At 43.0% G+C, this 72089-nt stretch overlaps 1 long non-coding RNA gene across 1 annotated transcript; it reads right to left on the bottom strand.

Annotated features, from left to right (window-relative positions):
* Nucleotides 1-34153: 34153 nt before the first annotated feature.
* Nucleotides 34154-53240, bottom strand: LOC123029510. The gene is made up of 5 exons (XR_006415928.1): nucleotides 53128-53240; nucleotides 40340-40420; nucleotides 38446-38485; nucleotides 36341-36502; nucleotides 34154-34435 (listed from the first exon to the last, which is right to left on the bottom strand). It is a non-coding gene; the product is annotated as an uncharacterized LOC123029510 (long non-coding RNA).
* Nucleotides 53241-72089: the final 18849 nt, after the last annotated feature.

Raw genomic sequence — 72089 nt, 5'->3', positions numbered from 1 at the left:
AGCCCAGTCTTGCAGACTGGATCGATGATTTCATAACAGATTGCCCAGAAGAGGTTAGGGCAGGCAGGCGAGCCACACGCAGCCGCCTTTCTTCCTTTTCTATGCAGCCAGTAAGTGGCTGACATTTAACAGGCTCCTCCTGGCGTCACAGGGAGAGCTCATTAAGGGGAGAACTGACGCAGGGACAATAAGAGCTATAACCTTCTGCTTATAATGAACTCCTGACTCTGTGAGGAGGTTCATTCTCTGGTCTCTCCCACCCTCCTCTATCCACACTGCCCCTTTTCTTCCTGCCTTCCCTCCTTCAGGAAAAGGGAACATCAAATCATGATTTGAAGAACAACCACCCAAGGAAGCCCTCGAGCCTCCCACACTGGGAAGCTGAAGGACGATGAAGGTGTTAATAGCGTGTTGACCCAGCCCACCTCACCCCATCTTATACTTCATCCACATCCTTTCCAGGCCAGCATATACTAAATGCTGCCATAAGCAATATTTTATTGATTGGAGCCGTCTCTGGACAGTTCACCACATATTGACCCAAGCAAGGTGTTGAAGGTGGTGGAAAGAACCAGACCTTGAACAGAAAATACAGAAAGCCTGAATGGAAAACTCTCAAGGTAAGAGGTAAGCCACAAAATGCAATGCAATCCAATGCAATCCAATGCAATAAACTGACATTACTGTACGCATGTATCTAGCACCAATATTCTTTTAATTCTAGGTAGGCACAGATGGCCCGATCCAGCTCTTAAAAGCCCCCCATGCACCCCACTCTAGGTGGGTTCCTTCATGATGGTAGACCTACTTGGGGATTGAATTCAGCAGCATGGATAATCCCTATAAAACTGAAAAGAAAAGCTGTAAAGCATGAGGATCCCCACTGATACAAGAGTCACCAGCCTCCCCTGGTCCTGCACCTATGCTAGGAAAAAAAAGTAAAACCAAGACATACTGTACCTGCTAGCTACAAATTTAAAGTAATACCTGTTCTAGCCCTAAGAGTGCTCCCAGAAGATCTTTTGACCTTGTAATTGCTCTGCTTTGCTCATGGAATTTTATAAGGAGTGCAAATGTTTTCACCTTCTTATAACCCTGCCATGTTTTCTCCCTTCTCTTTTTTCTTACTATAGAAAATTCATTAAAGAGGGAAATACACAGTGACTTTTGACTGGTTGCAGAAGGAGCCACCCACCTAGAAGCATCTAAGAGGTTTCTTTCCCTCACTCAAGTTTATTTTATTTCTAGAAAAAAGTGGGAAGAAGGCCAGCTCCATCAGAACTCAGGTGCACTTCAATAATTTTTTAAAAGGCGCCATCCTCAAAAAGCAAAAGAAAGGTGAAATAAAACCTGGCAAAAAGGAGGGCCAGGACCCAGAATAGAAAGGGACCATTTGAGCATAAAGGCTATCTTACAACCACTCCTCCAGAGCCATCTATTGGCAGGGGCCTCTGCCACATAAGTACATATGCACAAGCCAAAGGCAAATTGCCTGCAAGGGGTGAGGAAGACACCTGAATCAGGAATTCAGTGAAGAAAAAATGAGCACCCCTATGTCTGACAGGGTCCTGCTCTGGACTGCAGGCCACACAGCTCCAGCTTCATGTACGTAGAAGAACCACTTATGCAACTGCTAATTCCATGATCTCCTTTGGCCCTGGCATCATACTGGCGTATCAGTGCACAAGGCCAGAGTACAATGCTGCATTGATATGTGTATGGACAGCATATTAAGATGTACCTCCATCTTCCACCACTTGTGTCTCCCTGCTGTCCATGCACTGGGTAGGTGGCTTCCCGCTTTGGCTGGTGCAGATTTCGTGAAGGGGCTACCCTAAAATAAAAGTGACAAAACAGACAAATGTTCAATGCAAATGTGTCAGTCCAGTGGGGATCAGGCTCCAGTAGGAGTGGTGAAGGTGGCAGCTAGAGGTCAGAGCACAGTAAGGCCGTATAATGCATTATACAGCCCTGAAGCAGAGTGGGCAAGACAAGCTGTGGCAAACCGCAAAACGCTTGGTCATCCGTTGGGCGTAATGAGCAACCCACCATCCTGTTGAGGCTTATTCTCAAGGTGGTTTAGTGTTTGACACATGCAAACACTGTCAGTTGGGATACCGCTAAGCATTACATGCTGGGCAAATTTAACCTTTCCACACACTAAATTGCAGTTGCTATGCATAACATTTTAAAAACACGACTAGGAAAACACATTCTTAAAATAGATCATTGGAAGCATCATTATGTCCTCCGCCCTTAATCCCAACAAATAAATTTTCCCAACTAAGCACTTTTACAACAAACTTGACTACTGAGAACCACTCCAAATCTTGGTTGTATGGCAATATATCGTCAGGTCCCAGATAAAATGTTCCGTTTCTCAGGTGACCAGCCAAAACATCTATTTTGGTATTCTAGGTCTGAGTCATCTTAGCAGCCTTTAAGATGTCCCCATTTTTCTTTTTCTTTTTGTCAGAAAGTAATGCTGCTTTATATCAGCTTCCACAATGATCTAGGAGGAAAGGGAGAACAGAGGGCTTTGGTGTCTTGTTTTTTAAAGATTGAAAGACTCTAGGATATTTTTATTTATGTATTATGCATTTCTTATATTTCTATATCACCCAGTAACTGAAGCTTTCTGGGCAGTTCACAGCAATAAAACCCATAAAATACAACAACATGGCAAACACAAAACTTTTAAAAGTTTAAAACTGCTATATAAAACCAAAATGAAAACTAGCAGCAGCATAAAAAATGCTAACTGATTTAAAACAATAAAATACAGAAGGACTTTAGAGAAGAGAAAAAGGTCTTCAGGCAGCACCAGAACACCACAATTGTCAGAAGCCGATCTTGCCCCTTCCCGGTTCTCCTTCCAAGCATGTCAGGATAAGAGGCTTCTAACTAAACTTAAAGTGGGCCAATTAGACTGGCTTCCTGATTACAAAAGGACTATGGCATGGTTGTTAGCAAAAGGCATCAGTCAAGTTAGGAAACCAGCTAATGCCAAAGATTACCCCTCAAGCCAAGAAGTTACTCCAAACTGAATCTCTCTCTTCGTGTTCCAGCCAACCAGAGTTAGCTTCACTCTCAGGGAGGTTCCTGCTGCACGTGGACCAGAGGGTGGGAACATTGGGTGCCACTCAGTTGGTCTGCTTTCTTGATCTGCTGTTGGACAATGTTGCATAATGTCATAACCCCTGAATGCAAATATTCCCTTTGTTGAGGCCACTGGGAATATGATGCGTGTTGCCACACTCCATGTGCAGTGGCGGATGCTCTCTATTGGCTCCGCAATCTTTCCTAAGGGACTGCAGTCAGAGGCACATCCCAGTGTGCTTTCCCACCCACCCTCTGCTCCTGACTCATCATGACTGCCTAAGGCTGGGGGATCACTGGCCTGATCAGCTCGGCCCCCTGTGGGATACTCTCACTCTGCTGAAACAGACAGTTTAATCAACATTCACCAAGGGGCACAGAAACAGCTGTGCATTAGCATCTGTGGGGGGGGGGGTGAAGATATTCACATTGTGCCTCCATCTGTCTTCTTTTGGATCAGCACTACTGTAAGCTACTCCAGCCTTCCCCTGGCAGCTTCCAGATGTGCTGGATTTCAACTTCTATCATTCCCATCCAGCATGATGTAAACTACAGGCCTACCCATCTGGAGTTCACCAGACTGGGGAAGGCAGAACTTTCCTAAGAAGTTCGTAGAAGCTATTCAGAACAACATTTTATGCCTGCCTTCCCCATTATGCAACTATGCTCCTTAAGCAGCAAGAACCTCAGGATCATTTCTTTTAACCACCTCAGTCTCTCAGGACCCCTGTGTCTGGAGGAACTGACACCAAAGATTCATCTTGTTTACTCAGGCTGCAAGCTTTTCTGGCAAGGGGAGGCTCTTCCTGTGTGTTTGTGCAGTGTCTGGTCAAACTCACCTCCAGTTTTTGCATGTGAGGCAGGCTGCATTCTCTTGTCATTGCATTGCAGCAGTGCCATCAAAATGCACGCAAATGCCTCTTTATCCAGGTGGCCCAGGGCGGGGGACAAAGCCCTGGCAAAGGATGCAAGAGGACCATTGTTCTTTTACCAGCTTGTAATTATTGCCCTTTCTTCTCATTTTTGGTTTTGTGTCCACACCCCACTCCCAAATTATGTAAACAATAATAATCCAGAGAAGAACAATTTCCAACATGCAGTCTTTTTTTTTTCACTTGCAATATAAACATCTCCTGTTTTCTGACATCTGAGAAGCAGCCCACTAAGTGCTGTGCCTGGTTCACTCTGTACTTTCATATGCTGAAGTGGATGCTCAGACCACAGTGACATAACCTGAGAAGGGAACAAGCCAAAAGAATATCAGGAGCTGCTCGAAGTGTGCTGGGTCAAGTGTCACAGAACAGCAAAGGTTGCTTTCTTCTAACTGTTTAACAGCCCGAACAACAGGAGTGTGGAGGCTGGGGGTAAATTAGGCTGCAGAAGGGCAGGGCGTTCTGAAAACCAACTCCTGTGCTGGCTTGTGCTCAGAGTGACCCTATTCTTGTAGACAGTGTATGAAGAAAACAGGGAAAGGAGGATGAACGGAGCACTGAAACCTCGAGTGAGTGAGAAGAAAAACAGAGACTGGATGTTTATGTGTGGAGTTTAACAGCGTCTTTACTCCGGTTGTATAGTTTGCTGAAGCTATTTTGCTTTTAAAGGGTTGAAAGATGTAGGGAAACTATTTAATTGAGAGAGAGAGAGAGAGAGAGAGAGAGAGGGAGAGAGAGAGAGAGAGAGAGAGAGGTCAACACTTACTTTGCATTGGAGGGCTCATGGGCTGCAGTAGGGAATTGCCTCTAAGTCACCTGGGGGTAACAGCATCGCATCTGTCCTGTTCTCAGTATTGCCACCATCAGGACCGCATCCGGTGGAGACAGGATAAAGGGCCTTCTCCATGGCTGCTCCCAGGTCCTGGAACTCACTGCCAATGGAGATGAGCTGGGCCCCCCTCTCTGTTCTCTTGCCATGGCCAGAAAACGCATTGCATTCACACAGTATAAGCTGGGCTCTCGCTGAAGGAGGTTGACTAGTTGGCACTATTTCTTTTATCATCATGTATTTATTTACATGCTGTGCTCCACTTTGTTTTATTGTAAGACTGTCCCGAGACCATTTGGTAGTGGACAGTATACCAAAGTTTTAAATAAATACATTTGTTTTTATGTTACCTTTCATTGTGGTTTTAATCTGTACTTTATTTTTAATGCCATTTTTGGTGGAAAGATGGGATCTAAATTAAATAACCATACGAGTACGGTGCACCTTGCTATGGTTGAGGGAACTCAAAGTCCAAGTGGAACAAAAGTAGACTGCACTAATTTGATGTCCGCTCATTCTGGGTCTTAAAGTGCAGTGCCAAGTCCTCGCCTGCTCTTCAATGGCCATCTTCACATGAAGCTGTGCAGAGGACAAAGAGGCGAGGTAGCAGGGAGAGCTCCAAGGGAATCACTTGCTTCATCAAAGACTAGAGGGAAATCATCCTTGGCACCACCACCATCAGTTTATTTGTACACTGCTTTTCTGTGATAGAACATGTTCAAAGTGGTTTACAGCAACATCAAAAAATGCAATAAATCATAGCAACATGTCTAAATAATTGAAAGCAACAAAGTACAAGTTGTAAACAATTCTACATGTAAAAACACATCACATTACTAAATATACGCTAGAAGTAAACACTCCTGAAATGAGTGTTTGTTTGCCCTAAAATGATCAAACAAAGGAGAATTAAATCTAAAGAGCAGAAAGAACCACATGGGCAGCAAGCTCTGTAGCTGGAGTCAGTCTGTCAGTGAGGGAGTGAAACCTGTCCATCCTCCCAAGCTCAGCCCCCACTTGACAGAACAATGGAAAGCTTTGTTTTTTCCTGTTTCCTTTTGGCAGACTCCTTTATGGACTTTGGAATGAGGAGTAAATTCCTCTAGGTGAGAACCAGTGACCATGACAGCGTGGAGTTAAGGTGGGGATCATAATCATATTTTAAAATGTACGGAGGTGGAGATGCTGATCTAGAGACAGAAGGTGACAGTGGGAAGTCAGCCAAGGAGCGTGCGCCGCAAAGGCCCAGAGACACTCTGCTCATTGTATTCCAAGTCTGTGCCTCTTGGTCTGCCTCTCTAGGTCTCTTGGAGTGGAAGGAGAATGAGAGCTCCTGATGCTGACAGGGGAAGGGAAGGGGGGCTGCTGACAGGGAGGGCTGCAGGCGGGAAGGGCACCCAGAGCGACCAAGCGCTTGTGCTTCCCTGCCAGTCTGCATCCAGGCTCTGTCTCCAGACATTTGACAAGGAGAACAAGACAGAGAGAGAGAGACTGGAGGCCACTTCACGGGTGGGTGGGTGTTAGAGCGGATGGGTGTATTGTGTGCCCCACCCATTTTGGGGTCTGGCACTGCCCCCCACTGCAAATGTGGACCCTGACAAGTCCTGCAAGGTCATGTGAATTCCCTGACTCTTCACTAAGAGTTTCAGAGGGCTTTGCCTGGGATCTTGGTTTCCCTTGTTCTGTTGAAAAAATGAGAACAGGGAAACAATCCATGCTTGCCAGACGGCAAGATTATTTGTGTGCTACTCTTCTCTGGCGTGCTTGTGTGTCTCCGAAAGTGCTGTGCACTTTTAGGATCCAGAGGCTTTCTCTCAGTGAATGCTAAGAAAAGTGTCGCAGCGAACAGCAGCAGATTCCCAGAGCGGTCTGATTTCAACAAAAGGCATACAGCAAGGATTCTTCAAAGGGGCTGCAGAAAGTGTGCGTGCGTGTGTATTATGTTTTCTGAATAAATTTTATCGTGTGTGGATTTTTTTTAAAGAAATAGCCACCTGTCAGTCAGTACCTTAGCTGCGAAACCTAGGACTCATCTGACAAGGGTTAGTCATTTATGTTCCTCAGCAAGTGTGTCGGTAATTTTCTCATGCTAGTTACGTCAGTAAATCCTCGCAAACGCAGTGGGCCTGAATCATTCAGACTTCAGTTGCAGATGAACTGTGTGTGTTTATTTAAGGATTTACCTAGCATCTCTGTAGTTCCACAGTGATGGGTGGCAGAAGTAGCAACTGCCATAGGAAAATAGGATGGTTCTGCTCCCGAAATGCTCTTGACAGAAGTAAAATTGACACAAGTATAAGCAAAATGTAAAAATCCTGGTTGAGGAACATGATATTTACAATGTATGAACAACAAACAAACATTTGTTGGAAAATTAAAATAACATATCAACATTCTGAAAACAATACTTACACTCCAGTTAGTTCCTGGCTGCCACAATGGACAACAGAAGGTGGAAGCAGATGAAGGCGACCAAACTGAACCCAGAGAAGGCCGAGATGCTTCAGACGGGATTGAAGACATTCAGTGGGTCCTGGATGTGGCTGCATGCCCCCCTGAAGCGGCAAGTTCACAATCCAGGGGTTCTCCTGGAGTCATCGAGGTGACGTTCTGCCAGCTTCAGTTGCTGATCCAGCTATGCCCATACATGGACATAGTTAGCTTGTCTTAGAAGTCTATGCTCCGGTAACGTCCAAGTTAGATTACTACAAGACACACCGTGTGAAGCTACCTCTGAAGACAGCTCAAAAACTGCAGCTTATGCAAAATGCAGGTGCCACATTTATTTTGTGGACCAGAAGGGCTCAATTTATGGCACCGGTTCTGGCCCCTGTAGGCTTCCAAGCTCAAGTTCCAGGTGCTGGTCGGAGATTTTATGAGGTGGCTCACTAAGGCTGGAGTCCCACCTTGTTCGTTTGGAGCCCTGAATCTCTGGGAGACCATCTTCTCCACCACCCCACTCACTGCTGTGCAGGGCCATCATGATCACTGTTGCAACTGATCCCCCCTGGATTAGCCGGCTTTTTGTACACATGTCCTTTACCTCCTATTGTCCCCCGCATCTTTCCATCAGAGGCTTTTTTTCGGAAATCTTTTCCCCTTCCTTACATTTTTTATTGTAAATAAGGGCATCCTTCAGCAACAGGGTCCTTTAAAGACACATACACACATGGGGGACGGGGGGAGGGGGGAAATTAATATATAGAAATGTGTGCATTTTTTGTCCTGTGGACTTGAACTGTGGGTCTTGAACATGGTGGTCTCATGGCACTGTCATGGCTGATAACCCTTGGGAGATAGCCACCCCCTATTCACATGTCGATTGCTTTCAAAACTGAATGCAAAAGGAAAACATGTTCTCAATGGTGCCCTGAAGAAATTTTTAGCAAAAGCAACAAATTTTGGAATTATAAAGCTACTTCCTCAGGGGTGAACTTACATAAGCAGATTCTGGGAATGGTTTAGCCAGCTTCCAAATGTATTCCTTTTTTATACATTTCAAATCCAGCCAAAGTTCCATGGGCAGATTACAAACACTTAAAGGACTAAGATGTCATAGAAACAGCAAAATGGTAAAGTACAATTCAAAAAATTAGAAGAATAAAATCCAGTCCAAAGGTATTAGTGTTCTTGCTTACACATTCTCTTTCAACTCTTGAAGAAGAAGGAGGAGCTTTTTCTTTTGAAATGTGCTGGGCTTATTAAAGTTTTTGTCCATTGGGGTCTTCTAACTTTTAATACAATTTGAGAGGAGGGGGAGTACTATTCACAATATCAGCAAGTTTCATCATGTCTTTCCTTTGGTGTTTCCTCCTCAACACACCCACTCCCCTGCTGAAGAAAAGGTCCAGATGAAATGTGACATGGAACCATCAGGACTGAACATGCCAGTGTCTACTATCCTTTGCTTAAAAGCAAAAGGAGGGGTAGCTTGCTTGCTTTCTTTCTTTCTTTCTTTCTTTCTTTCTTTCTTTCTTTCTTTCTTTCTTTCAACACTTCTCTATACCATCACAATAGCATCATGGCTGTCTGCTCGGCTTAGCCTGAGTCCATGGGACTGGGGGAACAGAGCTTTAACTCTATTCTTCCGCCATTAATTGACTTAGCATTGCAGACTTCACAAACTTATATGCTATCTATCTCCCTTGTAGGGGATATATTGGAGGAATGAGAGTCTTGGATCCTGTGCGTCAAGGGCCTTACTTGATCTGTCCCTGACATGCTTCTTTCCAAAGCACTTCCAGTGGTTCAGGTACACTGGCAAGGTTTTCTGCAGACATGCCGGAGATGCTTCAGGGGAGAGACATGCATGGCCGGCTGGGATATGCTAGGAACTGTCGGACTTTTTTTCTGCCTAAACATGCACAGAATCGCACCTTAAGTTGCTCTCTTTGGCCTTTCCCAGTTGCATAATTTTATTTCTTTTTGGACAGGAGGGATCAGACCCATACCTGTTAAGTATGAGTAATGACATTGCAGTACTTGCTGCTTTTATCAGTCTTCACCTCTTTCCTGGCGTTTCATAAAATTAAATGCTGGCTCTTTTTCCCCTGACAACTGCAACGTACTGAACTGATGTTTGCAATGTGCTGTCCTTGTTGGTCCCTAGATCTCTTTCTTGATTGATTGCAGCCTGCCAAGGGGACAGTGAAAAACTCATGACATGAAATTTGCTTAATAATATTGAATTAGACTCCTCTGTATGTATGGAAGAGTTTGTCAATTTTCCTTTCTCTCAGCTTTCCATTCTTTTCATCTTAAATTTGGTTCATCCAATTTCAACATCTTTTTGAGATTAAAAAAAGGATCACATGCATATTTGCACAAGGTTTTGTGTAGATTTTCTCTCAATAGATGCATTTTAATCTTGTTTTTCCTAATATGTAGACCTTTGCAAGATATTTCCCCAACTTAATGCATTTGGAAACTTCATTCCACAGATATATTTTGTGTGCCCTGTTTCATAATCTAACATTTTGTTGGCACATTTTAATTGAAGAACTCCATTGTAAAATTCAAAAAAGTTTAAATGTTGAAAAATAGCTTACTTTTCTTTCATGTGCAGGTTCCAAAGTGCAAAATCAGGTATATTTGCATGAAAATGTGAACTGAATGAATTTCTCCCCCATCCTGTGCTGAATAAGCAAACACAGTCAGGACTGTTCCTATCTGAGGAAGTTCCCCCTTCACTTACTTGGAACAGCCTCAGAACAGATGAGTGGATTGCAGGGCCAGCCAGGAATGTAAGACAATTTATGAGTAAGCTACATATGGGTGGAACAAATTTGCTGCAAGAAGATGGATTATTTGTAATAGGCAGAAACATCTTCCCAGTCTTTGTTTTCTGTTAGTCACATCTCAGTTCTTTCATCTTACATAAAAATTTTAAGCTGGTGCTTAGAAATGTTAAGCAAATTTGTGCAAATCATGCTATTTGTGCAATTCATGCAAATAGTGTGATTTGTGCACATTGCAAGCCATTAGAACTTTGCGCAGTTCATCCTCCATCAGAGGGTGAGCAGTGCAAAGAGAAATTCCTTTGATAGCTTTAATCAGACATTTGAAATAAATTGTGGATTCCCATGGATCACTTGGCTAGGCAGTAATCTGACTCCCAGACCAAAAGTGCTTGCCCTCCCCTGTTTTAAGGTAGTCTTTCCCAACTGTGGGCCTACAGACATTATGGCACTACAATTCCCATTATCCCAGAAAACAACCAGTAGTCAGTGATAATGAGGTGCAGATCAGATTCATTCATTTATTCACTAGTTATTGCTCCTGAATCTGCCCAAATATGGAGCCATTTGCAAATACTGTGAAAGAAAGGAAGGAAGGAAGGAAGGAAGGAAGGAAGGAAGGAAGGAAGGAAGGAAGGAAGGAAAGAAAGAAAGAAAGAAAGAAAGAAAGAAAGAAAGAAAGAAAGAAAGAAAGAAAGACATTAGCTGAGAATCCAAGGTTGGGAAATGGTTCTGCTGCAGCTGTGGCTGCAGGAGGAAGCAAAAGATGCCTTATTATCTTCCCCCGTTTAGTGCTCCACTGTCTGGCACTCATTTCTTATTGATGCTCTAATGCTTTGCATTTCATTGTTCAAAAATCACACTGAGAGGAAATTGCCTGCTTCAAATCCAGTGTTTAGTGATTTGGTATTGATTAGCTGAATTGGTCTCTTTCTCATCAATGGGGCTCTTTTGAAAGATAAAATGTCCTCTTTGCCAACTGGCCAAAACACCAAAATCAACTATTCATCTATCACACCTGAACAAAGAAGCAGCTGAAAGAGGCATTACAGTCAGTAAGAAAGATACTGTTTATAATCCTTTCACAGTTGGTGGTTTATTACCTGGGGAAGAATTAATATTTTATAGGCAGTCATTCATTGCATAAAATCACCAGGAAACACAGGGTTTTCAAAGTTCAGTTCAGTCACATCATTAAGTTAAGGGTTTGGTTCAGGTGCTATTTCATGCAGTGATAATAAAGTGATGGTTTTTTTCCAAGTCACTGGATCCCTGCAGGATCGCTGCATACACAGTAATGCCAGTTGCAGCACAAGAGGGCTCTTGTTTCTGTTTCGTGTTTGGGGGCTTTTCAGGAGCGTGTAGTTGGCCATTGTGAGAAAGAGGATGCCAGTCCGGATTTGAACCTTGATCTGATCCAGCAGGGCTCTTCTTATATTGTATTTTAATTTTTGGCAAATTTCTATTTTTAAGCATACAGCTAAAAGCATTCTGTGTAGCTAACAAATGTTCAGAAATACATGTCTTGAACTACACTCATCAAATAACCCACACTGGCTACAGCTCCATCAGAATGTGTGGGCCCACCTAGATTGCAACAGCAGTTGTAAGAGGCTCCCTTGTAGCCAGTCAGATTATTGTTTCATGTTGCATCATACACCGTAGCCACAGACCAGGTCTTCAAGTGGTCAAATTAGTATCCCAGCACTCCTGAGAGGCTACAACTATTGGGAGATGACTGGAGACCTTTAGGTCATGGGGGGCTGGTAGTATGAAGGACTTGGAGTCACAGGCAGAGACTTCCTGTTCCCTCCTATTAACGAGCAATGCCAAAAATCGAACCTGGGACCTCCTGCATGTAAGCACAAGCTCTACCACTGAGCCACGGTCTTCCCTCAACCGTGGTGGTCTAGAACATTATTGCCCCCCTGCCAACATGCAGGCACCTTTTGTTCCCCAGCAACTGGAATTCCATGGCACTGTGAGCCTGAAAGCTCCATGGAGCCACTCTGAATGTCATTGGTGAAGCCATCCTCCCTGATTCTGTCTCATCCAACCTTCCCACACCTGGTAACTTCCAGTTTTGGGAAATGATTTTGTCTCATCCAGCCTTCCCTACATGCCCAACCATCACTTTGCTAGATGGAACTGCTGGATGTTGAAATCCAAACATCTGGAGGCTACTAGATTGGGCAAGGCTGAACAAATCCACGTTTTCAATGACCTAAAGTGGTGCACTTTGGGTGAAGGAGTGCTTCCTTCACCTGCCCTGGATCTGCTGCCAATCAGTTTCATTGGAGGCCTGAGTTCTTGTATTGTGAGTCAAGGTGTGGGAGAAAGACTTTCTGCTCATGTTCTCCCTCTCAGGGATAATGTTATAAACCTCTACGATGTGTCCTCCCTGCCCCTGATGCCATTCTTTTCCTGCACCAGCAAGCACCCAAACATTGCACTCTTTCCTCACAGAGGAGCTGCTTCAACTGATCAGTTTGGTTTCTATTTCTGCATCTTTTGCAACTTAAAATATCTTTTTTGGCTTGGATGAACAGAATGCTGCACAGCATTCCATTTGTGGCCACATCACAGACTTCTTTTACAGGAATTAATGTATGATGATATACACCACACACAGAGAGAGAAATACAACTTTCTAGGAAAAATATATCATGCATAAGCTTCATCAAAGGCAACCACATATCCACACACATGCCCATTCAACAGGAAAAGTGCACAACCGCTAACCACGGTTGCAAATGGCTGATGTAGAAATATAATAAATAAACTTAAAATGCTCATGAAGTATGGATGCCACAGCACTATTGCTATTGTTTTTGCAGATATACACTTTTGTCACAAATATTTTCAGAAAACTAGGTGAACTGAACCACTGTGAATTCAAAAGTGACGGCAGCCATATTGGCCCGCTAGAAGAATTCCAAGATCACAGAATGATAATACTTTTATTAGAATCAACCAGCATGTCACAAAATAGTGGACAAGAACTGATTAGCAGGCTAGATATTAACCCCACCCTCTTTATGTTACATCTAGCCCAATGAAATGATCTGGAGAACACAAAAGTTTGTCTCTTTGTGAGAATTTGGGTGGTCCTAATGAAAACAGTGCCCTCCTGTGGATTTTGAAATACTTTCTGTCTGTTTGGGAATGCTACTGCTCTGGCAACAGTCCTGTGTGTTTGCTGGCCTCAAGCAACATCTTCAGGTGCCCATAGCCAAGGGACCTTCAGAAATGAGTAAAAATATTGCTTGTTACTCTCTGCTTTGCTGCTCCATCTTCTCTGCCTCAGCAGCTATTTCTCCACCTTGCTTTCTCTCTCACCTTGGGCACGCCACTTGCAGTGGTGTGGATGTTCCCACCATTAAAATATCAAGCCACTGCTCTTCTTATGCATGTGCAAGATATATTGCTGAAGTCCTGTTCTGATGCAGTATTTGCCATGTTGTTTCTGATCCCTATAGAAATGAATACTAAACCACAGAACCTAAGTCCAAAGATATGCAATGGTGATACTTTCCCAAGTGCACTCAGGACATGTCTACTGCATTGCACAATCATATACATTCAGAGGAATCAAACTGCCCCCCCCCCACGAGCAGCACCCTGCCGTATATGTTCAGTGTTGCAGCTGCAGAAGGGATGGAAATGGATTCAGTGACAGATGGACTCCACACAGCCAACACTTGGGCAAGATGCAAAGGTCCAGCTTTCCCAACCAGGACTGGCAGCAGAACAGGAACACAGAAAGCTGCCTCCTACTATGACACACCCGGGGCCTTCCAGCTCGGCATCACGAACACTGACCTGCCGCAGCTCTCCAGGGGCTCAGCCCAGATGCCGCTCCGAAGCGGCTTTAAAGGAAAGCCAAGAAACAGGAAATAGCTGCCACCCAGTCCTCTCTCCCACTTAGATTAGCCAGTGCGGTACACATTTCCTGATTAATAGACAAACATATGGGTGTTTGCTCTGTCTTTGTTGGTGCTTTCCTATAATATGCCTTCTTTAGGCAAAGTGAGGCAGTTGCTGCAGGCATCCGATTATTTTGTTTGATTTATCGTTTATTAGATTCTTATCCCACCCTTTTATCCATGAGGCTCCCTGGGTGGGTGACAAATACAAACTGCTGGGAGGTGGCGGCTGTGTGTGCCTCCGGCCCTGCTGTGCACCCCCTCAGCTCGCCTGCTGCCTTCAGGGGCGGTGGAAGACGCTGCCATTTCACCAGCATTGCAGATGGATTCAGCTGCTTATCTGGCCAGCATCTGCAGGAAGGGCTCCATCTCGCCCTTCGCCTCAAGCAGCAAAATATATTGAGCCATCCCTGAGCTTAGCAGCAGGGTAACCATGAACAGCTGGATAGAATGGAGTTGAACCCTCCACCCATGCTATTTCCCCAAATAGCCCAAATCTAGGGAAGGAGGACAAAGGGAAAAGAAAACCAGACCACTTAGGGCAGAGATGGGGAATGAACCCTCCGGGGGCCACATGCCAGCAGAATGGACTCAGAGCCAAGAGCAGGAGGGGCAAAAGCTACCTGCCCACCACAGCCACAGCTGCCCATCCACGTACTCTCTCCTTTCATACACCTCCATAGATCAGCGCGCACCCCCACGCACACCCTGCATTACCTCCACACTCTCTCCTGCCTCCGCCCTTCTACACTCCCTATGGAACAACCGTCGACAATATTGGGCAACAGAGTGGGATGTGGCAGGGATACTTATGCAACATCAAAAAGGAGGAAATGCATCACAAAGGTAGGACAAAGAAGACACAGACACACGTACACTAAGTTATAGACATAGGTGGAAATTTGGTAATAATGACTATATTTTAGTAGAAATGCAATGCATTTTGCCATAGTGGGAAGAAGGTGACTTGTGTGCCTTCTTAGTTCAGCTATTTACTGTTGACAGGCAATGACAAGACCCTTCTACGTTCCTTCTGAGGGTTCTTGAACTCTAAACGGGGCTTGACTGGAAAGAATTAGAAATCCAGGACTGTCTTCTGACACCCTTCCAATAGATGTCAGTCCTCTGCAAAGTAGGACATAGAGCACCCTAGGAGAGGCTGAGGCTGGAGAGGAGAGGTGGGCTAGCCAGAAGGAAAGGCCTGGTGGGCTATAGCCCACTCTGGTCCTGGGAGTTGTTCACTACCGATTGAGCTGTACCTAAATGGACAACAAGAGCACTCCAGCCTAGTGATGCAGTTGCAAAGATTCGTGATTCCCTGCCCCTGAATACTTGGAGGCATTCTCAACTTTCTTGTGAGCTATGCCCTGGAGAGGACCATGGAGAAAGGAAGGCAGCCCCATGGGGTCCATGCTGCATGCTCCCTGGGCTGTGCATTCCCTTTTTCTCTTCCTTACCCTTTCTCCTGCCACATGATAAATCACAGAGCACATACAGTCTTTTGGGACACTCATGGTTCCACTTAGTAAAGCAAAGTGACTATTTCCACTGAAAAACACGCTGGGCATTACTAGCCCCTAACTTAGAAGATCTGGCCCTCTTACTCACAGGGAAGCCACAATGAGATGTAATACCCTCTGGGTCTAATCAGGCATGGTTTCCCCTGGTGGCTGAAGAATGATGATTTTATGAACAGTGGAAGTGAACCTTCATCTCCAGAACTTCCCGTTGCCTCCTGATTTTTCTTTAGAATGATCAATATAGCACAACACTACCAACTCCAATATGGATAAAGGACAAAAGGCAAAAATGTTATTAAAAGACTAATATAATAATAAAAATACAAAAGAAAAAGAGAGAAAAGCCAGAAATTTCCCCTGGAAAGCATAGTACAGTGTTAAATATTTTGAACCAAGGGTAAGGTCAAGGAAAGAGCTAACATCACAGTCCCTCAGATAACATCATAGTCCCACAGATAACATGAAAGGAATCTAGAAGATTTAACCAAATGAATATCTTCTGAAGAAATAACAAAAGAAAACCAGGTGGTCGACAAATCCTCTCATTTCCGCTTTCTTAAGAAAACTGCTGTCTGATGTGCCTTCATAAATAATAAGTCCCAAATCCCAGCTAATTATTGGCTGTCTGTCAGCAGCTTCTTGAAATGTCAGTTAGCCACAATTACAGCTTTTGCCATCGTAAGCAATAAAACAATCAGATCCTGGAGGGAACCCAAATGGCAGAGTCTTCGTAATAGTTAAATAAAACAATTATTTCCTACATGCGCAGCCACGATCCCCCATTGTTTTCTTGTAGACTGAGAAAATGGCACTGGAAGGGTTTTTTCCCAGCACTTTCTTCTGGTGAACAAACTGAGCTACATAATAGGAGTTATTGGTTCACACATTGACTGTGGCATATGCCACAATTGGTGGTGCTGACTGAATTGAAAAGTTTGAATTGGAAAGGAGGATGCAGCGTGGTTTGGAAGACCTCTGAGCTGTAAGCTGACTTTTTCCAGCTCTAAAGGAGTATAGCTTGCTGTGGTTACTTGCTGGCAAGAAAAAGCACTCTGCCAGTGCTCAAAGGCACTCTGTTTTCATCTAGCTTGATAGGGAAAAAAGGGTCAGCTAATACATATATGAGGTAGGTTTGAGTGCCCTTGCCAAACTGAAACCATTTATTAAAGCTAGCTCTATTATTCTGTCTTTGGTAGTGAAATGGCTGCAACGCCACCTCTGATGGAAAATACACCTTCCTGTAAAGTAGACATAGCAATGTATGGGCCATTAGCAGAGACTTGGATAATGATTTGTCTCAAGAGCTACTAGACAAATATTCTGCAAAAGTCAGCAAGGTGCAGCATTTGTGTAATGCAGAATCTCCTACTAGAATTTCTGTTTCATTCCAACTCTAGGAAAAGGGAAATGGGCCTTAGTTCCCAAAGCAACCTCCTTTCCCTGTATGCTCATCTACAGTTGTAGGGCACTTTGAAGTGATCTGACATATTAGGTGGGATCGTAAGTCATGCTAAGCTACAATGGTTCAGTTGTTCGCCAAACTACTCACAATACTCCCAACAGACAATCAAGCTTCTTGTGGCTTGTCTTCCCCTTCCTTCCCCTCAATCCTGCAAACTGCACCCATCCCATCTTCTCATCTCAGCCTTCTCACTGTTCCAGCTGCTACCCCTTTTCATTCGCCATCCTTCCTCTTCCCAGCACTTTGGCAAAATGCAAATATATTAGCAGTTATCATTACTGATTTTTAACATTCTTTAGTAATGGGCAAGAATATACTTTCTTCTCTGATATGTAATCTTATATGGTCAATTTCCTTGTATGTTTCCACAGTCCAAAGGAGGGGTGAAGTGGAGTAGGTGATATACAAAGAATTTGACAAGAGAGGGATGCATACAAGGGAATTTGTGCACTGTTGTGAAATATGGGCCAAGTAATGCAATTTCTCAGCAAGAAAATGGGGAGGGAAAGGCAAGCGAAGCAAGTGCACCCAAAGGTATCTGCCCCCTGGCAATATAGTCCTCTCACATGTAAGTGTTGAACTGACCCTTTTCAGTGTTCTCTGCCTTTTCAGCACTTCCCCATCTCTAGCTACGGAGAGCAAGGAAAGGCCTTGAAGTGGTCCACCAAAGCTGGCACCTGGACATCAGACTAAGCAAGCTCAGGACACTCTCTCCGACTGTGGTGAGATATCTTGACTGTCTGCTGAAACTCAGGTTGCAATGAAGCTCTCCAGAAACCATCCCTTTGCAGACTTCCTCTTGTATACAGCCCTGTCTTAGAAAGTGAGTCAAATGGAGAGGAAGTTTGCGGACACTCATGGAACCATGGTTGCACAACTGGCCACCTTCTTCTGCTACATGTTGCATCACATGCTACGTCATATGCAGCACAAACAGAAGCAGATGAACTGGATGCAGACGAGGGACCGTGCTTGTGCAACATTCATGCAGGCTCAATTCACTGAATCTGTGATTGCACCAATCGACAGTGAAAAAACGTTTGATTTGATACTGCCTGAGGTCAAGGACTTTATCTGGACGGAAAAATGAGTGTCTGGAAAAGTTCTTAGAAACTTGCACAAGCCTTAAAAGGTGAGCAGAAAGCAATTCCTTCTTTATAGCGCTTTTCTTCATTAGTATTAACAGGGCCCTTGTTAATAGTTAACCTGCACGTCTCTGCGTTTATGTTATGCAATTTTAGATAGCATTATTTTATTTATTTATTTATTAAAACATTTTTATGCCGCCCCATTCGCCGAAGCCTCGGGGCGGCTTACAACATAAACCCATTATGTGGGTTTCCTTAAATTGCTCCACATTGATATCAACATTAAATAGTCCTTTAGATGTCTGAGCCCTGTAGGAAGTGTGTAGCAGTCTTTGTTGTGCAGTTTAACAACATTGCTTGTTGTTTGTTTCATTTGTCAGTGCAGACAACCTATGCCACCATTTCTTCTGCAGAGACATGAGATAGGTGGAATTTCACACTATTTGTCAGCAAGCATGTCTTAAGTTAACTCAGAACAGAAAAGAAGTGGAGAAAAAAATTAAAACAGTGTGCTCAGATGTTAGCTGTGATGACGTCTAAAGTCAGAGAAGTTCTTTGGAACTATCTTTCAAGTCTAACTTGGTGAGAGGGTCTACAGCAGGGGTCTCAAACTCGTGGCCCGTGGGCCAATTGCTGGGACGGGCGGGGCACGGGGGAGGGCCCCTGCGGCCTTCAAAGCGCCGGCGGCACCCGGGCCGGCCTCCGGGAGCAACGCGGGATGAGCGGCCCACCACCCCCGCAATGCTGGAATACTTGATGCGGCCCAGCCTCACCCAGACTCTACTTCCAGCGGCCCCCAGGTAAGTTGAGTTTGAGACCCCTGGTCTACAGGACTTTTAAAAAATGGCCCTAGAGAAAAGTTGTCATCTTATTAAAGGCTTTCCTATTTTTCATAAATCTCCACTGTTCCAAAACCCCCGGAGCCTTAACATTTCCATCAAAGTTACACAAAACCTCAACCACCTCTAAGCATGGGCATGTATATACGAAAATGACAACTCAGAGTGAAGGTTTGCTTCTAAAAGTGCCATCATGGAGATCTATGTATTCATTGTGTGTTCTCTCTCAGGCTTCAGAGGTACCACAACTGCTCAGTGTTCAGCATGATTTTTATTTCTTGCCACCATCTCATTCTCCATTTTGCATACCGGAAAGTCAGGTTGTCAGAGATATTGAAGCATTTGCACAAGAGCAGAATTAGAAGGGGATCCTCCTGCAGTGCTCTGGAGACCAGCCACCAAAACCAAACAACCTGCCCAGAACTTTCTGAATGGAAAGCAGGAGAGAACTATTGAGCAGTTATTGAGAGGTAGTTATTGCTTAGAGGGGAGGAGGGATTTTGCACCAGGCTACAGGGGAAAGCAGTGCTCCTTTATGCAATGAGTAGTTTGCCAAACTACAAACCCTAACCATTTTTGATGGGGAGGAGGCATTCTTAGAACAAACCCAGAAGTGACTGTGAAATGCTCATTGGGAGGGGCTGTAGCTCAGTGGTCAAGCCCACTGCCGAAGGCTCTTCCTCTTCCTTGGTATTTCCAGATAGGGCTGGAATACCCCTGCCTGAGAACATGGAGAGCTGCTACCAGTCAGTGTTGACAATACTGGGCCAAATGGGCTAATGGACTGACTCATATAAGACAACCTCTCTCTCTCTCTCTCTCTCTCTCTCTCTCTCGCTCTCGCTCTCGCTCTCGCTCTGTGTGTGTGTGTGTGTGTGTGTGTGTGCACGCGCGTGCGCGTGCGCGTGCGCGTGCGCGTGCGCGTGTGAGAGAGAGAGAGAGAGAGAGAGAGAGAGAGAGAGAGAGAGAATTATTGTGATTGTATCAGGCAGGGAGGGGACTTTAACCTTCTTGTTCTCTGGGTCCCTGAAAAATTTCTTCCTCTGAAGAGGTATCTTTGCATTGGACGGAGATCGATGCACTGGAGATTGCATTGGATGGTGCTAATGGAAGGATTTCCTTCCAGTGCAAAGACACTTCTGCAGAGGAGCCATATTTGACAGCCTGAGGAAAGCAAGGAAAGGCTCCAACCTGCCCATCTGCTGTGATCCTAATAATTAGCAGTGCTTCATCCCCAGCAGGTATTCTTTGGATATTTAAAACATACCCCTTAAACACATGGATAAATTTAAAGTCACATTCAGTTTAGCTTAGGTATAGTTTAGGTTTATGCCATATAGTTTAGTTTAGCTTAGTTTTATGTCCCATATGAAAGATTTTTATAGATTGTTTCACAGAGCAGTGTGTCCTTTTCCAAGAATAAAGAGGCAAACTGACAGAACAGAATGGAACTTGGTGGCTTCTGGGTCTCCACTTCTGGGCTCTGGAATGCCTTACCAAGAGAAGTGTCTCCAGTCCTTTTGCCAATATCCTTCCACAGCAGGCCTTTGGCTTCATAAGCTGACTTCTCATGAACACTGTAAGTGTTGTCATTTGTTCAACTTGCTGTTGTTGAACAAATGGCAACATTTTATTCAAGTTTTATTCACCTGTTTCTACTATTGTTATTTTTACTCCATAGTTTACTTTTTCTTAGCTGCCTTGAGCACCATTTATTGGAAACACGGGGTGCAACTTTAACAAACGGACAAATCGTGCAAATCATTGGTCAACACAAGAAATTATGTCTTATAGCTGTCAACAAAGGTTTGCAGACACTCTTAACAAGGGAAAGAGTTTGTGAATAATAATATTTAATTGGATTTGACATTTTAGGATAGATCATTTAATTCTATTAGGGCCTAGCAATAAACTTGCTTTTAGCTGTGTTATGAAATACAGCACAACTAACAAAAAGAACCTGTGCTTACTCTGAAGTAAGTCCCATTACAACATCTAACCCTGGCTAAATGTACCTGATTGATTACAGTGGACATTACACTGACGCAGACATGTATAGGATTGCACTATTTCCTCCTCAGTTTTAATCACAGTTCCTGCAAGCAGTATGATTTAGGAACAGGATTGCTCAGCATTTTTACTATCATTTAATTTCTACCCAAAAAAATTCCCTTTGATTATGACAGAATAGCCAAACCTCTGCCCACATGCATTGGGCAATCATGTGTGACTAGACCCATTTGGTTTGCAGCTAAAAACAGCTGGCGCATGATGTGCAGGATTCTGAAGTGACTGCCATATGCTGCAGAATCTCAGTTGTGATTTGAGTGGGGAAATTTGTCATTTCTTGGTGGTCAGGAGCTAGGTTTGCCGATAGGCTAACCAAGGATTGAGAACCAACATGGCTGGCAAACTCGTTAAGGACACATGGAGCTGCCTTGGCTGCAAGCCATTCCATGAAGTGGTGAGAACAGGTAACATGATATCACACTTTCAGGGGTTGAGTGTGTGTTGTCATTAGGAACTGTGGATTGTTGTTGAAACATGAGTTATCATGTTGTCTGAGCCCAGCCAAGATAACATGATGAAAAACCCACCGTTCACAAGCCAGCAAAAAACATGGGTTCTCTTCATGGACTGTTCCTGGTTAATAAGCCTAGCTGGTTAATACCTCCTGGGTTGAGACGATGTGATAACTCATGCTTCAGCAACAACCAGTAATTCAGTGACAACCCATACGCAACCCAGAAGTGTTGTTTATTGTAATTTCTGGGCCCAACATGTGTAAGGTTTGCATCTAAGCTCAAAGGACCCAGATTATTCTGAGGGTGGGGTAGCAGTTGGTCAGCCTCCTCCCTGGGGTCTCTCTGTGGGCCCTGCTCCATTACACCACTGATTTCCATCTTTGCCAGCTATGAGCACACTGGTGAAGAGGAAAGCCTTTCCAATGCTAAGAACATTGCTTACAAACAATATTTTAAGCTCATATGATTGCAAGGATTAGGTGATGTCATCATACTAAGATCCTCTGCCCTTATCGTTCTCTCTGTTTCTAAAACTATCTGAGAACTCAGATTGAGGACTCAAAAATAAAAGTTTAACAGTATATAGAAGCAATATGTCCATATAGCTTGTCCCCATTTTGTAAATTGTTTTTGACAAAATGCTATCTTAAAAAAAAAAAAGAATTCTAATCTACAGTCTGATGTTGATTCATTTCTCCATCCCCCATGAGACCCAAGGACCGCCACATTTTTATTTCTCTTTCAGATGTTTTGGTAATTTATTTGAACTCTGAAGAAGCACCCAGAGAAAGTGGGGAACACATTTGCCACATGTCAGTTGTCTTTGATTGATTGAGCTGTCCAGGTTCAATAAATGATAGTTCGTGAAACCAGGAACAAGTCTCAGGCTCCTTGCTCTTCCCTCACCCTTGCTGGCCCTTGAACAAGACCCCCTCCATGGGTCCCCTCCTCAGTGATGCAACCTTCTCACTGCCACTGTCTCCTGCTTCTCTCGCTCCTCCTCCTCCTTTTCATCATTGCTTCCACTTTCTTGCTTGGCAGGCAGAAACCCTGCAGGCAAGCAGGGCAAGGCATCTACTGCCTCTTCTCCTCAAAACTGGTGTTATCTCAGCCAGAGCAAGAGGCAGGTGAACTACCAGGTTGCCTTGGTGCCACTGTGCGTGGGCCCCAGTGAGGTGCAGACGCATCCTCTTGATGCTGGCCCTGGGCTCTCCCCTTCCCTCCCTTCCCTTCCATTCCAGCTTTGCCACTTCATTCCAGGCTTATTAGCCTGGACAGTGAACTGACATTAGCATCCCCCAGTTCAGATGTAACAGAGAGCACTGACAGAATGCAAGCCCAGAATGAAGTGCTGAATTGAGGTAGGACAGTAGTGCATGAACCTAACACATGTCGATCGGCAGCGGATGCCCTTCTCTGGGAACCCTCCATGAATGATATTAGGAGGGTGAGTACCCGGAGGAGGGCCTTCCCTGCGGTGGTGCCCCACCTATGGAATGCGCTCCCCAGAGAGGTCCGCCTGGCGCCGTCATTATTTGCTTTTTGGCGCCAGGCGAAGACCTTTTTATTTAAAAGTTATTTTAACTGTTAATTTATTATTATTGTATTTATAGATTTTAATATATATAGCTGAGACGGTACCAGTTTTTAAATTATTAATTGTATCTTTTTATGAATGTTGTGAGCTGCCCTGAGGCTTCGTGGCGATGGGGCCAGCATAGAAATGTTTTAAATAAGCAAATAAATGTTCACAACCCCATAGGTAGGCTCCAGGTGAGTACACTGGGTATGGCATCTTGCTTACTTTCAAAGCTGTGCTGACCAGGTGAGCCCAGAGCTCTGTGGGTTTCCAGGAAGTTCTATTTCTTTAAAACCCTGCTGTAACTGTAAGCTTAAGCACTCTTTAAAAGTAATAATAAAAATATTGTGACTAATAGATTCTTTTGCAACAAGCAGAGAAGAATTCCTCCATTTCCAGATCTCTCTTTGAGGGCACACTTCAGATGTAGGAAAGCACCCACAATTGGAACATCGCAGTGTGGCAGGTAAGAGTTCTCTTTATTTTATTTATTTATTTATTAAAACATTTCTATGCCGCCCCATTTGCCAAAGCCTCGGGGCGGCTCACAACATAAAATAAAATACAAGAATAACAATATAAAAATAACAATATAAAATAAATAATATAAAAGAAGTCACCCTGGCCAGATAAATAAGCAAATATTGTTAACAATTAAAATGATGCTTAAATAAAAAGGTCTTCGCCTGGCACCAAAAAACAAATAACGACGGCGCCAGGCGGACCTCTCTGGGGAGCGCATCCCATAGATTGGGCGGCACCACAGAGAAAGCCCTCCTCCGAGTACCTACCCTCCTAATTTCTTTCACGGAGGGTTCCCGGAGAAGGGCCTCTCCTGCAGATCTCAAGGGGCGGGTGGGCATATATGGATGTAAGCGCTCCTTCAGGTAACCCCCAGCTCCAACTCTGAACACTAGAAGATGGGCAGAGTTCCAAGAAATATGTATATGGGCATTTTCAGGGGAAGAAACATCCATTTTGGGGAAGAGGGGCATTTCATGAGCATTACTGAAACTCTTCAGTCATGTCTGTCCCTGTCTTGACTGAACAGGGAAATTCTCTCTTTGCAGAATTAGTTTAGCATGGCTTGAAGAGTCCCTTTGCATCCTTGTCAATACAGTTTGAAATGTTAACAAATATTAAGTTACTGCTTTGCAGCTGAGACCATCAGACTTCCGAAGTTCAAACAAAGGCTTAAGTGTTTGACAAAAAGATGCAGCAGTGTGAAGGGACTGATTGGGATAAAATAATAACACATTTGGGTTGCATGTGATATATACAATGTCCTCTCACAGATATCGCCCAGGAAGCTCTTCTGGCACTTGGTGTTTCAAAGCCAAGCAGCTGCAGTTTGGCTATGCTGTAACTCTGTGGATGTTGCAAATAAGTGCTGCTAATTACATCTTGCTCTTTTTCAAATGTGTGTGATAAGAGAACTTTAGCTGGCTTCCTCCTATTTCTGATGAGATCACAGATTATGTAGACTTTGGAAAATGTTCCGTTTTTACATGCTCATTTCCTTTTATGTAGCCACTAAAGTTCACAGGACAGAGGTGTTGTTTACAGAGAATATGGATTCCCACGCAGGTTGTTTCTGCATTAGCCCTTTTCTTTGGAATCACCACCCTTTGTCCATTCAGATTACATTTATAGTAAATCCAGATGATGTCATTGTCAAATGGATAGTCATTGCCAGGTCATTATATTCCAGTGTTTCTAAATAGATCATGTCTTCTCAGGCTTAATCTGAACCTGAAAAATGTGTGGACAAAGTACAGTTGAAGCCTCTTAATTAATCTCCCACTGTTTCTCCATCTCTCTCATTCTCTCTCTCTCTCTCTCTCTCACACACACACACACCCCATTATTTTTTGCTTCACCATGCTGCTTGATCACCACCACTCAACAGACTAATGTGAAAAAAATGTCTGAGTCCTGTAGAAAGCACAGGAAAATAAAGCCCATCTATCTTTAAATGTTGTTCCTTCTTCCTTTTTCATATTGAGCACCGAAGAGGATTTTCACACATCCAGAAAGCATCTCTGATTGGATTCCCCACGCAGTGCTCCTGGAACCAACACCGAGACATGGAACAAGGGGCCTGGCAAGAAAGTGAACGCTCTCCTAGCAAGTCACCCGGTGGGAATTGTGAGAGGGGTTTGTAACCAGAAATGAGCTGGAGTTGTACAAATTGGCCAGAACCAGAGAATCGTGGAATGAGTTGCTTGAGCCCAAGCGGGTATACGCTTGTCTTTCTAAATCAGTGGCCCTTTGTGCAGATGTCAAACTCTGCGAACCTGCGGTTTGCTTCAAAAGCAGCCTGTAACACGGCCTGAGGATCTACTGTTCAGGGCTGGGGCATGGGGTTCCACTGGGCTGGCTAGCACAAACTCCTCCAAGAAATGGCTTTGGGGCCCTGGACATTAATTCTGAGAACATACATTATTTGGGGTTGTGTTTTAATTTGTCTGAGAGATGGCATTTCCCTTGTTTCCCTGTAGTGTTTCTGTTTCAGTTCTGTAAAACTTCACTAAATAGGAATGATAAAAAAGCATGGTTTATAGCAATGTGGGGCAGTATGATACAGTCCCTGCTCCAAGTGACCTCACACTCCTCCTGTAAAATGAGCCAGGGCAATCGGAAAGCAGCACTTCATCCTCTTTCCCTCACATCATGCGTTATTTTAGAAAATGCCCAGGGAGCTTGCTTGAAGGCCAGGAAAGACCTTCAGGAATAAGCAAATTAAGCACACTTCGATCAGGTCCGTTCCTCAACATAGTCCAATATTTGCTTTTTTCTCCTAAACAAAACAATTGCTTTAGGGAAGGGTAAATTAATCGCTATCCACTGTTGCTTGTTCTTGTAGGAAAAGGTGACTCCAGCCCCTTGATCAGTTTGGCTGTCTTTTCCTGCATCTTGTTGTCTTTCCAAGAACTGCTGTATTATCGTTGATACATGCCAGCCACCACATAGTGTTGCTCTACCATGTTTTCTTATGACAGTGTCACATTACTGGACATTTTATTTTCAGCCCCTTTCCTAATAATTGCTAGCATGAGATTTGTCTTTTTCACAACTGCTGCACATTGAACTGGTATTTTCAATGATCCCAAGATGGTTTTTGTTTTTCTGGCCAGCACTACTAGCTCATTACCCATCAGTAAATGGCCTGGCTTACACATAACTCTAAACTATGGAGCAGAATGTGTGTATAAAATGCCACACTGATCAGCAGAATACTAAAATAGAATATTTTAGACTTACTAATGACTGAAATTAGATTTTCTGTATATGCTTTCATAGATAAAACCGACTTCATCACGTGCAAAAATAGAATTAGAAACAATGTGGGATAGTTAGTTGCAGACAAATAGAAAGTGAAAGCTCTATTTTCATTTCAAAATAATATGTATACTATATGATGAGTTTATTAAGCAAAGCATGCAAAATGATAACTGGGAACTCTGTGTCTCTGTAATACGTATAGTGCCAGTAGAACCTGGCTAACCGTGAAACTTCAGCATCACTCACATGAGCCTCTGAGCCAGCTTCATACTGTTCCTCTCCTCCTCCAAGTGAGAGGAAGATCCCTTTTCAACTAACCAGGATAACTCATTGTCCAATTCCAGAAAACTGTGATCAGTGTTAACGGTTTAACCCAGTGAAACCATGGTTAAGAATCCTGATTTGTTTCCTTAAGTCATAGTTAACCAACCATTGATATGTAAGATGGCCTGCCCTCTTTTCCCATGCCTCTTAAGTTTCCTAATGAAACACTGATGCAAGAAAATGCCTACAACCCAGCAATGGGTCCCCACCCACAAAATGCTACATAATGAGTCAGTAAATATGCATTCTTTTTGCTTGACAGATAATTAAAGTCTGTCTTTAATTTAGCTGCATGAGTAGAAGCTCACTTATACAAGAGCAGGCTTTCTGATTTTTTCCCACATGCCCCATCCTGTTTGTTCAATTCTTAGGTGAGACCTAGGAGACCCTTAGAGGAGAGGGCTGCAAGAAATGGACAGGAAGGGTCAGGAAGTCAGACCATATAAACTGTGGATCCAAGCCAGTCTGAACTTACAGTGGCAATGAAACTTAACAAAAGATAACAGGGTGCAAGTAAAATAACAGTAAATTTACTGGGGCATTACTTGAAAACCTGGCAAGTACCAGGCAAGTACTTCAGCAGTGCTGCTTCAATTACTGAAGATAATTGCAGTTTGAAATGGTCTCAGATGAATGGGCACCATTTTAAGGAGACTGAAAAAGAGAGTCAAGCCAAGCAAAATTATTCTAATAAATAAATAATGATCTATATAGGTATGGATTTAATTAATGATCACCCAAACACACATTTTTTTTGCTTTATGATATTTTAGTTTGACTCCTTAATCCCAAGATATTTTGTGTTTTAAAGAAAAATCAGTACAAGGATAAGAAAAATATATTGGCTTCTTAAATGTATGAGAAAATCAGTAATATGTTAGATAAAGTCTAAAGTTAATAAAATGTATTGAATTGGATGAATCACATTAAACCTTGCATGTCTATGAAGCAGAGATTAGTTTTTGTTTGAACTCCTGAGCTCTTTTATTCAATTTTAATTATTCTTGTTCTTGTATCACACTTTCCTATCTCCTTCTTCCATACCGACACAGTCTGCTCAAATGTGCTATCAAAACACCATGAATATGCAATCAAGTATTTGCCTTACATTTCAGGGACTTCAAATCAAAAATAAGATGAAATTGGATGTTCAGAACAACCCAGATACACATGGAGAAAGAAAATGAATTTATCCTTTAACAATTCTAAATTGATACACTGAAAGTTTGAGACTGATTTACCACTCCTTCTAGTAGTTATATTAGTGACTTATTGGCTCTTTCTTAGATTTCAGCTGTACAGAAAGACCAGTAGGTTGCCATTATCACTGCCTGGAAAGATAAACCAAAGCAGGAGTAGATTTTGCAAGAGCCAAATCAAGGCGATTGTCTTGTGTGGGTCTGGTCTAGATTCAAAGGCTAATTTAAGAATTAACAAATTATATAATCCAGCTGACAAAGACCCAGGCATTCTGAAGGAGCTCAAGCATGAAATTACTGATTTTGTATCAATGTATCACTAAAATCAGCCTTGTTACTAGAGGATTGAATGTATATAGCACCAATTTTTCCCACAAGAATCTTAGGGGCAGTTAAGCTGTTTCCTTTTCCAGATAAATGGGTGGAAAGCATGAATAAACCTAGTTTTAATATATCTGTAGAAGAGCACATTTTGTTGAGGAAAAATCAGCAGGGGTTCTGCAAAGGAGAATCTTGTCTTGCCACCTTTTAGAACTCTTAATATGCATATCCATGTAGGTCAATATGCATATGGAAGATAAAGTTGTTCCAGTCAACATTATATACTTGGATTTTTAAAAATCCTTTATCAATCATGGCTGAGAAATCTCAGCAGATAGGGGATAAAGGGACATACCCTCTGATGGTTTAGTAACTGTTCAAAAATCAGGACAAAATGAATAGGATTACATGAGTTTTTGCAATGCAACAAGTTTGACGAAATACATCAATACAGTGCAGGATCTGTAAACCCAGCCCTTGTTCCAGGGTGCTATGAGGGCAAGGTGAAAAATTATGGACACTGTGTTATGTAAAGCTACCCTACCCAGTGACTATCCTAGGAAATCTGGCTTGCACCAGAACTACTGTCACTTTTGCCTGGATATCTTTTCAGGTGTTTGTAAAATGAATGACCTGCTTTTTGTCAAAATGTTCACTTTCCCAGGTTCCCAGTAGACAGTATGATCTCTCAAGAGTCCAAGTTAGAACCACTTTCTATCCACTGTCATGCTGAACTGCCACCCTGCAAAAGTGTTGGTGTACAGTGCCTATTATTCCCAGAGGGCATGATCTTTTAGGAATGATGGGAATTGCTGTCCAACACATCTGGAGGACAACTGAATTGTGCCACTGATCACATGGTAGTGGAATTCTTGCTGGAATTGTCTGATCCAAAATTAGCACCTTGCCAGGGAAGCCAACCAAGCTAGTCCTTCCCCAAACTGCCTTTTGAAAAATGAGGCTTCTTCTATATCAAAGATGTCAATTTTATTCTTTGAAAATGATTGGCTATTATCTTATTGAGGCATGCATATCTGAAGCTTAAGTTAGTAACATTTGAAGATAGAGAACTAATTCATCAATGTCGATAGGAAAGCTAGAAGTATTTCTATTTTTTAAAAAAGGTACTTGTGCCATATACTGCTGGTATTCTTCAGTGCCATTTGTTGTCAGTGTGTTGATCAATGATGATATTTACTTCCTGTTAAAAGCTCTAGACCAGTGGTGGCGAACGCAGAGCCCTCTCTATCAGCACACGAGTCAAGTCACCCCAGCATTGACCCAGCAGCTGAGCATCAGATAACAGCACACATAGGGGCCATGCGCATGCTCAGGAAGGAGTAGCAGTGCCATGTGATGACGTCACAAGCTGCAACTCGCCTGAGCTTTCGCATGGCCAGTCAGTGTGCTGTCAAAGATGTATGTATATATATTTGCTTGTAGTGGCTATGAGTTGTTTTTTCTAAACTAAAACCTCAGTATTCAGGTTTTATTAAAGTGTTGTCACTTTGTGATAAATAAGTGGGTTTTGGGTTGCAGTTTGGGCACTCGGTCTCTAAAAGGTTCACCATCGCTGCTCTAGACTGATCTGCTCTATAAATTCAAAAACATCCTGAATATTTAAATATTCTGAAGCACTTCCAGGCAACAAAGTATGATGCAGGAAGGTCTGGGAAGACACCTGAGGACAGAGGGACTGGAGTGGAGACTCAAAAACCTGACTGGAAAACACATAGTTTAGCTGTATGGGAATTAAGCCAAGTCCCCTCCCTGGCTGGCACACTCCCTCCTTTTCCATTCTCCTTCCATGTAGCCTGATGGAGGAATTTGGAGGAAAAATTGCTTTCATTTTTGCTTTGAGTTATCCACTATTTCACATTTCATATGAACTGGGAATTGCAGGTAATACTAACTAGGGTTGGTTTAAATAAACCAGCTCAATAAACCATGCTTTGAAATTGCCTTGTTCTGCAATTGACCAGTGTTAGTGCTAAGCTACAGTTTCTGGTTTTGAGGAAATAAGAAGCCACAGTTAACTAAAAGCAAAAACTTCTGACTGTGAAGATGGGGCATCTCAGGGCTTTCCTAGAAGAGGCTTTTAATTGCTGTATCTACTCTCAGTTTCATTGGAACACTGAGATCTCAGCACTATACCAAGATCTTTCCCTTTCCTTTCCAGCTTTTCTGTTACTTAACTTCTAGGTGGAACTGTGCTGTACTGGAACAGCTCAAATACAAAAAGAGAAATAGTGCCATTTCCCCCATTTTAAATTAAAACCCCATATTCCCCATTCTAGAGAGGAAATTGGCAAAGTGCTGACCAAAAAGAAGCAAAAATGGAGGATCATGATAACGTATAAAGAAACTGTAAATAACCATGAGTAAGGAATCATGAGTGCACGATAAAAGCTTTGTGTGGCATCTGGGAATGGGGAAGGGGGCCGCCTCAGTCACAAAGCACTGAGCCATGCTTTAGTGTTACATCTGCATCTGGCCAATGTCCATTTAGAGTCAAGCGAGCTGTGACACGGAATCTCCTGTGACTGCATCTCCGGAAGCAGTCCCGCCTTGCAGGTCTGCAGGGCCCTGAGCTGGATTGGGGTCACCTGGTGAGAAAGGGGGGGCTAGCACTTTTTCCCCATGCAGAAGTCCTCTGGTATGAACTGCAAAGGAGACAAGCACCTGCCTACAAGTTTTGTAAAGAAAAATGGAAATGTGAAAATGTCACCTTAGAAGACCTTGTCTGCAAGCTCTGTAGGTAGACAAGACTGTGGATACAACTCCCAGCATGTCCCACAGTGAAAAGTGCTCTTTTGCTGTTCTTCTTACTGTGTTCCTTTTTGTATGCTGCTTGTTCCTACTGAAATAAAAGCACTTCTTGTTCTGTCCAAGGACAGCTAGTCTCACTGCCTAGGAAGCCCTTCTAGGTGGGGCTTCATTGAAGCTCTGGCCCAGTATTAAAGATTAGCCACCTCCTCACTTCCGTGAGCGCACCGCTCTCTACGGCAGTAACAACAACCATGATGAGAGCAGGAAACTTTCAGAACGCGAGTTTTTAAGCCCCAAATAGCCTTCCAATATGCAGCTAAAAGCCCCAAATGGGTGTGCTTTAGCTGCTGTGGAGTTAGCTTCAGTTAGTTGCAACTAAGGTCTTGTCATATTCCTGGCAAGCACTCCAGAGCTGCCTGGTTCTTCTGTGTTTGCCAAGATATCTTCACCTCATCTGTAGTGTCATATTCTGAAAACATGTTTTATGCTCATCTGGAGCTAACACGGCATGGAGAAGATTTTATCTGCAATTGCACACAGCAGGACTGCTCGCCATATCATTGGCGATGAGGCAGATCAAGGTTTGGTGTCACATTGTTCACCACAGGTCTGTGCACGTACACACAGAATTTTCCACAAAGAACTGTTGAAAATTAAACGATTTCCAGCTGGTGGTTTTCTCAGATGGATGGCTTTGAAAAGACCCACATGGTCCAAATTTAAACATTCTGAAGTCCCCAGATTCTGCTGAGCTGCTACCATGCTTTTAAATCTTATCAATCTTTTCCCTTCAGTAGATCCTTCCTTGATCCGGGCACTCTGGTACAATTCTACCCTTGATGTTGGACAAATGACTGTACAGTGCTTTTATCAGATTCAGAGAGAACATGCATCTGAAAGGGATACAAATGCAACTGCTGTAGCCTGGTTTGTTCACTGTTGATTTAGATGAAGAGGTGCACAGTGCATTAATCCAATTTAAAGAGAAGGTGTATCTGGAGGGAAAGCAAATACCAGGGAAGGCAACAGAGCATGTCCCCCTGCTAATAAATTTTGCTTTCACTCCCAGCCCATGAAATCTCCCCCCCCCTTCTTTTGCAACCTATAAATGGTGTCATGAAATGGATTCAGTCCAGTTTATATATCATCATTGCAAGGTGTGTGGGACAGCTAGCAACGTCCAAAAATTGATAAATGCCTCCTTAAGATAAATTGTTTGAATGAGGTAATCAAGCTTCTCCAGAAATCCTCCTTGAACCTTTAGAATTGTACTGGAGGGATGAGAACCACCAGCCCATGGGACTAATCCAGTCCAAGAAGGTTCTTCCTCTGGCAAGTAGGGCTCCTTGGGTTCCTCCAGGGGACAGAACTTGATCTCAAACTCCAAGAAAAAATGGGTGGTAGAGAGGATTATGGGGTGGGAGCGGGGCCAGGCCTCAGCTATTGGCATTATCCAGGCCACAAAGTGCCCGGTGGAAGGCAAATCAGTCCTCCCACCACTACCAAAGCATTTTGCACCACTGTTGCATAGGCTGGTTGCAGCTCTCACCTCTTGGAGAGCATCAGTGATCCGGGCCCATCTCATTCTGGCTTCCAAGCTGCTTTCTATCAAGCACTGCCCAGACCCAGACCCTGCCTATTACAGACAGGTTGCTGCTTCATGAGTCTTCATGACTGCAGGTTTCAAATTGATTATTTTAATTGATGTTGACAGCCATTCCATGAGCTGTTTCACTAATACAACTGACCTAGAAACGTTGTAAATAAATAGCTCATCTGGCAATATTTCTTTCCCAAACTAGTGTCACCAAATGCATTATCAACTTTCTCACCTCCCCAGCTCTTGAAAGATTTTAATACTCTTAAGTATATTGTTAAGCTGCTTTCATAAACAATCTTCTTTCAGATTTCAATTATTTTGCCATAGCAATTAACAAATGTGTTGAGTTGGAATGGCAGATCTGAGCAACTTTTCTTTTCATCAGACTTCATAAAGTCATTTTACAGTTATAGCAAATTAATTTAAGCCAATAATTCATTTCATCTGACACAAAGAATCCATCCAGACTTCTTTTTCTGTGTGTAGTGCTACACTGTGCAATACACCATCACAATGCCTTGTTTTATGAATGAATGATATGTTGTAGGAATGGCTGATGGATTTGTTCATGTCACATTTTAATTCAGATCTGCCTAATTTGTACTTTCTGAAGGACACAAGCAGTCTGGACTTGGTGCACTCAACTCAATCAAGCAGAAGAAGAAGGAGTGGAGTAAAACTTTTGCATTCTCAAGAATAGCTCAATCACAAGCAAAAGGGAAATCAACCCACAGCACATGGCAGAGCCTCCTTTTATACCTTTGTTGACCAGGTAGAGAAGACAGATGTCAATTGGTTTGAATTTCCCACCGTGTGTGCTGATTGGCACATTTGAATTCAGGTGGTTCTTGCACTTACCTGGGAGGCTAGGCTACCTGGTGGTTGGGCTGGGAGCTCTGGCAAGGAATTTCTCAATCCCCGGGTATGTGGATGGCTCCAGTTTCATAAATAATGCCTGGGGACTTGACTAATCTGTCCAGGCTTAATGTTAGCTAGCCAGGTATGTCCTACATTCCTAAACCAGTATGCAAACCAAAACACAGTTATTCTTTGGTATCTGCTTTCTCTGAATTTTGCAATACAGTTCTTCAATCCAAAATGTGTTTATGATGATGAGGATGATTATATTATTAGTGAAAATTATGCAAAATGCACTAATTTAGGGGAAATTGTTTGCAAAAATATATTGGTGATGTAAAATGCATATATTAAGAAAAATACACAAAAATGCATACAAAATTTGTACAGATTCATGTGTGTGAGAGAGAGAGAGACAGACAAAGAAGTAAACTGTTGTGGAAACAGGATGTAATGAATAGCGGTTCCATCTGGCAGTTTTTAGAGCTGGGACTGAATGATCTTCCATGCTTCCCCCTTTAGATGGCCATATGTATGATTCCAGTTGTGAAGCACATACTTAACATCTCTCTTCTCACCCTGCCCCACCATTCCATGCTTTACAACTGTTTCTATACGCCTGGTTTGATCAAGCAACTGCCCCCCCCCAGCCTGTTAGCCAACCCTGATTAGAAAGAATATTCTGTACATGTGCAGTTTTACATAATAAACCCATATCATAGCACCAGTCTGATACAAAGAAATAAAATGCATATTGCTTCTGCTGCCCTCATGCTGAATATATTTGTTTGGGAACAAGCATCATTTTGATGTAGAAAAAGATTTTACATACGTACATAAGAAAAATGTAGAATAAAATTAGTGTCTGTAACCATGCACAGTCCCAGCTGGCTGTCCTAAAAAGAACCAAGCAAGGATGCCTCAGGATAGGAGCACTGCTCTGAGCCTCTTTGCCTCACCCCATCATCTGTCGCACTTCGGTGGCCATCTCGGGAGAGGGGGTAGCTGGATTTTGACCCCAAAGTCCAGATGTAGCTGTGCCACTAGAAATGAATTTAAGAGTGGAAAAATGAGAAACTTACAAAATTTGTACTGTGGTCACAGGCCAATAAAAATAAATAGAACAAAACCAATAAAAGCTAATGCAATAGTAAGACAATATAAGAGCACAAATTATATTACAGAGGAGCCAAACAGGAGTTCTTCCCAATAAAAGGATAAAAATAGCTTAGATTCCCTCCCATCCCTAAAACAGCAAGACGGAAGAGTGGCAAGAAGGTCTTCCAGGTAGAAAGCTTATCAATGACTCCCTGTGCAGATTGCTGTATAAAGTAATGTGTCCAACAGACTCTGATGTTCCAGTTCCACAAGGACCAAGTCAAGGACAAAGCAGAATCTTGTTGAGTCAGCCAGTTAGCAAACCAAAGGCAGTGCACTGAATTAAGCAAGTATGAACACTCTCCTATATTTGTAAACCATTGATTTGTACAGGTACGGGGCTCTGCCAGTTCCATCATTTGAAAGATTTCTTAAGGATTGTGAATAGCAAGACTTAGCAGCTGCAAATATAGGTCTTCTAAGCTCCAGGCAACAGTTGGCCAAAGCTCCAGGGGCATTTTAAGACACCGAGCAGCTGAATTCATGTTGCATGTAATGGGAGGAGAAGACAAGTAGAGGATAGACCTTACATTGTCTGTTATTATCCCCTGCATCTCAGAAAAGGTGACTAATACATCAGGAAACCAGACTTTGGAACAAGGACTTCTCACCCCAGTCCGGTAGGCTGTATGATGAAGTGCATATTCTCTCATTTCATTGGCTGCGGTATGGGGTGGGAGGGTGTACTTTATTGCAGTACAAAGGCTGCATTTGTTTTCAAGTTTATGAAATAAAGAACACAACACTGTATAAGCGCCAACCTGTGCTAATATGAAATCCAAGTTTATGAACTGGGTGGCATTTCTCCATTTTCTTGTAATCTGGAGTCTACTGGAGGTATTATGAGCTTTGAATGCATTCAGTACGAGTATGAACATGCCAACAAATGAACATGCCAAGGGTTGATAAGTGCTGGACTCCACCAAAGGGAAAAAAGAGAACAAGGGAGGGCAGAACGTAAACAACAACACATATTTGGCTAGCTTTTTTTTTTAGGATAGTAAAATGGGTTGTCACCACTAGGGTAGTAGTGGTAGAAATATGTATGCTTTGGGCTCTGGATGTAAATCACAACAATGTGTCCAGACATCCTATACATGTTTAGACAGGGAAAAAAGCCCTTGCTGGCTGGGGCATGATGGGAATTGTAGGACATTTTCTGTCTAAGCATATATAGGATTGTGTCCTCAGAGACCCTACAGAGCAGCAGTGTTTGAGGGCCACTTAGAGGATGTTTCAATGCTGCAGCTCACAATTCTGCCCTGGAGGGGCTCCATTTTGCATGCTTGGAGAAGAGAGGGGCAAATCTGCCAATGTTTTATTTATTTATTTTTGGATTTATAGCCTGCCTTTTTCCTACAAAGGGCTCAAGACAATCTCTCCTCCTCCATCTTATCCCCACAACAACAACCCTGTGAGGTAGGTTGGGCTGAGAGTCTGTGACTGGCCCAAAGTCACCCAGTTGGCTCCATGGCTGAGCGGGGACGAGCACCTAGATCGCCTGAGTCCCAGTCCCGTGCTCTTAACCGCTACACCACACTGGCTCTCCTAACCACACCGGCTCTCCAGTGCAAACCAACCACAATGTTGGTTTTTATATGTTTTTTCCAAACCTGAGGTCAGACCACTTGAGTAAAACTTTCTTTATTACAAAAAAGCAAGCTGAAATCCTGACCCTGCAGTTGTTTTGAAATTCTGGAAAGCAGCCCTGAGCTGTTTTCTCTTACTTATATTCTAGATTGGCTGGCCTGCTATTCAGAGGACAAGAGTTACGCGGGTAAGTGACTTACCTCCTGGATTTTTGCAGCTTCTCACAAGCTAGAAGCATAACAAACTGTTCTCATGTTGTGTGGTTTGAAGGAAATGAATGGTTGATCAGATGCACTCCTGATGTTTGGGTGGTGTAGCAGGTCATCCAGCCCAATCTGGTCTCCAGGTTTTCTGGGTAGGGACTGAGGCCAACGGGAAAAATTCATCACATGTTATGAAAGGGGCCTTTGGGTGGCCCAGGCGTTATGTTAAACAACTACCGTACTTGACAGAGAAGTATGTTTGGGTGTGGCTTCCTACAGGGATTTTACAAACAGAGCATGTAATCAAAGATGCAATTAATAACCCTTACACAGGATGTAATTATATGTACCAGTTACCCTGACTAAATAGATAGAAGAAGACTGGGGCATGGAATATTTTATAGAATAAAGCTTAAAAGAAAAAAAAGACACAGCAGCAAGAACTTTTCTTCAAAATACAGGCTATTTTATGATGCCTAGCAGCAAGGGAAGGGGACACTTCATGTACCCCAAGCAAACATAACCTCCGTGCCCGAGAAGGACGGAATGGCTATACCTTCTCAGCTGAGAAGAAAATGAATTTCCTGCTCTTCCTGCTGCCAAGGGTGGGGAGGTGTCCTTTCTTACAGTGGACAGTCCTCTATTTTAGAGACCTAGCTGTGATCAGTCTTCTAGTTGAAAGTATCGTCCCTCTGAGATGACCCCTCCAAATCTACCTGAAGCTCAAAGCAGAGGCCCTGAAGGTCTCCATCACCAGGTAGCATCTAGAGAGCAGACTGCACTGTCACCTTGTCAGTCTTCTCCAGTACAGTGAGATGTACTGCATTTCTGTAAGTTACAGTTAATATTTCAAATTAGTATCTATGCATATCAATGTTTGTAGTTGTGCATGCCTTGTTTGTCTGCCTTTTGCTGTCGTTTTGTCTTCCTTAAAGCATGTCTGTGTTTGAGAGCATTTTCCCCTTACCTTTAATGTGATGGTTCTCTGTGCATCAGGTGGTGAGCGGGTTGGGTGGAGTGTGGTATATTTATGATTTATTTCGAGCTGTAAACTGAATATGCTTTCCACTTATTTTCACCTTACATTTTGTTGCATTGGGTATAGGCGCACCTATACAGCAGCACTATTTCCAATCACTGATCCTCATAAGCTTTGGCAACAGCTGCCAAAAGCTGTGGTTGCATTTGCCTGGCATTAAAAGGAGAGATGTTGTGCTCCAGTCTTATTTCCTTGTGTAAATACCACCAGATGTGCACATGTATACATCACAGTCACTTTTTAAAAAAAATTGACCACATGCATGCAAATATGGTGGATAATCTAAAATCTCACATAATGAGCAGGTTCTACTGGGATAAAAGCAATGCAATGGAGGGCTTCACAGGTTTAAAAACAATGCAAACTTTTCTAAAAGGCAGACATGCTTTTAAAAGAAAGAAAGCCACTCTGAAGAGTGAGTGAAATATTTTGTTGACCTCTTTGGTGCAACACCTTTATCAATATAAATCAACTTTTAATACTTTGAGAACTTATTAACCATTTACTCCCCTAAGCTACCAACTAGTAAGAAGTAGCATGCATTGCTTCAATAACATAGGAAGTAATGATAGTGCTTTATCATAAGCAACACAGCATGCCTGTGAGCCAGTATGTAGCATCAGCAACCTCAGAATACTTCAAAGCCCACCATAATCTGTGCTATTGCTACATTTTACCACACATTTAAAAAACAGACAAACTTCTCTGCATTTTTCACTGCTAAGTCAATTATTTGCACACACCTTATAAGTAGATTAAAATGGATTCTCCTTACACAAATCTTACATGGTGAATTTTGACAGCTAATGCAAAGAGAACCAGTAATGTTTAAATGTCATGCTATCTGCATGCCTTGATATTGAATAATTTGAAATCACACACATGGTTTCAGCTAGCTACTCGAATTTTTGGTAAATATGCAGATATCAAAACTTGAGATATAAGAATGTACTGGCTCTTTTACAAAAAAATCCTTGCAAAGGAAAAAGAAAAGCTGAGGTGATGCAGGTAAATTTCTACCATCTTACTTGTACTGAAATGGATGCATGCAGGTTACACTTACCAAATCATAAGCCTTGAAGAACATCAAAGGTGCACTGTACCTAGAAGTAACAGCAAATGGGTGACACATGGAGTCTATAAGAGACTTGAGGAAGTAAGCCAAGTCACAGTCTAGGCAGTTTAAAGGGTTAGCTCGTAAATTACCCCACTGAAGCAAGATCCATATTGTAAGCCACCTAGGAAGGCCTCAGCAATTATAGGAGGCCTATAAATATATGTAAATAAATAATATGCTAAGACTTTATTCTGGTATCTCAAATGCATGTACATAATCACCTGGAGCTTCATTTGTTTTGCAAAATATCGTTTCAGACAAGTTCAGGTGAGAAGCAACATTGGGCAAAAGACTCCTATGCATGCCAGGAGAACGACAGTTCCAATTGCCAGTTTGCTAAAGGTGGATAGAAATTTGTTGCACTGAATGCTTGGCTGCAAGCTGGAGCCAGCTGCTTTTTAAATTAAGCATAGAAGCCCCTACCTCATGCCTGCAAGACAGTGGGGTGGCGATTGCCACTCAGCATCCCCTGCCACAGGCCCGTTCCAAAGAGTTGTCTTTCCTTGGAGACGACATTGCTCCAAGAGGTGCTCGGCCACAACAGTTGCTGTGCTGCTGTCAGCCCAGAATGGAGATCCTTGACTTAGCCTTGAAGGCTAAGAACCTTCCTCCTCTCAGCTTCTGAATACCCAGGGTTGCTCTGGATATCCCCTGAAACTTCAGGTGACAAACAAACTTTTCTTTAGTTGAAGGAATCACCCCCGACATGTGTCTGTTTCCTGAATGTTACCAGTGTGCAGTGATTGAGGAAAAGAAACAAGGGGCGGGGGAAGAGCGATCTCCATAAACCAGAGGTGTTAAACCTCGTGCCTGCAGGCCCTCTGCTCCCTCATCTGGTTCCTCTGGGATTTCCCAGATAGCCATGCTTCCTCTCCCTGGCCCCATTCCCTTTTCTCTGACATCCAGCCACCAACCGTTTGGTGGTTTCCCTGGCTTTTGCACGTCTGTCCCCAGCTCATTCTTAATGCTTTTGCTTCATGAGGCTTTTAACTCTCCACTTACTGAAACTTTTGCTCTGGATTCTTTGTGGGATTAGGATTGGCTGCTTTACACATGTTTTTCCCAAGATGTTTCTTTCTTTGCTTTTCAATATTTTTCATTACACCACCACTAGATGGCATTGTGATATACAGGGGGGTTTGTGGCACCATTTGCCAGTAATACCAGATTTCACTCAAATCTAAAAAGAAATTGCCATTAAAATGGTTGCAAAGCATGGGAGAGGACCTGGTAGATGATGACATTGGAAAGCATCTGCAAATTACTCTGAATGAAGAATTAGGAACACACAATGAATGCCTCATTTAGAAAAGCTCCAAGATGGAAATGCACCTCTTGAGGCTGTTACTCAGGGTAAGAGCTTTAAGCTAAAATGTTCTGGACTTTAGGCCATGCCCCTTTTGGGTTTGGGCCCACACACCAATGGAATCTAGCTCCCAAGAGCTTCCCCCACATTTAATCTGGCCCTTGGATTGAAAGAATTTCAGTGACCCTACTGCAAACAGTTCTGTCTCCAAGCTTGACCAAATACTTGACACTGTGCTACAATGAGACAGGACATTCCATGTTGAAACTGGGCCAGTGACCAGCACCGGGGGCCTTGCTCAGTCCTTTCAGCAGCATGTAGCTGCCCTTTCCCCAGAATTAAGCCTTTATAAGGAATTGCTCCTTTAAGCTCAGCCTCAGACAAATTCAGAGCTAAGAAAACTGATGAAATAAATTACACATAAGAATTAAACATAGCAAGGAATCAGTTTGACAGGATGTAATTATTACCTTGGAATGTTAATGTCACCAATTAGGAAAAAAGATATTTAAATCAGTTGGAGGGAAAAAATACCTCTGATCAGATGTAGTAGAGCAGTTTTCCTCAGCGTGGGGCCTTCGGGATGTGTTGGACTGGCCATCGTGGCTGGAAATGCTGGGAGGGCAGCAGATTGCAGAAAATTGTCGTAAAGAAGTGGATGTGGAAGGCGTGTGCAGCTGGGGAAGTGGTGCCTCATCCTGTGTTCTGCTCTGGAGTGCAATCCAGAGCTGTAGGCATGCAGGGTCTCCTTTTCAGTGAGAAGTGAAATGCATCTCCTGGAGTACTCGCAGGCAGAGCGATCCTACCGGGGGCCATCCTCTGCGGTTCACGGACCACCATACCTCAAACCCAGGTGGCTTGTTGTGATCAGGGAGGAAGGTGGGGTGACTTCAAAGTTATACTTCCTCACCTCCTTAATGACTTGGATGCCACATTTCGTAAGACTCAGGTGGAGCATCCAACGTGCTATTCCAAGCTTATGCTGTTGAAACTTTGGCAAGGTTTAATTGAAAGAGGGTTTTCCCTCTTGCAAACAGGCCTCTAACACCCCCATCTCCTCATTCTAGTACCTTTCCCAGTCTTCTTGGGGAAACTGCAACAACTGCCCACATCTGTCTCCTCTACTGCTGGTAGGAATCATAAAGAAAGCAAAGCGCCTGTCCAATTCACATGTTCAGATCTATGTTTATGAGATCTGGGACAGGTGGCAGATGTACATTTATGAGATTCGGGACACATGGCAGCAGCTCTGGTAACAGAGGTGGCACGGATGGGGGCCACCCTGGCAGGCCACATATGACCCGAGTGACTGGGAATCCCATTTCAATATGAAGTCAGCCACAGGGAAAACCACAGGGGCTGTTGCACAGCTGACATCACTTTTAAATTCCCCACCATTGCCACACAAGGAGGTTTGCCATCTCAGTTTGCAGCCTGCCATATTGCCTGCCATATTGCCATTGATTTCAGTTGTGGGCAATCCAATGGACTGTTGTGGCAGGAAACACAGTTTTTACAGTGCAGTGTGTTGACCGCTGCACAGCACAGCCTGTGGTGGTGCACTGAGCTTAAGAATTGTTGCCAGATTCCTCCTCCACATCATGGAGACCATTTAAATGCAGAAACAAAAACAGGACTCTCCCATCACTCTTTTTTTCCTAATATGATCAGGTGCATACATGGGTCGTCTTGTCATTTGTTGTTTTCCTGACTATTCCCATTTTCAGTAAAGAAGTCTTCATAGTTCAGAATTCTGCCCAGTTTAGCAACAATACATTTCAGCACTACTCAAGCAGTTTTCACTGGGCTCATGTAACCTGCAGCACCTGCTGAACTGTGCAATGGCCCTGCCTTTGGCCGAGAATGGGAAAGCTTTCTGTCCAAAAACCTAGGCAGCTGCTGCATGTCAATGCAGACAGTACAGGAACTAGATGGACCACTGCCTAGTATAATACAGTTTCTTGTGTTCCTACGTCTGAGTCCATGTGAGGGAGGGCCTTGTGTACAGGACAGTCCTCCATTTGAGGGGCTGCCAGAGGACCATCCTCTGTTCGAAGGCATCTTCTATTTGGTGGGGCATCCAATCCAGTCCTGCTTACAAGTAAAGGAACATAAGGACTGGTGCCCATCAGCAGTAAGCTCCTGAACAGTAGGTTGAACAAGCTGGCCTACAGGACACTTGGCCCACACATTATGCTGAGATCTACTGAATTCCTGTTTAAATCATTGGCTTTATGTATAAATATGGCTCTATAAGATCAGTACATGCAAATTAATATTCTTTTTTGCCCTCTTTTGGGATCTGTAAGCAGCTCTACACAGAGACACTGCTAACTGTGAAGCTGTTGCTGCCCAATGGCACCAATTTTATTAGGAAGTCCAATCCCTTCTTTGGGAGTTAGTTTTGGTCATATCTGCAGCTGACTCTATGCAATGGAATAGCCTTGAGAATAAAGAGGTTGGCTGCCTCCATGCTTTATTCTTCCATAAGGTTCTTAGGTTCTTCCATAAATCTTTCTCCCACCCCCATCTGGAATCATGTTATTTTGTGAACATGTAGGTGCCTTCTCAAACATCCATAACATAACAGTATACACACATGCAGTGGAAGGAACCAAATATTTTCTCATGCTCTTTGGGACATTGTTGACTTTTCCATATCCAGACCTATATTAGTTGATTTCTTAGGTATGCCAGTTATCTAAAAACAGTTTCTTCCTAAGCCATTCTCATGAGCCCCAGGTTATAAATCTATGCACGTTTGACGCCAATGGAAAATCTGCATCGTGACTCCCTTGAGTGACTGAAGGGTGTGACAGTAACAAGACAGCGTTGTTGTGCTGCCTGTAGAGGAAGAGGTCAGGAAGATGGAGCAAGTCAGCCTCCCGCTCTCTCAAGCTGGAATGCTTGCCTTCATAAACAGCCATTGCATACCAATAACAGTCAATTACTTGTGGCATTTGCATTATTTCTTTCACTCTCACCCTCGTCTTCTTTGAGAACATTTCTTTCCAGCGGAATGTTTGCTCCATGATTTTGAGTGGGAAATCTTGCTACTCGGAAAAGTGGCAGCTCAAGGAGCATAGAGGGGATGGCTCCCACCTTATAACTTATCAGTATTCTCATCCAGTTTCCAGACAGTGGTTCAGGGAACACATCAGAGTAGCAGGATAATGAAACATGGCAGATTAAGTTAAGCATGATGCACTGCAGAGCCCCCATAGTCAGGAATAAATGGAGACAAGCTGTTTCCTATAACTGGTTTTTGAAACAAGGTCAAAGCAACTGTTTCCAGTAAATAAAAAGTCATCTTCTTGAACCTTGCCCCAGATTGAGACCAAGCATAAACTACTTTGGTAGTTTGATCATGCAGAAGGTAAATGGCATTTTGTTTCCCTTTTCATGAACCTGAACTTCCAGATTTTTGGAACTGTGAAATCTCACAAGCGGATGGAAGGACCACAAGTCCGGAGATTGATTCTTAGGAGCATCTTTAACCCATCTTCCTATTTTAATCATACGAATAGTAATTAATAAAACCAGCCATGGCCAAATAGCATTTCTGAAACAGTGAAGCACTGTGGTGCCCAAGGTACTGAGCAGGAAAAAAAAAAAATATACACGTGATAGAAGTGAGATAAAAAATATATTCTCATGTTAATTCCAGCTCAGCAGCTTTCTTAGACTCTACAAAGTTACTTTGATTTCAGATAATGAAATAAAGGTAAGGGAAATACTGCTGCCAATACAGCAAGCGACATATGGAAGGCTGGAGACAGAGGCTTTGCCCACACTTACACTATGTCTCCACACTGGATCTTTGTGGATGCAGCTCACTGCAGATCTGGGAAGCACTGGGGTCTATTTCCATCTGCTTTTCCAGTAATCTGTGAGTGACAAAACTCTGATCTCATATTGTCTCACTGAATCGTCTGATATTATGTTGAGTCTAGCTGGAAACAACCTCATCAATACTAAGTATTTCATTAAAAATAAATGATGATAAAACTGACACAGCTTAGTAGCATTTCTTTTCTTTAATATCCACCATTTCATAAGTTACTATTATATAGGCTGCAATCCTATACACACTTTCCTGGGTTCCAATGAACTCAGTGGGGATTATTTCTGAGTGGACAAGAATAGGAGTGCGCTGGAGCTATTTATATAGCAGTCAAATTTATTAATGCAGTTCTAATACACCATGCTAATACAACGGTACTTTGGCGCAGCTTTGTTGCACTACAAGCCGTGGCAGATCTTCCCTTCCATTTAATCCAGGTTGGACCACTTGTGGCCCTTCAGAAATCCTGGCCTGCAACTCCTGCCTGCCATAGCTAGTGTCGCCAGTGGTCAAGACATCTAGGCCGCCTCACATTGCCCATCCCTAATAACCACTGAACAACTATCTTCAGATAAGTAATATCAAATTCAGAATTCTCAAGCTTCCTTTTATGTAAACTTTTCATATTCCCAGCTCTATTACTCTTCTTTATATGTTTTGGAACTCTGATAATTTTGCCTTGACAACTTTCAGAAATTGGCAAAACCTGTTCCAGAATTTTGCATGACTGCCAAAATGGTGTCAGGATGCTTATAGAAACTTTCACTATCAGAAGAGATTAATTTAGCTGCTTAGCATTTACACATTTTACAAAGATTTCCAGGGAAGATGCAAGTGCAAGTTTGCTTTTCCAAATTTTCTCTTGGAAACACTGACCAAACTCCATGCAAAGGCCAAGGGAAAAGAAAAATCCATCCTGCAAAGAATGAAATATTCATTCCGAACCATCAAAGTTATTTTGTGTCCATACTCAAGAAACAAACAAGCAAACCATCATCTTTCTTCTATGGGTCAGTAGCCATCTTATGCCTCAATAGACATGATACACCACCTTACCCCTAACACTTTCCCAGAGTGCACATAGTTATTTAAAGTAGTATCGATTAGAAGAACCACTTTTTAGAAAAGTAAATGAATGCCAAGGCTTACTATTTCCATAGAAAAAAATCTTCCATTAAGATTTTCTGCTGTAAAGAATACAAGAGCCATTGACACTGTCATGAGATAGGGGTTCGCGCGCGCGCGCGCTCTCTCTCTCTCTCTCTCTCTCTCTCTCTCTCTCTCTCTCTCTCTCTCCATCTATCCCCCCCCTCCCCTTTTGGGAAAAGGTTTTGACTATGAAGATGTATTTCTTTGTTGTTACATGTAAATCTCACCATGTTTTCCTCTTGCAAGGATCCCAAGGCAATTACATGATTCTTCCCCCCTCAGTTTTATCCTCACAACTCTGTGAGGAAAGTTGGCTGAGAATCAGTGGCTGACCCAAAGTCACTAAGTGAGCTTCAGGGCCAAATGAGGATTTGAACCCAGGTTTCCAGATCCAGTTGTACAATCTAAGCAGTGTACCATACTGCGTGGCAGTGCATCCCAATGAGCTGGAATTTGGTACATCTGTTCAAAGATACCCCATATTACCAGAAAGCTCAGGCATACATGTATATCTTTCTTAAAACCCGGGACTCAAAAATATATTCCGCATCCAATAATTAAACTAGAATTTGCAGATATATAGCCCAAAAGATTCTGATTACCAGAAAAATCTGAAAAGAAGAAAGTGGACTAGAAAATTGAGGTCAAGAGATGTATTCCAAAATAGTTAACCTATTCTAGCCACCTAGAATGCTAAAATGTGGTATACAAGGAGCTGAAAACTCATTGGTGTATTAAAATCTACATATAATAGCCATAAACCAGGACATGGGGCTTATCTCATAAGGAGCCAACATTCCAGCATGCTGCACTCAGTATTCAGTATGGCATCCAGTACTGAATGGATTTGGGGAGGGGTTGGCACCCTTTCAGTAGAATTCAGAAACAGGGCGGTGCTGGGGATCACATTTCTGCAAGGATCACAGCTCTCGGGTGAAACGTTTAGGCCAGGAGTTCATACAAGAGAGAGCTGATGCTGCCTATTGGAAGCGAGGTCTTACCATGGGGCTGCAAACTCCCCGTAATACTTGCCTTTGGCTACAGGGAGGACAGCAAGGAGAAATACAGCATGACAAGTTAATGGAATGGCTCTACTCTTTAATCCTTGCCCTGCTGGAGTCTACATGTTGGACAGCACAACAACAGGAAAAACTAAACGCTTGGCGAGTGCACCGACATGTTAGCACAAGTTGTTTCACGTATGTTTTTCCTTTGTTGTCAGGGCAGGCAAAGCCCAACGATCCATAATGGGGGAGCTTCCCCTGCTGAGCACGTAAGCAAGGCCAACTTTGTCTAGGCTCTGCTCCCATGCAGGCGCACCACAGATTCATGCTCCGTGTGTCACATGTGAGCTGCGCCATTCATGCTGCAGGGTGTTCCCTGAAATCGTAATAAAAGAGGTAGCCTGCTCAAACCATTTCAGAGGAGTTACCCCATCTCTATTTCAAATACCTAAAGAGTTGCCACAAGTATTTAAAGACTACTTATAGGTATAGTCTTCTATTTATATATAATCATGTTTACATAACGGTGCCCTGATAAGATCAATGGAAATGTTCATAACTTACATCCTTAGCTGATGGCAGAATTACAGAAGGCAAGGAAGGGAGATATGGGAATTTGTTCAGCTAAATAAAAGTTCATTCAAAAGCAAATAGGGTTCTTTCATTACAAATACAGGATGAGTCTGCATGATCTAGAAAAGAGAATAAGCCACTGTAGTGTATTTTCCAACCCTATGCATACTGGATGTACATTGCTAAATTACCGTAATTATTTGTCATGTTGTGCAGTCCTGGTGAAGATAGCAGGCCAAGGAAGTTTACAATCCAGCCCCCACAACCCTAGAACAAGCCATAGGTTCCAGGATGATTTATAAACCCTCTCATCACCCACCCTTACCAGGTTCCACTGAATGAACAAGCCACAACAAAGAAGGGTAATAATTCAGTGGAATGCAACCAGGATATGTGAGGTGCAAAAACAAGCAAAGGTGGCATATTTTCCTTCCCAAACTGTGCAAATCCGGTCATTATCTGTAATCCACATAACAGTCTGTGTCCTTAGTCTCTTTCAGTCTCCAAAATGTATACGATTAGGTCAACTATAACCTATAGACTGGCTTAACTGGGCACTGAGGAAGTAATCCTCTAGTTCAGACAAATTTCCAGCATTCCTCAATTCCTTTTCATGCTAATTTGGTTGGCTAATCTCTTTAGGATTAATTTTAGACAGAATTTTACAAGTTCTTGATATTCTTTCTTTTCTTTGTTCTCCTCTCTGGATTCATTTTTCAGAACTACGTTCTCTCTCAGCTCTGTTCCACAATTTTGTTAAGACACCTCTAAGCAGAAAGTACTGATTAAGTGGCAATCTATTTACCATATTTGTAAATTCTGGTAGTTTCTCATAACTCATAAAATTGCATTTTTAATCACATGCTTAAATCTAAGTACTGATCATTTTCTCTTGTCGCTAATGTTGTTTATTCAATTTCCTTGATGAAAATTTCATATAAACTCTAGCATATGAAGATACAAACACTCACAACCCTCTGTATTTAGCACAAATCTTCAGTGTCAATTGTATACCACTATTATAATTGTCCATCCTAATCCCCCTTCTTCCAAAGATTTCTCTTTGTCATACCTGTGTATCATATCTCAAAATAAAACTACTCAAATTATCTCCATTGGGCTCATCCTCATCAAGGACCAACTGAGCTACAAATTACAGCTAAGAATCAAATTACAGTTTCTGGTAGCAATTTCCTGACTTGTCATTCAGCTTAAATTTTTTTCCTGAACTTTGAGGAACAGCTAAGAAGGATGAAACCTAGGTCACAACAGAAACCAACAAAATATTGTCCATTTTCCATCACTGAATGTCCTGTAATTATTGTACAAACATAGCCATGTGAAGTTCGGTTCAAACCAGGACCTCTCAGCTGGGCAGCAGTTGCCTAGGTCACAGAACTATCTAAATCTAGAGGCTGCAATTGAGTTGAGCCCGGACTCCAGTGCAGGACAGAGATCTGGCCACTGAAGCATTTCCAAGCTCGTGATAGTGCAGATGGCAGGGCTGGTCCATCCATCTGGAAACAAGAAAGCTTCCTCAGGCAACTCATCATGGGACTGCGGTGTCATGTGAATCCATTCAGTCAGTCCAAGCAGTCCCCATTGTGCCTCCTTCCCCGTGACTCTCCACCCAGATGCCCCACCTAGCCATTCACTTATCTGGGGACAGCTTTTTCTGCTGGTCAGGAGTGCTCCTGGTTACCCAGTTAACTGCCATAGCAGCACCAGCACCACTTCCCAGCATTCCTTGGGCATGGCTTCCTGCTATATGCGTGTCATGTACTGGGGTGGGTGGGACTTTTCTTCTTTCTGCCATTGGCATAGCAATACCAAGGTTATTGGGTGGGCAGGCAAAAAAGAAGAGCTGATATCTTGCAGTTGAAAAGGAGAGGGTGGTTTTGTTGTTGCTTTTCCAGTTCAGACTAAAATTTGAGCCAAAGCAGCACTCAAAGTGTCATAATAATGCAGCCTCCACATTGTATGCTGTTGAAGTAAGTTCTCCCCACTAAGGTACACTCTATCCCAGTTGTGTCCACCGTGGGACTTGGTACCAGGGTAGATTGGAGTGTCATTGAGATACAGGTCTCCATGACCCACAAGGCCCAGGAGTTCATGGGCTCCTTGCAAATCATGAGACTATCTCATTATGTCTTCTGCTCAAAACATATAGCAGAGCACACGCTAGACTTGTTGCTTCTGATCAGACATGAAAATGGTGCTCTGAGTGGGGGTACTTTGATCTAACCCCTTTATCATGGGCAGATGACTGCTTGCTGAGATTCAGAATGATGGCAGCTTTCCCCCTCTGCAAGGATGGAGGACCTATTAAGATGATCCACCCCTGAAGGCCAGTGGATCTGGATGGTTTCCAGAAGACTGTGGGGGACTTTCCAGCTGAAATGGCTGGCATGCTTGTCAAATCCCTGGTCAATCTGTGGAACACAGAGATGACCCAAGAGGAAGACATGACCACTCCTAGGCAACCTCTTTGCTGTAGAGTTTTTACATCTGGAAGTAATGAAATCGCATAGGAGATGGCTTCAGCACAGGTGAAGGAAAATTCCTAGTAGATGCAATTGAACCCTGGTGTATCCCTACCATCAGGAATATTTAGAGGCAGTAAGGCTAACAAGGAACAACAGGGTTTTCAGGGGCCTATTACATGCTGACTCCAAGAACATTTCAGACACATCTGAGGCCTGTTGTAATATATTTGTTGGGGACTCTTGCATCTGCCAGGACTTAGACTCCAGAGTTACAGCAGCTGAATCAGATAAGGAACCCACCGTACCTCATCCAGTTTTGTAGGATGAGTTTCTGTTGATACAGCCTAAGGATGTGCCAACAAAGTGCTTGGACAGATCCACTTCTGTACTAGATGCTTGCCCCAGCAAGGAAGGTACAACTGGCTGGGCCAGGGAGGTGATTCATGCCTTCTTCCAAGAGGGAGTGGTTCCATGCCACCTGAAAGAGGTGGTGATGAGAGCACTCCTAAAGAAATCCTGCCTGAACCTGGAAGAATGTAACAACTATATGTTCCTCTCCTGGAAAACAGTCTTGAGCAGGTGGTTGCCAAGCAACTTCAGGCACTTTCGGGTGAGGCTGATTATCTGGACCTATTTCAGTAGGGCTTCAGGGTGGGCTTTCGCATAGAAGCAGCTTTGGTCACCCTACATTGATGACCTGTGCTGGGAAAGAGACAAACAGTAAGATCATCTGTTGGGCTCATCATAGGTTGTTTGCACAACTATTCACCTTCCATGGTTTATGGGCAGGATGGGACCATGAGTTTTGTGAAAATACACATGTGATCTGTAGAGCCTTCCCCAGAATGATGACTGCTAACACTTCCCCCAGTGCTGCTTCTAACTGCATGGTCTGGATGAACTCGACAGGCCGTATCTTGAGGTACTTTGCTCAAACTTCAGTTTAGTTGGCAAATGTCTGAGGTTCCAAGGCTCAGCAGCTGCCCTACTTTTTACGCTACCTCAGGTGCTGTGAAATGCCCAGAGCTTTAACATGCAGTTTGGGGACCTTTGAACAACTCTGTCCAGCACTTGGGCAAAAGGCAGGAGAAACACTTTTGACTTTTGTGCAGTTTTGTTAGCTGTTGGCAGTTCAAAGGTTCTCTTCTTCACTGAATGTACACGAACATTTCTACATGAACCTTTCTGACTCTACCCTAGGGAGAATCCCACTGTTCATTTCTTAAAAGGCTGACCCACTTTTTTGTTCCAGCTGCATCTGCTTTGCTCCCTCTCGCCTCCTTGCCCGAAAATTGGGCGGGGGGGGGGGGATACTTCAACTGCATTTCAGGAAGAATATAGAGGCAGCTGTACCTTCTAGCTGATATAGCAGGTAGTCTTATCTGACAGATAAAATGTTATATCACTTGTGCTTCAGTGACAAAAATAGTTTGTTTCTTTTGACCCTGTCACTCTGCTTGACATCCTGCCTCTAAAGAAATGAGGTAATTGAAATGAACAAAGTCTTCATTCTTTCTGGTTCTTTTAAATTGCAAGACTACAAAAACGTCGTGTTTACAAGACATACATTCCAGACAAAAGAAAAACAGTCCTTTTCCTAGGGTTGTGCCTGTCAGCCCACAAAGGCTAATAATAACATTCTCTTCCACATGAAGGCATTTTACTGGGTTCTCTCCTCTGAGGGTAAAACTGCCCTGGTGTCCAGTTCAGACTCAAGAAACCAGCTCACTCACCTGGGACTTGCAGTTCAGTTCCACACACTAATTGGTTTCAGTGGTTGGGCCACTGACATTTCTTCTACTGCTCTGCTATGCTGAAGAATGAGTAGTTATGAGAACAGAATTGGTATTTTTAGAAACTGGGTTTTGTGGCTGGACTACTGGGCTGGGAGATTGGAAAGCCAATTTCCAAGCCCCAGTCAGAGTCAATTTAACACTTCACCTTTTCACCTCTAGGTTAAAAATGCTTGCACTGAAATGGCAGAATTCAAGCATGGCGCCATTAAATGTGCAGGCACATTGGGCTAAGTTCAGTGTTATGCAAGCAAACTTCCATTTGCACAATAAGAGTTTCTATTCCTCACTGCAGTCTGGACAGACGGGCCTTTCCAAGCTGATTGAGGTGTGTTCAGGAACCACAGAGGAAGGGGGGATTTCAGCCTGTCAGCGCTACGTTATTCTTTCCATTTCTGGAAGGACACCCTGAGATGCAGCTGACAGAAGTGGCTTCATTTAAGCTGCAAAATGAATTGAAGGAGCCATTAGGAGAAAGGGTGTGTCCTCACTTTATGTGTTCATCGTTATTATTTTATTTAGTACATACAGGTCTAATCCACTCAATTGCTAATGTTCTCTGAGCAGAATAGAACTGGTTAAAATCTAAAATGCCACTATTTATAGTTAAAAATATACAACACAGTATAAATATTTAAAGTAATGAAATAAAGTCTAATGCAAAACAATAAACATCTTGGGAATTGATAAAGCATCCATAATAGCCTAAAATTAGGTTTCTAAAATGCCTGGGAGAAAAGAACGGTCTTTGCCCAGTACTGAAAAGATAACACAACTGCCAGGGGAGTTTATAAGTGGGGCATTGGAATGGAAAAGCCCATTCTCTTATTACCACCCATCTATATGTATGTCTCCATTAAAATGTGGGTAACTTTTAATGTACTGAAGTTTTAAACCTATGATATTAACCAATAGTCAACTGTGAAACTCACAGGTTAATCTTGACAAATTCATCTTTCTCAGACTAGCCTACTTCACAAAGTTGTCAGCAGACTACAGCTCCACATGAATCTCTTTTAAAGGCGACTGGGATACAAATATAACTTAAAAATAAAATTAAATGAATAGATGGGCAGGGGAAGTGTATGGAAGCCATGTTGGGAGTTAATGAAAGGTACTTAAATTCAGTGGAGGTTGGTTAAAGTTCTCCGCAGATGGTTTAAACTATTAGTAACTGCATAGTATCTAATTCCATGAGTCAACGTTTGCCCTGCAATTTCAGTGGTAGCTCGGCATGCTGGTGCCCTCACAGAGACTGTAGATATACAAGATTAAATGAAGAAGATGCTGGTAATTTTCATGACATTTGGCAATCATGCTGGTCTTCTCAAAACATCAGCCAAGCAGAACTGGCCATGAGCAGTGATCACTTCCTTCCCTGCAATGAAACTTAAACCCATTGAGGAGTTATGATGATTTCTTACCAAAAATGTACCAATCTGTTTTCTAGCTTCCCATGCAAGAAAAGAATGCAGTATTTCTTATTTGTCCATCTCCTAACCTGGTGCCCCCCCCCCCCAGATGTCCTGAACTACACTTCGCAGCATTCCTGACCATTGTCTATGATGGATGGGGCTGATGGGGTTGAAGTTCAAAGCACTTGGAGGACATGAGGTTGGAGAAAGCTGGTGTAGGATTATGGATGTGCTGTTTTCTCCAGGAATCTAGCAGAAAGCATTTACAGCACTATTCCCTACTTGTTTACTTCTACAAGTGTGTGCATGCCTGTAGTCTTTGGGGTCGTTTGCATCCCAGCACTTAACTTTCATGACATACCCCCATTTATTCACCTGTCCTACCAAATCAGAGCTCTTCCAGCATTACAGTGCTATGTTGTTATTTTAAAAGCACACTTAACTATACTAAAGAGGTCCTACATCATGCCAGGGGACCAGGGCATATGTGCTTACTCTGCTTCCCCCGCCCCACCTCAGTATGAAGACAGACTGACACAGACAGACAGACAGAAATATTCACTCTCTCTCCATCTTGTATGTTACCAAATTTTATGACTATACCTGTATTTTTGAAGGTTGAGCTACATTTCAGTACTATGGGCGTTTTGATCTCTGTCAAATGATACGTTTTAAAGCCATCTTTGGTACCCCAACTAAAGACCTATAATTAACAGCCCTCTAGTTTTGCTGCACTGTACAAATCCGTGCCATTAAAACATGCAGCCTCACAAAATCTGCCAAGGTCAACACAAGCCTTACCCATGTGCACTTCCCATTGACCTCCCCTGTCGAAATTTATCTACACGATAAAAGCCATTTAAATGCAATTTCCAAAGCACGGGCAGCTGGTGCGGCTCTCCCTCTGCCTCTGCAGTGCGACTGACTGGAGCTGCCGCTCGGTGCTGCCAGGCTGCTCGTTCTCCTTTCGGTTAACCCAAGTTGCCTCCGCGGGCGCTCCCCGCCCCGCCCCGCAAATCTGCTTGCGAGAGAGCTAACCTCGCTGTGACATCACGCACCTGCCAGTCACGGGGAGTTAAAAGCACCCTCAGCGCGGCCCTGTCAAGCTCTGCTGCAAACTGACGCAAGTGAAACACGTCTAGCTATCCCTGCAGCTGCCACCGACTGCTCTGACTGTAGCCCTTAATTCCACCGGGAAGAGCAGGAGGGGTGACTCAGGCTGTTCCAGCCTGGCCTGGTATTTTAGATAATCAGCCTACTCTTTAAACTGTGGCCGAGCTGGCGTGCAAGAGCGCTTGCCTAGGTCAAGGAGAAACCGTTCTCTCTCACAGAGTGACCGCCGGAGACACAATGCTGCACTGCTGAACGGCTTAGCATACTCTCAGTCTATAGCTGTGCGCGCAGTGCCTGGGCTTCTGCCTACGCCGGACACATTTCTTTACATTTAGAGACATACATGCAGCACCTTTACTGTGTTCAGTTCTTTTATGCAATGTGAGATAGATGAATGTGCATTTCTAGGCACCAGAAAGAGGAAAGATCATGGGAAAGCGTAGATAATACAGGCCAAAAAAGAAGAAAATTGGCAGGCAACTGCACAACAGTTCCAGCTTTGGCAGGGTGCAGTGGGAGAGAAGATTGCTGTCCGTATTTACATTCTCTGCCTCAATGAAGTTAATAGCAGAATTGCCCAATTCCAGCATTCAGCTCAAAGGGCTCATGGTTTCTTGGGAACAGACATACTTTCCATTTGCCCTTCTATTAAACAATAAGGACAACAGTACTCGTAAGCCTGAATTACTCGGCTGTAGGGCAGCTTTGCAGTGACCTTAAATTCCTGGGATCCTTATTGCTGCTTAGATTTCAAAACTGCAAGCATAAAAATGGGCATTTTTAACATGCTCCAAATGGCAGAGGTGAGGCAGAACAAGAAAATGGAGACAACTGAAACGTAAAACCACAGAGGGCATGTTGAAAGGCTTCACAGGAAGCTGCAGTTGTCATCTCAGCAGGCTTCTGCAGCGCAGTCGCCAAACTATCTTTTCAAACCAGTGACAGCTGTACACAATCACACAAACACCAGTGACAACATGTGGCTTGGCAAGTTGTTTTTTCTGGTGTCAGGAAAGTTGTTTCCAGATTTAGCCTGCTGTTGGGGATGTGATAAGGTTTTGACAGGGCAATCCTATATAAGCTCTTCTCAGAAGTAAGTTCCTCTGTTTTTAGTGGGGCTTCCTCACAGCGTTTTATACCCATTCCTTAGAGAGTTTTGATTGTGATACACATGTTCTGACTGAAACTATAAAATCAGTCTAGATTTTTAACACATTCACACATCTACCCAAACACTTGTTGAACGTAGCAAGGGCATCCAATTACTACAGCATGGCCACAAATGTATGCATTTATTTATTTATTAGATACCCCACTTTTTTCTTACAAAGAGCTCAAGGTGGATTACATAATTTTCCTCCTCCTGTTCTCAAACTTATCCCCACAACCACCACCCTGTGAGGCAGGCTGAACTGAGAGTCTGTGACTGGGCCAAAGTCACTGAGTTGGCTTCATGGCCAAGCGGGGACCAAAACCTAGGACCCCTGAGTCCCAGGGCCACGTTTGTATCCACCACACTAGCCTGTACAAATGTCTGAACATCTGGCTTGGATAAGAGGGTGAGTCAGGATGCAAGCAACCTGAGGTTCAGTCAAAACCCTACACAACAGAACTTCTTAGAAACCAAGTGAGTGCCCCACTCACTATCTGAGGCAATACTGCAGCCTGTAGAGTGTTCCCCATTCAAATATAACCTCTCAGTGTTTAGTTTAAAAAAATGAAAATCAAAATGGATTAATAATGTGAGCAAAAATAGGAAAGCTATTTTCACACACTTCTGCTAGAACCATGAAATTGCTGTTTCTCTAAAGACAATCAATAGAGCCCTGTTTAGTGGCCTAAATGTGTGAGGAATGATGTAGGCAGGGAGATGAGGCTATGAGGGCCGGTCCCAACTGCGACATCTCTGCTGCACTGTCCCTGCCTGCCTCTCGCGGAACTGTTGGTTCTGACTTCTCCCACTTTTACACGCTTCTCGCTATGTTAAACCATCAGATCTGAAAAAGAGCACACACACTGAAATCACCACATGATCAGAGACCTTGCCTTCGCAGAGCTTATGAAATATCAGAAAGGTTGGATGGCTTCATTTTCACAGGGGAAGATCCTGTATGACATTGTGAAGGTGTGTGCGCTTTTCCCTCTAGCATTACATAGGCTGTGACTGGAATAGTGTCACCTGCTGACTCTCCGCTTTTCATGAAGCTCTTAAAGGAACAGGCACACTCTCAGAAAAAGACTGGCAATCCCAGCTAGAAAAGAATCGGGTTTTGGTGGGAGATGGATGAGACTGCTTTGTGACTGCATAACTTTCCTAGTTTTGTGGCCATATGACTTTTCATCACAAGGAGAGAAAATGGTTTGTATGGCTCCACCACCTGACTGTATTATGACTCCTCCATTCATGGCAAACTAGCTCATAATTTTTGAAGTAATACTTGGGAGTGTTTGTAGAAGTGTTGCTGGAGCAGAGTGGATAAGAGTAATATGGCTTGGGACCACAACACCTGGTGGAGTTTCTCTCCCAAGCATCATCTACCCAGAGACTATGATCTGCCTCTGACTGCCATCTCTGAGGGAGGCTTGGTTGGTGGTAAAAAGAAGGACCTTTTCAGTGGTGGTCTTCCAGTTATGAGATTCCCACTGAGGCCTGCCTTGCACCAACCTTACTATCTTTTCTGCACCAGGTTAAGGCTGTCTGCTACTGCTGGGCATTTAATTAGTTTTCTGGGTCTTTGAGTTGATCATTTGCAGCAATGCATTTGCAGAAAGAACTGCACTGCTACTGATTTGCTACTGTGCCAGGTTTAAGACTTTCATTCTAACATACAAAGCCCTGAACAACTTGGGACCAGGGTGCTCCAGAGAGCAGGTTCTTCCTTGCCAAACTGCCTCATCACTGAGTTCATCGGAGGAGTAGTTCTGCGAGTAGTTCCACATGGACCCACGACGTAGCAGGAGTCTACCAGGAGAAGAAACTACACTATGGAGCCCATTCCTATGGAATTTTCTGCCTGGGGAAATCAGGCAGGCACTAACACCTTGCTGTTTCCATTGCCTGCTAAAGACAATCTTATTCTGGGAAAACTTTTCTTGTGGGCCTGCCAGGACTTCATCTTGTTTTGTTTTTAAATTGGTCAATACATTGACCAATACATTCGGAGTATCTCGGCCATAATTTAAAGCCAATAAATAAGAACAACAAATTAACAATTAAAATTTTGTTTAAATAAAAAGGTCTTGGCCTGGCACCGAAAAACAAATAACGACGGTGCCAGGCAGACCTCTCTGGGGAGCGCATTCCATAGGCCTTCTATTACCCTCCTAATATCCTTCACAGAGGACTCCTGGAGAAGGGCCTCCTCCACCGATCTTAAGGGGCGGGAGGGCATATATGGACGCAAGCGCTCCTTTAGAAAACCAGGTCCCAAGCCGTTGAGGGCTTTATAGGTCATAACCAACACCTTGAATTGGGCCCGGACTTCAGTGGGGAGCCAGTGAAGCTGACGGAGGACTGGGGTTATATGAGAACAACGCCCAGCCCCCGTCAGCAACCTGGCAGCTCTATGTTGCACCAATTGAAGTATCCAGACCGTCTTCAAGGGCAGCCCCATGTAGAGCGCATTGCAGAAATCTAATCAGGAAGTTACCAATGCATGTGTCACAGAATTATGTTCTTTCTTATTTGCTTTTTGCTGCTGGTTTGGTTGTTGTTTTTATTGTTGTTCATATTGTCCTCCTCTTTCACACCTTACATTAGTTGATTTTATGCTGTTTTAGATTTTTTTTTATTTTATTGCTGATTTTATTGGGCTATGGGATGGCATACAAATACAATAAGGAATTAAATAAATCAAGTGTGGGGTGGGGGGGGCAAGCTGATTGCCATGTATGCAGTCTCCACACTGCAGGCGTGTGCCTACCAGGGAAGACTTAATGTGACCAAAGGAGGTATCGTCTGTACTACTGGCTCTTACATTATCAATAACAGATTTACACTGATATGATAAGTTACAAGCCCAGGCGAACTCAAGTGGAAAAGGTGTTCCAGCCCAAGACTATCAGAGCTGAGGCTTGAGGTTTGCATCCTGTGTTCTAATATTTCAAGTGAGCACAGCAGAACTTGTTTTTTCCATGCGTTGCTTTGCATATTGGAATCTGTGTATCACATAGACGGCTTTGTCCTGCAAGTCTGTGTGCTGCTTAGTCACAAGGGAAGCCTAAGCCAGTTTGTAGCCTCAGGTGAAGTGATGCATACTTTCAAAAATGAGAAACCGAAAAGAACATTAAAGCTGCTTTTTGTTTTTCAAATCCTTCCTCTGAACGATCATAGGTTTGCTGTGTAAGCTTCTTTTCAACCCTCCGATTGTTTGCACACAGACACCACACACATTGCACAAATAATATGATGAAAAGCCTCACCAGTGAAGTTCTCTGGCTATCAGAAAAATCTTGGAGAAGGGGTTCTGCATGCAGTCCGGCTGCTGGAGACAAGCTTTAAGCCATTGTGACTTTTTATCCCATGTATTTCACACTTACCCTGAAAAGAAAGTAAAAGAACAGAACAGAAAAGAGATCATTTGAGAACAGAAGGAGAGACATACTTTAGGTTGCCTCTGTCTGCTTTGCATCTCCCTCCTTTTCTCTCCCAGGTGAACAATTCTTCTCACAGCTCTTTTGACTGAACTACATTCCTCTTAAGATTACTGGCCACACCTGAAAGCACAAATATAAACTACAAAGTATGTCAGGTAGCAGGGAGCTTAGCAAGAATAGTGTGGTAAGAAACAAGCTAATGCCAGTCCCATTCCAGGTTCAATCTAGATGGTGGCAAAATACTTATTTCAGTCAACCCTAGCTTGGATTAGGAGACGGACATTTATTTGGTTCCCAATTTCTCACTTTCAAACCAATGTGCAAACCAAAACTTGGTTATTATTTACAGTTTGCACTCTTCCAAATTTGGTAATGGAAATCTCCAATCAAATAATACATGCATATTAGGGACAGGTGCATAAATAAAAATGCAGAGGTTAATGCAATGCTAAAAATGCATGATAGCAGGACAAATGCTTGCAGAAATGTGTATATTAGACAAACATACATGAATACAGAGAAATAAACAAACTTGTGCCCAATGTGCACTTTAAAAAAATCTCCAAGGTCTGAGATGGCCCGAACGTAGGAGCAGATAAAAGAGCAACTGGGAGAAATTGAAGTAGGCCAATTCATTCACTTCTTATGTGCAAAGCCACTGCATGCCAGGTAAAGAAAAAAATGGAAGAAACCATGGAAAAATATAGGATCCTTAAAAGACAGTGATATCTGGGTCCACAAAATACTCTTACAAACAAGACAGGACAATTGAGGAATAAAAACCACATCTAGAAGTACTATAATTTGCTAAAATGCCCAACCTGATCTGTGGCAAGGAAGCTCACCAATGTTATGGTTACCTAGAAATACCTACTGCTTGTAGTTTATAATTACCTATTCTAGTTTGAAGGTAAAGGTGTCCTACAAATTATTTGGAATAAATATCCATCAGTGCTATCATCATGATGGATTTTGATTGTCTGTGTCCTCCCCAGTTTAATAGAAGCTTGGACTGGGGAGGAAAAGAATTTCAATCCAACATGATGATAGCATGTATTCCAAATAATTTTTAGTACACCTTTTTCTTCAAACTAGAATGACAGGCTCCAAGCAATAGGCTTTCCTAGAGATACACACACTGCAACTGGGGAAAAACCCCTTGGAGAACAGATACTTCACTTCAAGAACTTCAAGATGTTCAAAGAATTTCTCAGTTTGCCTCTTCCACTCCATCCCATACTATTCTCAGGTCATTGTACCACTACAAAACCTCACTAAGCTCCTTGAACTGTTCTTTGCTCCCTGGGGGGAAGATTCCCAAAGAAGGAATTTAGTTTCATTAAAAGAAATTAAAGTATTCGTGCTTTGATCAACTTCAGCCCGAACAAAATAATAACGTTTAAATAGCTCACTCAGCGCTTTGTCTGAGAATCCTGAAACAGCATGTTAGGGCTGCCTCTTTAGGCATAATCCACCTAGGAGATTATCATGGCATGGCTGCAGGATAAGCTTGTGAAGCCACTGCATGTGTTTACTGGAGCTGCAAAACACCTGAGCTCTCCCCCGGCGTCTTCTGGGCCACGTGAATACTTCAGGAGGATTTAGGCGATCTCCAAGAGCTTGCGCTCCACCAGTCCGCTTACATTCAGGCAACGTGGGAAGGCGTTCAGCCAGATGCGCTCACTCCAAGTCCCTGGTAAGAGTCCTAGGCAGTGCTTTTTTTGTAAGAAAAAGAAAAAAAGGTGTCGGAATTCACGTCCCCGCGGGCAGTAAGCGCTCACTGTGCGACCACACACACCAATCCCAAGCCGAGCAGCATCCCAAGCAGCTCTCTCTCACTATCAGATAGCAGATCGCAGACACACTAGCAGCCCGCAGGCACTATGTTAATGATGTTTGCTGCTGATCTGCTACGATTCAAAATCACTCCGTAAAATCTATTGGAAAAAAGGTGCCGGAATGCCGTTCAGGTGCGTTCTATGACAAAAAAAGCCCTGCTCCTAACGAAAGGTCTTTACTCTAAAGCATCAAAATCGAGAAGTATCCAGGTTTTGATTACAGCCTCCTCTCCCTTACATCAAACAATTACAAGCCTCCACGGTGATGTCATCTGAGGGGTGGTGGGAAGGCATCCTGTGTTCCAGATACTGGGAGGGCTCATTCAGCCCAATGAGCTACACAACCCGTAAGCCATAAGTGGGGCTTAGGAGCTACCCCTCCTCACCCCACCACAAGGGTGGCCCTGCTTCTCTTTGCTCTCCCTTAGTCCTCCTGTGGGTGTTGCAGAGGACAGCATAGCAAGAACAAGATGGTTTTCCCCTCCTGGCCACCCCACAAGCAGTTTGGGGCTCACCATTTCCTTTATTTTTCTTCCCCAGAGTGCAAAATCCAGTTGCCAATCCTTATTTGGGCAGGTATGGGTCAGCCCTCCAAGCTATCCCCAAACTGTCCTCCTGTTTATTTTTTCATTTATTTTATTTTTATGGGTGCAAATAATTGTGCTCATTTTTTAAACTGCTGTGCTAGATTCGCACTGCAGTTCAAAACTATAGTGCTATCTCTTATATAAAGGAGCGACTGCGTCCATATATGGCCTCCCGCCCCCTGAGATCAGAGGCAGAGGCCCTCCTCTGGGAACCCTCCATGAAAGATATTAGGAGGGTGAGTACCCGGAGGAGGGCCTTCTCTGCAGTAGCGCCGCATCTATGGAATGAGCTCCCCAGAGAGGTCCGCCTGGCGCCGTCATTATTTGTTTTTCGGCACCAGGCCAAGACCTTTTTATTTAAAAGTTATTTTAATTGTTAATTGACTATTTATAGGGTTTTATATTATGCTGAAATGTCTCCAAATTTTTAAGGTTAATTGTGTGAATTGTATCTGTTTTGTAAGCTGCCCCAAGGCTTTTGGTGAATGGGGCGGCACAGAAATGTTTTAAATAAATAAATAAATAAATAAATAAATAAATAAATAAATAAATAAAATCTCTAGTGTATAATGTGACACAAATCTTTTTGCTTCAAACATTGATTACTATTTGCCTTAAATTGCTCCTAAAATGTGCTACTTTTTTGAATATCTGGCAAAGCATTCTTTAAACTGTGCCGTCAATCTTCCCAGCTCTCAGCTGTGATCTTTTTCTTCTCCCTGCTCCCAATTTCAGTACTGAAACCTGAAATGCATTTACTGTTCAGAATACAATTGTAAAAAGTAGAATCTTTAGATGGAATTAGTCTACAAGTGTATAATTCATAACATTTGTGTACACACACGCACACACAGAGCAGTATCATATCACAAATGTACCTTCCTACACATGCACCTTAAACAGTACTTTGTTTTCCCCATATTGCTCCCTTGCTAAGAAATTTACATATGACATTGCATAAGAAATTAGAAGGTATTCAGCTCTATTGTATAAGTGGACTAAATATAATTAGTCAGTCATTCACTGCTCTAGTTAATCAGATCAATATTTGAGCTGTTAACCTAATATACTCTCTGCAATAATGCTCAGCAAAAATGACAATACAAATATGTGGGATATATTATATTATTATTGTATATATCAATTTATTTATTAAATTTCTAACCTACCCATTAGCCATATGGCTCCCTGGGTGAGTTACAGCAATAAAATTATTGACTAGTAATACTTTGTGTTAACAGTAACAGATGCTAGATAGATTATTAATACTAACAAAAGCAAGCAAGTGCACAAATGTCATTTGTGCGCAATGATTTCAGCTGATGGATTGTTTTGCCTTTTTTCTTTCCTTCTTTACTGCTGACAATACCACAATTTTGCATAACAAGCCAACTCATATCCGTAGTGATGAGAGAAGAATTCAAAGGTACTCCTAGCAAGAGCAGTCAAAAGGCATTAGGTAGCTCTTCTGTCTTGTTGATTTTTCTGGTACAAAAACGCTCAGAAGAAGCGGTGAGGAAAACATGGGAGGTAACCAAATGGAGTTACCCTGGATGTCCATCCAAACCCAGGACGGACTCCCTGTGAAGCTCTGTGTTTTAGGCAGGGTGACAGCACAATGAAAGCCTCCACTGGACTATTCCAAGTTCCACATCAGCCTCCCCCAGTCTAGTGCCTTCCCGATTCATTGGAGCACCATTCCCATATCTCCGGCTAGCATGAGCTGGGGGAACTGCATTCCAGCACAAGGCTGGGGAAGGCTTCTTCACACTGCAGAACAAGACAGCCTCTCAGACACCCTCTCCCAACTCTATTTTCAGTCATGCTTCCAAGATTGTGAGGGTCCTTAGTCAAGACACCCTCGACGGGCCTCTTGCCTTAGTGAGTTAGTCATTTCACCAGCATTGCAACCAGCTGCTGTTGCTTCTCATCCTTGCCCTCACCATTCAGAGCACTTTGCTTGGCAAGCAGGGAGGCAATGAACAAGTAGGAAGCAGCATCCGCTTCTCCCTCTGCTCAGCAGCACTCTTGCTGGGGACAGAGCAAGAGGCAGGCGAACAAACAAGTAGCAGTGATGCAGAGGAGCAAGGCCAGGGTTAGGGTTTGGCTAGTGCTGCATGCATGAATTACCAGTGGTAAACCAGCCAAGGTCTTGGTTCAGGGATTAGCCATCTACATTAGGTGGATAAAACTGGAAGGAAGAAGAGTTAAATTTGGGGAAAAGACTGAGGACAGGTGCCAAATAGCTATGGAGGAGCAGATAGAGTAATCTGGAGTTGATACTGCTGGAAGCTCGCTGTGGCAAACTCTTGATAGACCATAAGCCTGAAAAAAAAACCCTATTCTATTTGGGACAATTCCACAGAACCATCCAAGCAAAACTCTCTTCCATAACAACAATAATACTTTGTTAGAAATCAGATGGAATCTGCTGCCACAAAACCTTTAAGATTATCTCCATGCCATTCATTTCACACATTTAGGATACTCCTGTCCTCATATCCCTTCATCTGCAACTGGTTTGTATCCAGACGATTTCCCCCCACCTTTTTTCCAACAATCCACCCAAGTTCTTGTAGCGAGCCTTTCTCTGGAGTTCCAACTAATGGCTGTGTAATGATCTGTGTCTTACCATATGAAATGCCCAGTCCAGGTTCACCTATTTCCTGTCCATGCTTCTAGTACTTCCTAATCAGATAGGTCAGTAATTCCCAACCCTGGGTCCCCAGATGCTGGGCTATATCTCCCATCATGCTTGATCATCTTTCATGATGGTTGCAGATGATGGAAGTGTAGTCCAATGACAACTGGGGACCCAAGGGTCTTATTTTCCACATATGATAGTTGTATAGCTCACCAGTAGGAGGCAGGTATGGTTGGAATTTACTTCTCATTTTGCAAGAGGGGAAGAATAACAACAAGATTTGGCTGCCATAATGCTAATGGGGTGGCTTTTATTCAAATCTAATAACAAATACAGGTTCTTTTGGGAACTTTTTGCACCCAGTGGTTAAAAAAAGGTATTACTTTGTGCAGACCAAGAAAAAAGAAGCCAAAGAAAACAAGTTTCTGCTTTTTATTGGAGAAGCTTGTGTTATTAGGAGCTTGTAAGTATTAGCAATTCAGAATTCTTTTTATGGCAGAAAAGAATGGGATTCAAGATAACGGGGTGCAGAACCAATCTACCAGCTGCTCCACAGTGTGAGCTGCTGCAGCTGCCATGCTTCTATGGAATTTTTCCAAAGCCAAATGTCAGTCAGAAGGAACATGGAGAAATGAATGCAGAAGCTGGGGTTTCCTCCCTCCAAGGAAGGGCTTGACAAAGGCCTCCTACCTCTACTTCACACATTACCTGCGCGGCTCTTTCATATGCAGCTCTTGGCCTCTCTCCCATGTCTGCGCTTATATTTGTGAATTTCTTTCCCTCACCTCCCTTTCCTGTCTGTCTTGTCTTCCACTCCGCTGCATCCTGAAGTGTGGCATACTCGGGGCGTCACATCAGCCGCATGTCTGCATGCTGGCAGCCGGGGATCGGCAGCAGCCAAACGAGGAACAGAAAAGGGTCCGCACATTTAGGAGCTCAGACTGGTACTGTACAAGTAATGCCACTTCGCTTCATTTGCTCATGTGAACAATTGATCCAGGCCTAATGCTTTTTCAGCTCTTTATGGGCATGGGAGGTGCCCCTAACAAAATAGCGAGTTTTTGCAGTGATTCTTAGCAGGCCCCACAGCTGTCCCCATGGAATGGAAACACAGAAACGTGTTTGACGTATGTTTTGTACTCTTGTTCTAGAAGCTGTTCGCAGAATACATTTCAGTGAGATGATAAGCAGTTACAAATAAATGCCATCTCTCTCTCTCTCTCTCTCTCTCTCTCTCTCTCTCTCTCTCTCTCTCTTGCCTTCAGGACAGGTAAACCCAAAACAAACAATTCCAGATAGCTCCACTTGTCTTGTTAGATGATGCAAATAACATAGCAGGCCAGGGTGGGTAATAATGAAAAGAAATTATTTTCTGAAAATTTATCATATTAATGGAATTGCACAGAGGAAGACCAATCCTGAGATGTATCAGCTAACTGAAAACATATGACTGCAAAAGCCATCAAAAGGTTCATCATTTATACACGCGCTGCTGATAACTATCAGTTAATTTGATACTTCCTACAGCAACATGATTGACGTCAAAACAGTTCTCCACTCCTGCGTTTCTGTTGAGACTCTGACATTGAAAGAGGCCCTCATTGCCCAGCTGGCTTATGGCATTAACATACTAGATTTCAGATGTTTAGAGAACTAAACCATGGAGTGCATAGCTCTTTTCAAAGTCTACAGTCCTTATTTTATAGCAAGATTTTCCCCCCTGCTGTTCCAGTGTTGATGTAGCACTCAGAGCATTTTACAACAAATATTGTCAATAAAATGCAAAAAATAAAACAGAGCAAAATATGAAAACACAGACCACAGATAAAATGTAGCTTTGAATGTAACAACATCTTGTAGCAGTAAAAAGGCTAGGCAGATCAAACCTCCAGCCAAAGCCAGTTTATAAACTGGTTGTGGGACATTACCATTAATATAGAAACCTGCTTGTTAAAATGGTTGGATGACATCAAAATTATTCTAATAATCAGAAACCTGATCAAAGAGGGACATGGTTTAAGTCAGATTATGTTTGCAACCAAGAAGCAAGTGAAACATCTCTGAGAAAGAAGCGCATAACTGTACCTCGCACTTTTCTTTCATGTACTTACACTGATACAGCCAACTGTAGTGGTTGCTTGTAGTTAAACCATGCTAGTTAATTTCACCCCACAATGGAAGGACTAATAAAACTAAGCTGCTTTGGGACTGCTTGTTAAACCAAACTGCCTCTAGCCGGTATGCACTGCTTCTAGAACTAAAAGCTATGCTACTTTGCTTTCTTTGTACAAGGCAACTAGACTGTTAGTCACACCAGACTATCCAACAAGGGTCATGGGCAGTAGTTCCTTCTTTAATTAATCAGAAATTGAATGTGCAGTCAGTTTAATAGCTGAAGCCACAAACACAGCAAAATCAAGGCCTGAGATTTTTTTTTTACATTGTAGTCAAGGCGGTGCAAGCAAACTGATTCCCACATCAAATGCAGGGAACTATCCTGTATGCTGCTTCAGAATGAGAAACCAGATTGAGGCTGATTTGATGCTGGAAGCTTTCGGATTCAGAAAAGGAGAAGAAACCATGGTGCAGCAGAACTCCAAAACAGAAAGGCAAGGAACTGATTAAAACAATGCTTACCAGACAATCAGATTGTGTGTATAAAGGGAGAAAACACAGCTGTAGATATGCTGCAGAAATTATACGGGGAAGATGACCCCCAGAAGTAAGTTTTACCATTTAGAGAACTGTTCTCTACAACCCTATACGATGTAGGGCTGCTTATAAGCATATCACAAGCCTGCTAGGGCTTTTCTTGATAAGTTAGCCCCATCGGGACAAATATCAAACAATCAGCTAAAAATTGAGCTATTTCTAAGTTCTCTTCTCAAGCCACTCCATGTTCACGTCAGTGTTTAATGCCACACAAAGCCGACATGCTGAAGGCGTATGTTGCCAAAGTGACAAACAAGTTCAACAGGAAGTCTGAAGCTATCCAAAGCACCACCAGTGGTGAATACGTAAGACCTCACACATAAGCGTGCGTGAGAAGGCAAAGAACAGCACACAGACTCACAGTTTTATACTTCACGAAAAGGGACTTCAGGGAAAAGCATTGCTCACTGAAGAACATGCTGAGGTGCAATATGCTAGATACAGAAGTTTCCAACAGACATCAGGGAGAGACCGTAATGAAAGCCACACACTTGCCAAATAGACTGCAAACCAAGGCCACTGATGAACTCTCTGTCAATTATGATGTGAGCAGAAACTGAGCATAAGCACCAGAGAGTGTTGGAAGCCGCATCTGTATGCACTTTCCAAAGGAAAAGAGAGCCAGACTGGGCTCCAGAGCCAAAGAAGACATCATGATTGGCGATGCTCCAGCGAGCAAGGGATACAGGATTCTTAAGCCAAAGATGGACAAGACTGCTGAGTGCTATACTTTGATGAACAAAGAAAAGTGACGAAAGCCATTTTCCCGATGATTACAAAGGGGTTAAAAGTGACAGCAAAGAGTTCGAGGAATATTGCCCAGATTCAGAGATGTAGCCATCACCCAAACACTTCATTATGAGAAGTACAGGAGGAAGCTCCCAGAGAGCCAGCAAATGAAACAGAAGAACCGAATGTTGCTATGGAAGCAGATGATACTGCTGAACCAAATCCCAGATGGTGTCCGTGGCCCAACAAAAGAATTAGAGCTGAACTACTCACCTATCTTGTAAGGTCATCATTGCCATGAGAACCAACATCAGGGAACAAAGTAGTGGAGATGTCCACAGCAGAAGCAAGCAAATGGGAAAGGACAGCCCAAAAGAAAGCACCGTGCAAAAACAAAATGGGGGCTTTTATAAAACTGCCAGTTCACAAGACTGTAAGTGGCAGATAGGCCTTTAAAGCCAAGCAGGATGCATATCACCTAACACATATTAAGGCTTCTCTTCAGATCATATAAATCTTTTGCCCTTTACTAAAGACTTCCATGGAGGCAAGGCTTGTCACCAAAGGCTTCTTCCAAGTGTACAGTGAAGACTGTGGTGAAATTTTGTATCAGTTGTCAAGCATGCTACAATAACCACGCTCTTGAGCTCTTCAAGAAACATGCATGTAGAACAAATGAACATAAAGACTGCATTTTTGCATAGAAAAAGAACAGAACAAGAGTTATATGTGGAACAATCACCAGGATTTACAAATAACAAACACAAGCATGTCATCTGTGGCTTAGATGAGCAGTGAGAGCATGGAACAAAAAACTGGACAAGATGCTGACAGGTGAAGACTTTACACAAAGCAACCCTGACTCTAGGCGCACTATAGAGAAGGCAAGTGAACATTCCTATTGTCCATGTAAACTGACATGACCATTCAAAGGACAATGCAGAAATTGTATTCGATCTAAACAAAGAAATAAAGTCAGACATCTAGTAGATGCCAATTACTATTTGGGCATACAATTTGATAGGGAAGAAGATGGGAATCACCATCTTAATCAAAAGTCAAAGCTCCTAAAATTACTAAAGAGCTAGGAATAAAAGATGCTAACCCAATGCCTATACCAACAGGAACAGGCTTCCATAAGGGAAAGGAACCCAATGAGCCATGATAGCAGATACAGAGAAGCTTCTGTACTTGTCCAGAACCACTAAGCCACGAACCCTACCTGCTCAGAACCACTAAGCCACTAACCCTACCTGCTGCTGTTGCCATACTATGCAGGAAAACTAGCTTGTCCAGTCAGAGATACTGAGCTGCAGTTAAAAAGGTGGCAAGGTAGTTGAAAGGAACTGCACACTTAAAACTATGACTGTCAGCCACTAATAGCTCTAAACTAGGGACATAGATACAGACTGGGCTGCAGATCCACCAGCGGACACATATTTTTCTACAGGAGCTGAGCTGTGGGTTAGGAAGGCCACAAACAAGCCACCTTCTCCCACTCATCTACTGAAGCTAAATGTGGATGAGCTGGAGAAGCACACAGAGAGGTCTTATGCCTGGAGTTACTACTGGAAAGCTTAGGAGTTGATAAGTGCATGCCTGGATAGTTTTCCGAAGACAAGAAAAGTTGCATAACATTCTTTATATCAAAGAAAAACAATGCATGTAGCAAACATGTTGATTTTAAGCTTCTTGTAATACAATATCTATAACAACAGAGGCTTGTTGAGTTATGCTATTGTCCCACAGGAAACAATATGCTCACCAAGCCTTAATACTCCCAGGGGAAAGCAGATAGATTCACCAAACCATTGACAGTTACCAGGATCTGTGAGGAAAAACTAGGACACATGGATTTTGGAATATAGAGAAGGGAAGAAATTGAAAAAGGGAGTACTGGCCAAGAGGAACAACTCCACCTGCTCCAAGGCAACTGGGCGTGATAGAGAATGCCTAGCATATCTCCCTGGTATCCTGTAACTTGGATCAGTCCCTTTTTCCTCTTTCTTTCTTCCTCTGAAACCCAGCAGCGAGCAACATGTGCCTTCCTATGACAGAAGTAACCATACCTTGTGTTTTTCTTTCACATGCTTGCACTTCTACATCCAGCATTAGAGGGTGCTTTTTAGTCTTCAACAGTGCGTATGAAAAGTACATTGGTTCTGAATGTTGTTTTGAACCAAGCTCCCACTAGCCTGCATTCATTTCCTCCAAAACTCAATGTTACATTGCTGCACTTTGTGCATGACCGCTTTGTTTTTAGACACACCAGGCTAGCGCACAAATATTAAATAACTTGAATAGCACAATTGCACACACATCTATTGAGAAATGAGTCCCACTGGATTCCATGGGACTGACTGCCAGATGGGCATAGGGTCACAGCTGAACTCTGGCCCACATGAGTCTTCATTGCATTACTTCAGGGACAGCTAAATGCACAAAGGGATTTCAAAGCCAGAAAAGGAAAACTTTCCCCTCCAAATGGCTGTTTTACTTATTTGAGAAGACATTTACAGGCTAATTTAGACGAATGAGTTAAGAATGAGTCAAAAGAGCATTATGCATAACTGGTAAGGGAGCCCTGAGAAGATTTCCAAATGTAAAGAGGCCATGATTTCATGCTGTGATTTCAAATGCAGCTGACTCATAATGCCCAAGTCTTTTCACCTTTGTACTCACCAGTGCCCAAATTGGTCCTGCTACCTCCTACAATACCTCAGATTCTCTCTTTTTCAGAGAATCGCAAACTTGAAGACTGCAGTTTGTAAAATGGGTCACAGCCGAACACTTATATTCCTCTATTGAGGCCACGCTCATTTAAGCTTACTCCATTTTTGCCTCTTCGTTACACTCCGGCACGACTGCTAGGGAAACTGCTGTTTCAGCACGCTGGGACAGTATCAGCCTTAGCCTGCAGAAGGTGATACTGCCCCCCCCTTGCTCCTGTCTCCAGGGCACAAGCAACTTCAAGGCCCTCTTTCCACTCCCTCTTCAGCACGGGTCTGTTCTGTTCCGCAATGGCCTTATATTAGCTGCTTCCCACTCCCTCGACCTGTTTGCGAGATCAAGATGCTGTGTGTTTCTTATTGTTGGTTAAAGTCTCTTTAGCCCACTGCTCAGCCAAAAAGCCTCCTGGAGCACAATCAGTTAAACGAGATGGTTGGTGTCTGCAGACTTACATTCTAAAAAGACACACAAGGAAACAAAGATGAGGGGTAAAATTAAGAGGACAAATCAAGTGGTCTTTTGGCAAGGGCCCTGTTTCCCCCTCTCATCTCCCAGTTTTTCCCTGCCACAATAGCTGTTCATGATTATTATTGATATGCAGAAATAAGGATCATCTGTTGGCCTTTCTTCCTCCCTCTTTTTCCTTGTTAAATATAATGAGTTATAATAGTTTGATGTGATTTTACTATGAATGTAAGCTTTGGGAGTACTGGGAATATTCAAGGCATTTTCTAAAGCTGACTGGAGCCCTGCATAAATACGAGTATGCTATTATAACGTGTCATGATTCTGCGCAGACAACATACACTTGACTGATGCGTACCCTAATTGAAAATTAGTATGCTTATTAGGTTGTAATACAGTCCTAATAAACACTTTGGAATTTACCAGTGTGCTATCACAATCCTATGCACACATACCTAGGAGTAAGCCTGACTGAACACAATGATACTTACCTTTGAGGAAGCACAGATAAGATTGCACTGTAAATGTGCTTAGAATAATGCCAGATGGCTGCAATCTTTGGAAAGCAGGTCTTATACTAGCTTTGCCCAATCGGATTCTCCTCGTCTTCCATAATCTCCAGCCAATATGGCCACTGAGTGATTCTTGCAACTTTCAGCCATAGCATAAACTATTGCTATTGTAGGAAAAATGTCTACACTAATGGTTCAACTGCAGGTATGCAGATCTGTTCTTCAGTGCGCTCTTGGCCAGGGCCATCTTAATGCGTGGGCCTGATGGGCACTTGCCTGTGGGCCCCATACTAATCTGTGTATGTTAACCCTTGGAAAATGGGAAAACTTCCAAAATTAACAGTAGTTGTAGTTGTCGTAGGGGCCCCAGGACACTGCTTTGCCCGGGGCTCATAATGCTGTTAAGACTCTTGGCATGTGACTCATGAAAGGAAGCACAAGTGAGCATTCTTCCTACATGGCTGTGTAGTGGTTAGAATGTTGGACTAGGGCTGAGGAGGCCCAGCTTGAAGCTGCTCTCAGTCGACAGGGTGGCTGCTTGGATAAAATGGAGAGAAAGAGGATCATGCACGCTGCCTTGTCTCCTTGGAAGAAAATTTTTTGTATTTTTGTATTTAGTGGTAATTTATTATGTTCTATTGTATTTCAATGTTTTTTATTGTGTTGTAAGCCGCCCCGAGGCTTCGGCAAGGGGCGGCATAGAAATGTAATAATAATAATAATAATAATAATAATAATAATAATAATAATAATAATAAAGAAAAGACAGGATATACATGTAATAAATAATCAAATACATTTACTGCAGCATGTGGCTCACTGAAGGCTTTCATGAGCAACGTTGCAGCATAGAAAGCAAATCATCTTTTAGAAAGCACCTATTCTTATTGGAGACTTCATCGCCAAATTTCTGTTAATTTAATTCCCATGTTCATCCCTTCTGAAGTTTCTCTGTGTCCTTTTTGCTCTCTTTTTAAAAATGGTTATTCACTGATGAATCAGTGCTTAGATAATTGTTCATTTGTTTGACATGGGCCGTTCCTCTAATGCATCCCCCGGTGGCCTTTGCCTTTTGGTGCCATGGCTGCCTCGTGGAATCAGCTCAGGCAAAATGTGCCCCTCCCGCCACTACCCAGCTGCAAGCTCAGCCATTTCCTCCTACACCTCCCTACATCCAGCCATGCCTTCCTATACATGCTCAGCCCCCTTTTCATTTCGCCTCGCTTCATTTAATGCATGTCACACAATTTCTTTGATTCATCATTTTGCCAGAATTCATTCTGCATTTTAATCTTAGCCCCCAAGTGAATTTTCAGTCATTTCCTATTTTCCCTTCACACTCTGATTGGACTAATCTAATCTCCCCTCAGCCCTGCAGTTAATTATTGTTCTTTGCCTTACAGGAGCGCCCAGAAGCACCAATCAGGATCAAAGCCTATTTAATGCAAAGCACTGTCGCACAGATATGTTCTGTTCACAGGCACAAGAAAAAGATGCAACCATCCAGCTAGTAAAGAAACTATGTCGGACCCACAACTGTTAAGAGAGGGGGTAGTTCCAGATTTAATCCTTTACTGTCCCATCACCCTGCAACATATTTCATTGAAACTCCTCCTGTGTTTTCTCTGTGTGTTTCCTCTTCCTCTACCTTGTTCCCCCTTTTCTACATAAAATGCTTTAAGCGGAAAACAAATGGAATAGCTGCAGAATTGGTTTGGCATGATCATGCTCGGGAGCTGTCTGTCTGGAAACACTGCTAGAAATCATGACTATACTACTCGACTTGAAAAGGAAAATAACCCAAATAATCACACTTGTAATTTCTGTTCACCATGCTACCAGAGATCTTTAATCAAGGGCGCCGTTTAATGGCTAATAAACAATCTAGAAAGAATCTGGCATCAGGTACATACTGGTAGTATGTTGTCTACTCCCAATAGCAGCAGATGATATCATGGTTGATTGGTAAAATATGCAAGCCCTGAAGGAAGCAAGAAGACTGGCTGAATATTTGAAGAGTAGCAAAACCTACACAAGTGCAAGATAATCCTTCACTGCTAATGGGATTCTGAGTAAAGAATGGGCATATAGCTG

Source organism: Varanus komodoensis, unplaced genomic scaffold, assembly GCF_004798865.1.
Source record: "Varanus komodoensis strain SLA01 unplaced genomic scaffold, ASM479886v1 scaffold4, whole genome shotgun sequence".
In the NCBI taxonomy this organism is placed as follows: domain Eukaryota; kingdom Metazoa; phylum Chordata; class Lepidosauria; order Squamata; family Varanidae; genus Varanus; species Varanus komodoensis.
Note: the sequence above shows the minus strand (reverse complement) of the source record. Positions and strands in the feature narration are given on the sequence as shown.